A 51,780-nucleotide genomic window follows, 5' to 3' on the forward strand; every position below is an offset into this window, starting at 1 on the left:
GCCGCCAGTGCATCTTCACCTTCTCTGTGGCTTCCTTCAGTGGAGAGAAGGTCTTCCCCTACTTCTGTGTGCTCCTCTCAACCATCAAATTGTCCCCCAAGGGCTGATGTGCTGACAGGGTCGTTCCACAGCTGGTTGCACCATGGTGTTTGGAATGCTCCTTGATGCTCCTCCAGTCTTCTCTTCCAGGTCTTGGAGTCCTTTCCAGCTCAACTCATGGTCCTACCTTCATCATAGATGTCTTTATTTTGGGTTATGTCCAGGGGATTTTGAGTCTGCGCTCAGCACAGCTCGTCTCATCTCAAAGCCACTGTCATTAAATTCATTCAAAGCTTGTTAACAGAAGCAGGGCTACGCTGAACTGGTTTTGACCTGAAAACTTGACCTTTCCTCCCAGATAGCCTTCTCTGATAATTCCTTTGCTGACCCCAATGCCCATCACTGGCCAGGCTTCCAACCCAGATTAAAAATCTTAATTTTTGCAGGTTTTGCGTTAATGCCAGCTGCTGCGTCATTTTAAAACTGATTTTGTCATCACAAGGCTGTGCTCACGCTCACTTCCCCCACTCTTTCCCTCTCCATGCTCAGGATGTATTTCCAAGTAATTAACATGCAATTTATATAAATGTGCTCAGAATATAATAAATTTTTTTTCTAAGAAGCAGGAGGCGTCTGCATTTGACCTCTCACCAAGTTGCCCTAGACCTAAAAAGACCCCCCAAGGCTGCCCTAGCCCCCAGGATCCCCTAGGACTGCCCTATGTGGGTCTCCAAAGGTTGCCCTTTCCCATCAACACCTTGTTGGTCCCCTGGTACCCCCAAGAACCCCTCATGCAGGGGATTCAAAGCCTTTTTGAGGTTTGGTGCAGCAGGTATCTGAGTGTGAGAAGCCCTCCCTTCAGCACCCAAGGAGCTGACACAGAGGTTTTTAGCCCGTCTCATCCCACTGCCCTTGCCTGAGCTCTGCAGCTCAGGTTTATTACAAATCCAGCTCCTCTCAGTGCTGCAGTAGGAGGAGCTGAGTCCGTTGTCATCCAGGTAAGCGCAGAGCCCACCACCACGGATTTGAAACCTGGAAGGACAGAGGAGAAAATCCCCCTCAGACAGGCTCAGCAGGAAAAAGGAGAAAAGTCACACATAGGCTTCCCCCCATTTCAGTTCTCGGGCATCCTTTTGGGCATCAACATGCCAAAATATCAATATATATTTCTTATATAGGAGTAGAAATTATTCAGCATCAATATGCCAACACTGATGCTGATTTATTTCTATTTCTAATAAGAAATCCAAAGCTTTGCAAGAAAAAAAAGAACTTACAATAAAACATCTAATCTCAGTATTTTCTCACCAAACACACCACTCCCATATCTTAGGTCAAGGAGAGAAACAAGATGCAGTGTTGCCCTTCCCAAACATCACTGTCCCATTACTGCCTCTGGATGCACCTCAAGTGCCAGAAGAAATGCACATTTCGTGGCTGGGGAAACACCAACCAACAACGTAACGATGACAAACACAGACTCACAAGTGTGATAAAAGTGAGTGGTTCACCCATTGCCATGGCTGCTCCTCATCTTTCCGCAAAAGGCCAATCCAATGCTCTGAAATGCCTTTATATCTCATCACAAAGCTCTAAAAAAGAGGAAAAAAGGTTTTTACCTCCTTCTAACAAAAAATCTCCATTTTACCAGTTGTTTGTGCTCCTTTAGGGCTTCTTTGGGGCTTGAACCTTTCCATCTGCTAACAAGATGTGTCACCTAGCTACAGTTCTTGCAGCAGTTGGCTTTGGTGAGGAATTTCAAGAGACCCATGATGACCAAGCCTCAAGAAAACCGTCTTCCCCAAGTTCCTGCCCCAGATCTCCAAGAAAGACCAATCAAAGAAACCACGAGGTGTCAAATATGTTGATTTGGGTTTTTTTTCCTGATGCTAAGCATGTCCTCTTGTCTCCTTACCAAGTCTTCCATGCTGTCCAGGATGGCCAAGGAAGCACCAAGTGCTGAGCAGTTGTCCTGGCTGGATGTCCAGTTCCCTGCAGCCTCCGAAAAATAGTAGCATTTTCCTCTATATCTGATCCAGTCGAAGGGGCACTGAAAGTAGGGCTGGGGATGAGGCTGAAAAGCCTGCACTGTCATTAAAAATAGAACAATGTTAAGGAGCAGCACCTTTCCTTTGCGTCTCTCGAGTGGGGAGGTCATCCTCCACCCAATGGTTTCTGAAGGTCTTGCATCTGCCTCAACCGTGAGTAAAAAGAAAAATTAAGATACCAAAAGAAATCGTGGGAGAAAATAAGCTCAAATCATGGCCCAGCTCGTGGTGTTGACCAAGAAACATGATTGCCGCACCTTCAAAGAAAGAAACAGGGTGGTAGCCTTCAGAAAACTGCAGTTTTAAAAGGAGTTTCAAAATAATCCTATCCCTAATATGCTCTTTGGTGTTTCTCTCTATCATTAATGCAAAGTAGTGAAAATGACAAAAAATAAATTCTCCTATTCCTGGAGACTTCTTAGCTTGTTGGGACTCAAGCTAATGTCTCTAGGCCCATTCTTCTCTGAAAACAATACTTTTGGGTGGCTGTATGTATGAAATGGCTTTTCCTGTTGCTTTTCTAAGGATTTCTGGATGACATCAGCTCCCGCACCAAGGGGATGAGTTTGGTCTTCTGTAGAAAAGCTGCTCTGAAATAGGACAGCAGGTTGGGTGGGCTCTGTCTTCCACAGGAGAAGTGGAGGTAGATCTGTGCAACATGTGCAACAACTCAAAATATCTCAGAGACATTCCTCGTGAGACCTAAAACCAACCTGCAAAAGTGATGGCTGTGACAAGCAGAGCCGTGAAGAGCGCTGCCAGCATCACCTGGCAGGTGACACGTGCCTCCGGCTTCATGTCCAGGCTGTGACCTGCACGAGAACAGACCTTCAGTGCCTCTGTGAAGAGTTTCCAGGGGAGCAACATGCTCCAGGTCATGCCCAGATGATGACAGGTTGGTCTCTTCCTCATGCTGGGGGACTTGGTGTCATTTTGTGTGAGAAATATAAAAAAATTCTTCTCCAAAATTATATATTTTTTTTTAATTTATGGAAATCCTATGGAGAATCTCCTCCACAGCTCCAGCTTGAAACTCCTGAGATGCACCATAATTAAAATCATGCTTTAATTTCTGGGTTTTGCCTCATTATTAAAGTTCAGTGGAGTTTTTTTCTCCATCTAAACTGAGACACTTTGGGTCTTGAAAATTATCCAAGTCATGGTGCCTCCATCTCTGGGTCCTGTGATCAAGAATATGCTCTTTCCCTTCACTATGAGGAAAGAAAATTCTGTTTCCTAGCAGTTTTACCTAAAAATATTAGTGGTTTCACCTCATGGGACTACCCCCACTTTTTATTTAAGCTTTTCCTTTTTTGTCCCCATCTATCACATGAACCAAAACTCATGGGACAAACCCTCCTTTCCCCTCTTCCTCTTGGAAAAATGTTATTAGAAAGTAAGTCAGAAACCAAATATGCCAGCTAATTTAAAATATATATATATATGTATATATATATATATATATATATATATATATAAATAAAAAAAATTAGCAAATAGGAAAAATCAACAAATTTCTAAATCAAAAAAAATTCCCCAAAAATCTTTGTCCCTAGTTGAATAGACTGAGATGATGCAAAAGACTCCCAAAGCTGCTTTTTCACCTTATTGTGGACCAAGAGGATGATAGAGATGGGAGCAAAATAAGGAGACCTGTAACAGGGCAGGTTGAAGGGAAAGAAGTACTTAATAAATATTTTGCTGATGTGTCCAAGTTGCATTTAAAGACCAAACTTCTTTTTGGAGCTTTTAGCAGTTCAACTCTTCAAAAATTTCTTTATTCTCATCCAAAATAAATCAAAAAATTGGAATATTTGTGAAAAAAATATACCCAAAAGAATCAGTTACTTGAGTGCCTCAGGAAGGGTTAATCCTAAATGAAAATAACCCACAGTGTCTGAAATGGGGCTGTTTAGAGCAAAAGTTCCATCTGCTGAGGGACAAAAATTTTCCCTCAAGGGAAGTGCTAGAAAAAGCTTTCCCCCCACCCCCTTACAACCTTACTTCAGCTGGGTTTTGTTCTCAAATTACAGAAGTATTAAAAAGAAAAACAAACCCAGCGATTCTTCAGTTCATTGCCCTACAGTTACCTGCCCTCTTGCTCCTCTCCATGCCCAAAAATCTGGAATAATCTCTCATTTCCTCCATTTTTGGGGTTCCACGTATACAGCTGCTCCTGGCTCACCTGCCAAGCAAAGTTCCATCTGTCAGAGGTACCACAAAGGTTGTCAGCGCTCTAAGTTTTCTCCCCATATTTAAAATTTTCTCCCTGGAATGAAACTTTTCTCCCCAGTTGAAGTTTTCTCCCACAATTAAAATCTACTCCCTGCAATTAAAATTTTCTCCCCCAGTCAGACTTCCCTCCATTAATGTTTTCTTCCCCAAATTGTTTTCTCCCCTCAATTAGTTTTCTCCCCCTACTTATATGTTTCTCCCTTCAATTAAATTTTTCTCCCTGCAATTAAAGTTTTCTCCCACAATCAAACTTTCACCCCCAATTAAAGTTTTCTCCCTCAATTAAAATCTTCTTCCCCTATTAAAGTATCTTCAATTAAAATTTTCTGCCCGTAATTTTCCTCCCTGCAAACCTTTCTCCCCAATAGTTTTCTCTCCCAGATAATATCTTCTCCACTGAGTTAATATTTTCTGTCCAAAATTAAAGTTTTCTCCCTCAAATTAAAGTTTTTTCCTCCCAATTAAAACAATCTCCCCCTATTAAAATCCCCTCCATTGAAAATTTCTGCCCACAGTTAAAATTTCTCCCATAATTAAAGTTTTCTTCCCCCAATTAAAATTTTCTCCCCCAATTAAAATTTTCTCCAGCAATTAAAACTTCTCCCAGCAATTGAAATTCTCTTCCACACTTAAAATTTAAGATCACCTCCCCTTAGTCCCCCAGCCCATCCCAAGCCTCCTCACCCAGTGGGAACAAGCCAGATGCTGAGGCATAACCTGTTCTGTGAAGAGAAACAGAAACACAGTATGAAAAAAAAGTTATTTTGGTTTATTTTATAGTTTTTTTCCCAGGGATTTTCCTGCACCTCCTACAGAGTTATGGGGCTGCCTGCCCGAGGGCCACCTGCCTGCCCACCCACCGAACCAGGGATTCCCCTTCAGCTCTACCCTGCACCCCCTTCAACACCTTTTCCTGCATTTACAGCTTTTTTTCTCAGCTGGGGAAGACAGATTGTCCAAAAATGCTTTTTTTGGTGTGCAGGAGGGGGAAATGCTGATGGGGATCGCTCTGCCCTGGGATGTTGAGGCACCCCAAAAGGGACTTCAGGGATAAAGTGCAGTTCCCTTCAGCCGATTTTACCATTTTTTAAATATAGAAACGTAAAAAATAAGTGCTCTTGCAATTAAGCTACCCAATTGCAGGATTTTACCCTAAACCCTACTTTATTTTACATTTCTCAGGGTTTTTTTGTAATCAGTGGTCACACACCACTGGAGGGGCTGCTTTTGCAGAGGGCAGGAAAGCTGACTGGCAGCAGCTGACCACAAAAACTTTCTGTGAGGGTAGCAGGCACTGCGGGTGGAAAATAAAATAAAAATAAACATGAGATAATAAAAATATAAGAAAAAAATTTAAAATAAGAACAATAAACCCAAAATAAAAATTAAAAAAAATTAAAATTAATTAAAAAATAAAATAATGCAATGCTTTTCCTTCTGGGACCTTTGGATGTTTGTGTTTATCCTCTTTTTACCCCATTTCTTTCTGCTGGCAGGTATTGAGGCAAATTTCTACTTTTTTTTTTTGCTGTTTTCTGGGTATCTGAGGCAAAAAACATTGGTTTTAACTCTACAAAAAGGTGTTGCTTGGGGGTGTTACAGCAGTGGCCAAAACCTGAGTTCACACCAAAAAAAATGAAGAAAGGGAGGGAAAAAGGTCAGCATAGGCTGGGAATTGGTGGTCATTCCAATCAGTGGCCAAGGCATCCCAAATGTGGGAGGAAGCATGGGTCTGGGACATCAGGAGTGGAAGGGATGGGCTTGCAGGAGAAAACTCAAAATCAAAATAAAATAAAACAATAAAATAAAATAATAAAATTCGGTACCAGCCTGCAGGAAATCCAGACTCTCACCTCCTCCTAGGGAGAACAGGAGCTAGGCCACTCCTGACCACATTGGATCTCCCTGACAAAGGATCAAACATAGGCCAAATATTGTGTCAAAAACAGCAGAAAAAGTCACACAGAGCAAAAGGCATCCCAAGTCACTCCCAGCCCATACACCAAATGCCACCTGCCTCCTCATCTAGCTACCTGCCTGTGGCCACACTGATACAGCTCCTGACACACTTCAGCCTTACCCTGAAAAACCTTATTTAAAGGCTTTCCTAAATTATTTTTTATTAATTTCTGCATGCTTTCACAGAATGTTTTACACAGCCATCAAACCTATAGGTGTTTCTACACCTCCAGGCATGCCACCTACTCCAGATGTGCCATCTCCTCCTGGCTGGAGGACACCCGTTCCCTCACTGCCTTTCATTTACAAGGGAAGGCTATAGAATATATATATATATATATTAAAAAGAAAAAAAAAAACAAACAAACAGATAAAAGCCCTGGTCAATACCATTTCCTGGAGCCGGATGAAGGCATGAGTATATAGCTCACAAGGCAAAAGGTTGTCTAAGGACACTGTCACTTTTGGGCTGGTCCTGTAACCTTCTGAGTGGCCATGGCTGGGGAAATTGTTTATGCTGATTTAAGGCATCTTGGAGATGGTTCTTCTCCTGCTGAGAAACGTTATGGTAAGTCCTGTTTTGGGGAAACATGGTTATTTCAAGCTTTGGGAAGACTTTTGAGTTTGTTTGCTCTTGGGTTTGCTTGCTTCTCCATTCCTGTGTTGAGGTTTCCAAGATTGCGGAGAACATTGGATGGGCTAAATGTCTTCTAAGGTGGGATTCTGGCTTGAAAAGAGGAGGAAAAAGAGTAAGAAGGGGATGGAAGAGGCTGACAAACATCTGGAAGTAGAACAGTTTTGCTTCTGAGACTCTACTTTATAGGTAAATGGGTCCAAGAAGCCCAACATGAGCCAACACACCTGAATGGGAAGGAAATCTACTGAGATCTTGTCTGGAATCCTGGTGGAGATGAGAGCTGGGGAGACCTATGTCTCACTGACTCCCAGCTCTGCTGGGACCTCTAAAATTAATCCCATTTCAGAAGGTTTCAGGTCCCCCGAGATCCATCAGTGGGTGCCCAAAGCTGCTCCTGAGGCTCCTGCAGCCCCTCCACCACCTGAGAAACCACCTGTGGGTGATGCCCTCACACTAGACCTCATCACTGGTGATTTACTTTTTAGAGGAAGCAAAGAAGCTGTAAACTTCTACTCCAAGTCACCAGCTTGACAGAGGGGCTTTTTCTTTTTCCTCTAAAAGCCCAGCTTTTTCATGTTTCATTTTTTTTAAGCAAATATGGTCTCTTTCAGCTCCTGACTCCTGTCCATGGTGGCACAGGCTCCTCCTCAAAGCTGGGGGGCTGGGGCAATTCATCCTGCTGGTCCTGGTGGTGGTACTGAGTGTGCAGGGTAAGTAATCAGCTCTTACCTACATCTCACACCTCAGAGAGCAGCCTGAGAGGGGATATCAGGGTTTATTTCAAGTATTTCAGCCTCTGGAGAGGACGACGTTGTCCCATAGAGATGCAACATCACCCACCAAGAGTAAGTTCTCTCTAAGTTAAAAACATTATTGTTAAAAAAAGGTGGAGTATACAAGCTGTGTTTTTCAGGTTGGCTTAATTAACTGCACAAGAAAATGAAACCTGGTTTTGTGGGGGTTTTGGCTTTTATCCCCAGATGTCTGCAGCTTCTCGCTCCTGATCATTTCTCCAAGTTTTTCAGGGCTCTCCGCAGCCAGTGGTGATGAGAGTTCCCCAGCCAGATGATGAGATCCAGGGAAGGAACCAGAAGGAGCAATACATGTTTTCATCCCTGGTGCGGTATTTCTGCAAGCCCCAAGTGGAGAGCCCCACAGGTAATCCTCCATTCCTCCTGGCTCTGCTGGGAATGCTCAGATGAGAGCTTTGTGGAGGGCTTCTCCTGCAAGGACACCCTTGGGGCTGCGAGGCCACCAAGCATTACTTTGCAAAGAAGAGTGTTGCAAGGAAGAATTATCTTTTCCATGCAATTTTTGCTGATCCCTCCTCCACAGAGAAGCAGGGTCATCCCAAGAGAGGAGGTTCCTCACCATCCTGCCCTCTCTCTCACCAGGCATTTTTTTCCTTGTGGTCACCCAGCTGCAGTCATCATCCTTCTGTCTGGTGGCTGAGCAGGAAAAACCACCATGATGTGAAAAAACTCAAGGATGGGAAAAGAGCCAGGATGTGAAATGGGGAATCCCTTAGAGCCTTCAGCTGGTGGCTGGGGAAGACCTTGACCACCCTGTGGGGTGTCTCATGGCTTTTTCTTCTCTTGCAGCCTATGCTGGCTGCAAGCTGTGTCCCCAGGACTGGCAGCTACATGGGGAAAGATGCTACTGGCTTTCTGAGGAATTGGGAAACTGGACTCAAGGCACAAAAAGCTGCAAAAATCAAGACTCTCAGCTGGTGGTACTCCAGGAAAAGAAAGAAAGGGTAAATAGGGAGAAGGCTTGAAAAGGACCCAAAAGTCCTGATTTTTGGGTGGGCAGGGAAGCAAAAAATGCCTAGCAGCAGGAGGGCTTGGAAAAGCATTCAAAGCATGGGGGACATTCATGTCTCATGAGTTTGGAAGTCAGATTTACTCCATGGCTTTGCACCTCATGAAGCCCTCCGCAGAGAGATTTTGGAATCAACTGGTCACTTCTATTTTCCAGGAGCACATCAAGGTTATTACAGGCAAAAGCCCACCACCAGTGTGGATTGGAGTAAGGTCACATCAAAAGGAGTGGAGATGGGTGGATGACACACCCTTCAATGCCAAAATGTGAGTGTATCCACAGCCTGTTGATGTAAAAAGAAGCTTTGCTCCATTTCAGACCCAGTTCATGCCCTGACCCATCTCTCCAAGATGTTGGGGTCTGTGCAATGGTCTCATATTCCCCCTGCTAAAGCTCTGCAGACCAAAAGCTGGCAGAGCGCGGTAACCCCACAGCTCCCATCAGACCCATGCAGCAACACAGCTTTTCACGCTCCACATATGCTCCTCACAGATCTTACTGTGCGCACACCAGTTCCTCTCAAATTTGGGCACCCACCACTGAAGTGGTGCAGTATGATGAGAAAGTGTGGGAAAAGAGCAGGAGAACCCCCCCACACCTCTTCTTTTCTGCAAAACTGGGAAAGTTTCCTCCTCTTAAGCAATGTAATTTTTATTCTGCAGGTTTGGCACCTCCCTGCAGGAGATGGGTGAAGGGTGCGGGACACTAAAAGCCAAGGGCTTTGAGGTTCATAGATGCGATGCCAAACACAAGTGGGTTTGCAAAAAAAACCCCTTCCAGCTCTACCCAATAACAGCAGGAGGCGAGGAGAAACACAATGCCTCCATCTGACACATGCCTACCCCAAAATGCCCATCCCATGAGACGCTGGGGTGGAATCAGCCCCATTCTCATCATTATGTCTTTGCAGGAGATTTCAGGCTTTGCAAATCCACTTCCCACAAGGATCAAGATCAGCTTGGGAGGCACAAATGAGCCCCTGAATGGGAAATCAGAAAAGCCTGTGCCTCATGCACAGTGATGATAGAGGATAGAGCTACAACATCAATAAAAGTTTATCAAAGTGGTTTGCCTCAATTTACTGAGATAACTCAGGTGAGAGCACAGGTGGCACATCATGGTTCATATATAAACATGGGAAATTTCAACTCAAAAAAGCTTTCCTGAGTGACAAAACTTATATGTGTGCGTCTCTTCAGGCACCGCTGAGAGTGTCAGCACAAAGACTGATGCAGGCAGCCGAGTTTTGCTCGAGTTTTGGGGATTTGGAGGGTTGGGTTTGTCTTTTGCTTTTTTTTTGTTGTTTTTTTGTTTGGGATTATTTGTTGCTATTGTTTTGGAGTAGTTTTTTTGGTTTGGCTTTTGTTTGTCTGCTTGCTTTTTGATTTTTTTGGGGGAGGCAGGTTGGGTTTTTATTTGGTTGGTTGGTTTTGTTGTTATTACTAAATTCCCTCCCCACCATTTTTTGACCCCCTTGTCAAGCAGAGAAACCTATTCATTGAAATTAATTCAACCCAAATGCATAGCTTATGCATTTGAGTGACTTTTAGATAAAGTCTGCTTTCCAAATAACATAGACATTATCAATAGGATTTGCTGCTGCAGTGCTCCAGAAGCAATGGCCATCCAGCTTGTCTGGGCAGAAAGTCTCATGAAAATACAAATTCTTATGTGTTGGTGATAGATTCCCATGGAGGGATTTATCAAAGGAAGCTGTACTCAGTTCTTCCCTGTCTCCTGATCAGTCCTGTTTACAGGGTCTCTTTTCCCTTCCAGAGGACATAGTTGTCAGGTCTGCTGCAGACACAGTTGTTATTAGTGGGGCTCAAGGATGAGCTGATCCCCCCTTCGTTCAATTATGCACATGGCCCATGTAGTGGTTTGAACCTTGTTTTCCCCCAGAGGCTAAGAAAAGTGGTAGACCCCAAGGGGTGGAAACCCCTGGAAGTTTTGAAGTTCTGTCCAATGGGCGCTCCTGCAGAAATGTAAACATACCACAAGCAAACAGAAGAGATGAGTGGTAGTTTGAGTAGTAGGAGAAGTGGTCATGTTGTAGAGTCACGAGGAAGGGGCTCTGAGCCCCTCGGGGCCTCTGGGGCCTCCCAGCCCCAGGCTGAGGGAGCTACAGGGACCTGGAACAGCATAAAGCTGGGCTAGGTGCCTGTAGTTAAGCCAGGAGATGTTTTCTCCATCGTGGGCAGGAGTAGCGGCAGATGCAGCGTCCGGAGACTCTGGCTAAGAGCCAGGACAGATAAGAACTGAACCGGAGAAGCAGCAGAAGCTAGCAGCAGAGCTACAGAGTTCTGGGGGTAAAAACTGATACCAGACCCCCCAAAACTCTTTTGAGACCTCCAGGAAAGGAGGGACATGGACTCCTACTAAGGAGAGGAGCCTTGGAGTGCTACAGCACTTGCAGAGAGGAGCTAGAAGCTCAGTCGTCCTGAGAACTCAGCCAGCTTGGTGCGGGAGGTTGGCCTTGGGGGCCCTCCCTTGCTGCAAGCTACGAAGAAGCTCGCAGCCTCAGGCAGGGCACAGAGGCCCTGCAAGGAGCTTGAATCTCCTGGAGATACCAGACCGTCACGAAGCCCCCTGTGCTCGTGATGTGACCGTGGTGGAACGACCTTTGTCTGGGGTGACGTAGTCCACGGAGCAAGACCCCTTTGCCTGCGTCAAGGGGCCGAGGGAGCTTGGATACCTCCCTCGTGAGTGCTGGCAGAAAGCCAGCCACAGCTGCTGCATGCATGAGATGAGGAGACCTGCTGCCTTAGAAGAGACTCCTGCTGTTCAGAGATTGGAAGGGATCTGTCCTTCTTTCCCTCCTGGACTTTTATTTGGAGGGGAGAAGAGATCTGATCCATTGTAAATACTATATGTCATGGTAGAGATAGTTGTGATTGTGTGTATAATGTGTTATAGTATTTATTTGTACAGTCATTGTAATATATTCCCTTTCTCCCACTTTGAGTCTGGTGTGTTTTGCCTGGAAAAACCCATCTCACATTAGGTTGAGATGTGGGAGGGGGCTTAGACTAGGGAATTAGGATTTTGGGGCTATCTCAAACCATGACAGCCCACTACCCTGCACCTCAAACCTGCAATGCCAACATGCTCAGGAGAGCAAGAAGAGGAAAAGAAGAAAACTACCTGCAAAGCATTAAGAAAAGCTGAAATTTCCTCTCTAGGAGAGAAGGGGTAGTGTTTGACTGAGGGTATCTAGTAGGGGATTGCTGTGCAGTCCCTGGTCCATCCCAAAACTCCTATCGAAAGCCAGGAGCAGCCTGGATATGGTGTCAGGAGAAGGTCCCCATCCCAGGATGGGTCATTCTCAGATCCACTAAGAAATCCCTTCAAGGTGGGAGCAGTAATGCAACAGCCCTCCAGGGCCCTGTCCCACCATACTAAGAGAGAGACCTGCCCCAGGGGCTGATCCCTAGTGCCCAAGATGGACAGAGGGACCAACCTGCTGTTGAAGGCTGTGCTATCTGTCCACCACTACTTGCTGTTCCTCTTTTGCAAGCTGTGGTTTGCTTTGCCCTTATAGCATATAATGAAAATCTGTAAAGCAAAGAAACATCATAGTTTAGCCAGTCTTGTCTTCCCCACCTCTTCTTTTCCATCTCTGTCCATTACCCCACACAGAGGTGATGCTTTTCCCAAAGTATCTGCTCCTGGCTACACCACTGGGTGCAGTTTGGGGCTGGAATCTTACTTTATTGGTTTTGCTTTCATGTTTCCTGTCCTGGTGCTGGCATAGAGACTCAAGCACAGATCTTATCAGTTCATCCATGGTGCTCATGATGGCCAGTGAAGCTCCCAGGGCCTTGCAGGTTTCATAACTGATGATCCAATTACCCTCAACCTCAGAAAAATAATAGCATTTACTTTGGAAACCAAGGCAGGTGTCTGGGCACACATGGAAGAAATCCGGGTGAGGGAAATGGAATTCCATAAGATAACTGAAAAAGAGAAAGCCAAGTGAGATATGTGGGCAGTTCTAAAAAGCAGAAGAATGGGATTTATTATTTTTATTCCTAGAAGCTGGGAGAACTGGGGATGATGATCTTGGGAATGGTGTGATCAAGGGAGGAGCCAGGTGCCTGGATCACAGCTAAGAGAAAAAAAGAGAAGCAAGCTTTGCTTGGTAAACATCTCTTGATGCTGGGAAAATTTTTGGAGATGGAGAGAACTGTGAAGGTTGAAGGCACACTACATGGTTATGTTGTAGAGAATATTCAAAACTGTGACAGAGATTGTCATGCAACTATAATGCATATTTTACAAAATATGTATAATGTATGTGTTTATACACAGCATGCTAAATCTTGGTTGAGCCGATTTTTTACTGTTTTCAGTATGACCAGGAGTCACCTCACTGGGAAAAGAACTAAATATTCTAATCAGCCTCCTGCAGAAATAAAAAATATTTATATGAAATTACAATATTCCAATGTTTGTTCAGCAAATGTGTCATCGTTAAATAGTGTTGAAACACAGTCACCATAACTTTTGAAATGTATTTGCTCCAGAGATCCAGCATGCAGTAAACAAACATTGTGTAATTTGGCCAGCCAACCACACAGCATGAGAGCAGTGTCCTACTAACTGAGAGTGTAAGTATCTACATATTACAAGCAAAAAGGAGATGCCAGTCCCTCAGGGATAAGGTACAACACTCAGCAATTTGAAGCGTTGGCTTTAATGAAAGCACAATGTTGCTGTGGTGGGAGCTTCAGTACACCAACACTAAATGGGGGGACCTGATAGAGTAGAACCCTGCTTGGAAGCATAGCTCAAAGGATAGCACTGCAGGGGTGGATAATAAAACTTGCATTGATTAACTGATTTGCCTTACATATCTATGCGAAGTCCTGTTTTGGTCACTAGTGAACTCTGATGTAATGCAGGTACTGTGGTCTGAATTCTGAGTTCTGCAGCTGTTCATTACATTGGTGCCTGTGCAAAGGTGGGTGCAGATGGGAGGGGAAGCAAGCTATCCAGGGCTACCCTCACAAAATAAAATGTGCTTGGGATTCTGCATATATGGATGGGAAGGAATGAAGTACTCCAGATTACCATGACAACAAGATTCATACTTGGATGAGGGAGATGAATTATCCTGGGTTACCATAGCAAAGTCGTCTTGAGCCCTACACCACACTTGTTTCTAGTTCTCTTTCTTCAGAAGCCCATTAACAGTGTTCTGACTGAAGGAGGTCAGCTCTGCTCCACATAGGTGACACAGCCAGACAGAAGATACTTTCTTAAACTCCCAGCACAGGAGGTAAGCTATACAGTACACTGTCAAATATCTGGCTTAGAAACTACAGCAAGCGTTTTGCCTTCCTGAAATGAGACACTAAACTTAGCACAATGGATATTCTGTTATAAAAGTTGCTACTACCTTCACTTGGATGAGTTCTGTATCTTTACAGAGGCAAGGACTTGTTCACTTCTAATTAGACTGAAAATAAACCCTGCAATTTGGCAGTTTCCAAACAAAACAATGGTACAAGGTTGGCAATTTTCAGAAAAAACTAATAATGAGACTAACATGTTTAATCCCGTTCCAGGTTTCATTTCCCCAGTCACATTTCTTGTCTGCCTTTCTAATGGATCCCAGCTTTACAATAACCAGGAACTCTTCTGTGAACTTTTGGCACATGGAAAGAAGCCAATAGTCAGTTTTGCCATATGAGATCCAGCTTCTGATGTAGCAAGGACATAGGCAGGCACTGGTTCATCTCCTGAGGAATACACTTTGTTTTTCTGAATATTTTTTTAATTTAGAAAGTAGAAAGAAGATAACATACCCTACTGTACAAAAAGTAAGCAAAATCTCTAAACTGGATACTTTTGCAGACAACAACAAAGAAAGCACCTGTATTTTGAGCCATGAAAGATACATAGGTGCTATACAGAATAAAGAACAGGTGTTCTATAGGGCCAGAATATGACGATGAAACTATTATATCCTTTGGCACTATTTAAAATAGTCTCATCCCTTTTAGAGTTATTACTGGTCTTCTCTGTCCTGACACATGCAGAAAAAATCTGCTACACCCAGGGGACAACGAGCATTACACACTACACCTAGATACCTGACAGTGTGATACACACAAAGCTTCCATGAAAGCAGTCATATGAGAAGATGAGCACTCTCTTTACTAACTCAGATACCCCTCCCTTTTTTGTTTCGCCCTGGCTTTTATGTAGAGATAATAATAGATTCTATCAATTTAGTCTTTGCATCCTCCTTTTCCAGTGTCACTGATGGTTTTGAACCAGGAATGACATCACAAATTACCCTTTATTATGACAGTAACGCTTAAAAGCAAAAAGCAAGGAAGAAAGGGATCTGAACAAAAGCATTTTGAAAAACAAATACAAAATGTACAAGCAATATTTATTACACAGGGAACATAAAGTACATTTTTATTTTGCCATAACAGAACAATAACCAATTTTAACAAATTGCCTGCATTTTTAGAATATATACAGATGCTCCGTAATCAGCGACCTCAGCAACAGTGCTCATCTGCCACCCAGTGTCTATTTGCTTTTTTCCTGTCTTACAAAAACACACAACCTGAAGACTAACTGCCAAGATGAACTCTACGTTACTATTTATGTTCTAGTTAAATGTTACCAGCAAACTAGACTGCTATCAGAAAATATGAAAATTAGGCCGAAGAAACTAAAGAAACATGACTGATCATAACAAATTATTCAATGAGTCTAATCAGAAAAGTGGGGTTTTTTTCATCAAGTGTGTACCTAACAAAATGATGGAGTACAAGGAAATACCATTGAGGAGGTCCTTAAATTTGTAAGGGAGAGAAAGCTGGGGGACATGGCATAAAACTAACGCCTACTAATATCCTTTATAGTCTCAAATTAATTAGCATGTAGAGAAGTATTTACTTGCCTAATTCCTGAAGACACAAGCTGAGTTACGTTCCCTGGGAGATGAAAAATAAATTATAGCAGTGTGGTTGAATAACTGGAATAGATTGACTGTTTACGCCTGGGGCAGTAACCAAAAACTAACCTTACAGAAAGAGATGGAGGATGGAGAGCAAAGGAATCAGAAAAGCAGACGACTGATAGAAGAGAAAGAAGACATTTCCTACTTTGCATCCTCGAGTATTTATTCTAATATTATTAATATTAGAATAGAAACATACATGAAAGAAATATCAGCAGAAGCTACCCTCTGTGGTTGACAACTGATGGATTTATAGGACAAGGGGACAGTCAGTGGCTTCTGCTTGACCTTCTCTTGATTTTTCAGGATTGGCTTTCTCCAGAAGGACAGAAACCTGAAACCCAGCAAGGACAAAGCTGAATTAAAGCTAAGGGATGAAAATATTTTAAATTAACAAAACACCTGCTCTTGTAGTCTGGCCAGAGGTTACTAGCAATAACAAAACAGAATGTAGACAGGCCATTATTATAAATCATTTTTTTCTCTTCCCCCATCCCCCTACAAAAAATAGATAAGATTTTGGCTTTTAAAAGACTGCTTAATCATTAAATAAATGACTTGTCACAGACTTCAAAAGTGATGATGGAAAAATAAAAAGCAGACTGTCAAGTTAACCCAGTGCTACACTAGGTGTCAGAACACCGACTGTCCAAAGAATGGAAAAATTATGTAATTGACTGGAGGGGAGTTAGTAGAGCCTGACATTCAAAGGGCTCAATTTAGAGCAACATATAAGGGGACCAATGTATACCAGGTCATGTACTTTAGAAAGACAAAATCAGACACAAACACACTATATGTGAATACATATGTGAATATACATATTATGTGAATACATATTCATTACACCACCAACTAATTAAAAAACCTAGCATTCCTAGGAACACTTTTTATCAATTCAAAATAATTCCCCTATTCTCTATCAAGCTGCCACTAAGCAAAATCAAACTTAGCTAATATTAGATATATCTATGATTGTGTACTTTAAAGTTATGCAATATTTTGAAAAAAAAGATGAAATTTCATATCATCCATATCTGCATCAACTTCAGAACAGTCTGTACTTTGTATGAAAAAAATATCATGCTCATAGCACTGTAAGTGAAATTCTACAGACTCTAAAACAGCAGAACCACAAGGACAATTAGGAAATTTATATCTGGAAAATATTTGAAATCTTGGCCAATCCTAAAGGACACAACCCAAAAGAAAGAACGAAAAGCCCTAAATGCAAACACCTTAAGGGGTAGGTAATTTTCCACCGAGATTATGGACAAATGAGAAAATATGAGAAAGTTTTCCTTTATGTAAAACTTGCCTGAATATCTTATAAAATCAGTTATGATATCACCTTGTTATGATCAGGTTCTTTAAAATTATTAGAGAGATGCCGCTGACAAAATTAAGCTGCAAACAAGGCCATATGCCGAAGGCAATAGTACAGATTTTTATTTAACAATAAATGTGAGGTAGAGAGAGATATAAAGGAATAGGGAAGAGAAAGTGAAGGTGGAGTGGGGAGAGAGAAACAGAGAGACAGATTAAGTAGAAAAAATATCACCACTCTGTGGGTTCCAATGGCGTCCCGTTGTTCCTCTTCTTGGAGTTTTCCTGGTGGTTAGAGTCCCAGTCTTGTCAAAGTGATGGTTGCAGTCTGGATTCATCAAGGAAAGCCCAGGGTAGTGAGGGAATGTATCAATCTCAGCATATCAGTGAAGTGTGAAGGAAGAATCCTGTATCAGTGAACGAAATCCCACGTGGTGAAGGAAGAGGTCTGTGGCGGTAAGGAAAGAAATCCGTTCGTGAGCGAAGTCCAGTGTAGTGAGGGAAGACTGTGTGTGTGAGGGAAAAAGCCTGTGTGTGGTGAGAGACATACTCCATGGTATGGAAAGTCCAAGTGGTGAGGGAAGACGATATGTTGAGTAAAGTCCGTGTGGTCTTTTATTGGGCCAGGTGGGAACACCCCGCCCCACCCCAGCCACGAGGTTTACAATGCCTGTTGTAATACTGGATCACTGGACCTTTCAGGAGCCTTTGACACCTTTTAAGATGTTACAGCTGCCTGTTAAATCAGCACAGGTGAGTCAATTCTGGCTCATCAGCAGAGATTAATATCTTCAGGCTATGCGTCAATTGTCCCATTGCTTCCCTGGAGCGGAGTTATCACAGCTGAGTCATTTGCATAGAGACAAAGAAACACCACCCCTCCTCGCAGGATTTGCCTCTCTCCTCATCTTGTCGAATACTTAGCCTGTAGCCCGAGGTGGCCGGTAAGCACACCCTCAGCACCTGGGTGGTTACTTTGCACATTGTCAGCTTGCACCTTGATTGTCTGAGCCATCAGCATTCCAGTCTCTCACACTTGTGGATACATTCTTCTCCTGAGATAATTAGACAACAGCACTACCTTTATCTTCTGTCAAGTTCCTGTTACAGTCCAAATTAGTAGGCATGTTGAGGGAGTGGTGGGCTTCAGTAAACAGCTGCTTCCTTACACACCTTGCTACAGTGGACCAAAGTCCTCAGGGATTTTAACAATGTTTAAGCTGTAAACCATTTCAGTGTCTCGCACAGCTATTAAATGTCTTTTAATAAACAAATTCAAATGCACTTGCTGTGTTTAGCTCTTGTCTATTTTGTTACAATGAATTATGTCTCATTCAAAGATACTCTTCTCATGCCTTGCAGTGAAATTCTGACTCCTTTGAAGTAAATGGGAACTTACCACTGAATTTTATTTGGGCATTCATGATGGACATTTTACCTATTTAAAGAAGCTGCCCTCAGCTGTATTCCACTTATTTTATTAATATTTGCTGCTCTCTTTTTTTTTCCTAAATGCATCAACATCCTTCTTCAAATGATAGCAGTGTTTTCAGACAATATTTTAGCAATAGTCTTTTTTGTGATGGCTGTGCAAAGTCATGTTTTCTCTAAGAAAATGTGTTGCTTCACCTACCAGTGAAGCTCACGGGCACAAAAGGACACTACTGTGAGGTAAGACAAAAGATCTAACAGCATCTACTTCATTATAATTACTTTCATACTCCTCTTATGGCTAGGTAAATGTATAAGAAACTGCTCTTCAACAGGAGTGGGTTATATTTCCCGCTTCTGGTCAGAACATGGCTAGGGGGTTTCATTGCATAGAGACCTAAGAGTCATGTCTTCAGAGTTGTGTTCACCTTGAGACAGGCTAAAGGCTTTGATGAAAATTGTACTTTGTAGCTTCCACATGTAGTTTTTCACTTGTGTCAATAATAACCACGGGGGAAAGGGGAAGCAATCATGCCACTCAAAGAAAGGCCTCTTGTGAGCCAGATGTAAAGAATTTTAGAGAAACACACAGGTAGTGAGAGTATTTTGAAAAAGAATGGAGAAGACTCAGAAGCAAATAGTTAATAAACAGACTGTTCCTCTCAACTTCCTAAGTTCCTGTTTTGCAATGGCTTCAGCATGGACTTGCTATTGAAACAGGAGCCAGGCCTAAAAGAGTTAACTGAGATATCTTGGCCTCCTAAGAAACCTCAATACTTGTTTTGCTAGAAGAACATTTTAGGAGCACTGGTTAATATCATGTTCTGTTCTGCTCACTGGACCAAAGGCCTTATTATAAAAAGAATAGGAGTAGTACACACAGAGTAATAAATTAGGTAAACTAGACATTTGAATAAGATCTAGAAGGCCCAGAGCCAGTATTTTGCAAGCTTGAAGAATTCAGGTCACCTAATTGAAGAGGTCAAATTGAGGAAGAAGTCCATGGTGACCACCAGAGGGATGCAGGCTTGAGGAGAAGACCCCCAAAGTAGAAGACTGTGCATGTCTGGAAAGACTCTGCCCAGAGACCAGCCTACTTATTAATATGTATAATAAATGATGTAACCATGTATCTAAAGTGTATAAAATGGCTTAGTTTTGCACTTGCAAGTCCAGCAAGTTTGTCCAGCACGAGCTGGCTTGCTCCCAACGTTGAATAAACAAATACCTTGCTGCTTAAAGATAAAAAGTCTCTGAGCAGTTTCTTGGACCAATTTTTTGGATTCACTATCTCAGTAGACATAGCCATTGTGTCTTACACCACTTTTTAAAAAACAATCTTCAAACACAAATAACATACAATAATATACAGTAAAGTGCAGGAAAAACACTGAAGACTCCTTTTCTCACCAGTTCTAGGTATTAGAGTGATGTGTAAAATGGCAGCAGAACCACTCATCTATCATTTATTTGGATCTTCATTTGCATCACATATCTACCATAGAGAAAAAAAATCTTGAATAGATGATAGCCATATTAGAATTGAGGTATCACAGAACAACCATGTGTGAATCAAAATAAATTCAATTATTATCATATACACTATTGTCATGTGAACTATCCATCTGAGAGATGATCCTTCATTACCACTTCTATCAAAGCTCCAGATCATAAAATCTTAAAGAAATGTTAAATTCAGTTCCAGGAATGGGCCAAATACTGCATCTTATTATGTCAAGATACATGTGAAACAAGAATAACCTATCAGTTGTAAAGAAAAGTAAGATTATGGAATTAATTACAGCTTGTACAAGGCTTGAGACATCAGTTTCTAACCCAAGGCACCCAACAAATGAAAATCACCTTTTCAAAGCAAATCTCATGAGTCAAGAGAAGGAAAACAGGAGGAGGGCATTAATTCTGTCTCTTTGTGTTGATCCAAAATGCAAAAACTGAGAAAAATGTCGTGTTTCTTAGCCTGAAACACACCAAGAAATGTAGACTTAGGAAAGAAAAAGAGCATTCACATGGTATTCCTTAGTCCAGTCTTACACATGTGCATCAGTCCAAGTCTGCAGGACCCTATCTCAGAAGGGACTCATCGGACTTTGGCTTTATTACTGATAATCTCAAAAGGATGCCAGATTAACATTTATTCTTGGAAGTTCTCTCATTTTATATTTTTTACTTTTATCATCCCATGTAAGAAGGACTGATTTCATAGACCTTAGCATTATACACAGAAAAACATTTGATTCCTACAAAGAAATGATTGAGTGAAACCCACTATTTTTGTTCTTATATCCCATAAGGAGACTTGTTATGACCAACATATAAGTATTATCCATTTACACCACAGCAGTAATCCCTTTGTTAAATAATCGTCCCACAGCAAGAAGCTTCCCCCCATTTAACCTCCATTTAACCTAACCTTTTCCTTGCACAAACTTGCTAGCAGACTTTATACCCACGGCTCCAAAGAACCGCTCAGTGCCTCCTGTTTGGAGGAAGAGCTAAATAACCAACTTATGGGTGAGAAATTAGGGCTACAACTAGAGCACATTTTAATTTCTCGGGTGTATTACCACTGCAAAGGTATGGCCTCACTTTCAGCTAACTTCCATTCCCAGACGAGATCCAAGCTATTGACAACCACATAGCACCCCAGGAGCTCTTAGCACTGATCGTCCGCATATATATACAAATACACACACCTACACGAGTAGTTTGCCAGTGCCGTGCCTGCAAGGAGGTGATCGGCCCTCCACCGGCACGGAAGAGGCAGGGGAGGGGACAGGACAGGGGCAGCGGCAGAGACAGGTATAGAGGCAGCGGCACGAAAAGGGCAGGGGCGGGGCTGGAGCAGCGACAGGGACAGAGGCAGAGGCAGGAACGGGAACAGTGGCAGGGGCAGGGACAGGAGCAGCATCAGGGGTAGGGATGGGCAGCGGCACGGATGGCAGGGGCAGGGACAGGAGCAAGGACGAGGAGAGGGCCAGGAGCAGACACAGGTGCAGGACAACGGGCAGGGGCCGCTGTGGGGGCAGGGGCAGGGGAGGAGCAGCGGCAGGCACAGCCCCAGTGCCGCCCCGCCCCCGGGCCCGCCCGGCGCTCCGGCCCCGCCCCGCTCGGCGGAAGTGTCGCTGCCCCAGTTCCGGCGAGGCGGTGGCGCCGCCGGGACGGCAGCGGGCATGGCGCTGTGGCTGCCGCGCTCCCGGGACGGAGGCGCCCCGGAGGAGGAGGGCGAGGAGCGGGCGCAGGCTCCCGCCTGCCGCCAGCGTCTGCCGGAGGTGCAGGTACAGCCGTGCCCCCCGCGCGGGGCCGGCGGGGCCGCGGGCGCCTCGGCCCTGCGGGGGAGCGGCGGGGGGACGCGGGCACCGCGCGGGCGGGGCGAGCGCTGCGGGAGGGCCCGCCCGGCGGGGACGGGGGGGGAGAGTCTGGCGTCTGCCGCCGGCCCTGGGTAGCGGTTCCACCCTGGGCAAGCGATGTGCAGGGAGCTGGGCTGGAGTCATCCCAGCATCCCTGTGCCTGAAGAGAAGATACATAGGCAGTGTGTTTCGCTGTTGGCCAGGGCAAGATTTATAAACACCTTGTCGGGAATTCTGTGTGTTCTCACAAGAAACTGTCATTATGTTACTTTTCCAAAGAGTGGGATTTTCTTCTTGTTATTGCAGAAGTAAGGATGCTGTAATTCCGAAACAAAGCTGGGACAAGAACTTTGATGTACCTGCATTAAAGTTTCCTTCAGATAATCTTTTTTCAGCTTGTCCTTTTTGTACCCCTGCCAGAGGTTATCAGCAGTGCAGAATTTCATAACATGGTACTGGAACGCTGAGGAACTAATGCATATGGATGCTTTCTTCTTCACTCTTGGTGGAAAAGGCATGGCATATGCTATAGAGGGTAACTTCTTAAATTACTGAGCGTGAATTCCCAGCACACTCCTGGAAGTAATATAAGCAGAGTTGCTTAAGACAACATTTTTCTCTCCCAGCTATGAGTGATAACCTCCTCAACAAATTTGACCAAAAGGAGCATATGTTTGTGCTGGGCCTCAGCCACTCTGTAACTTAAATTCCACTTTCAGTGTCGGTTCAAGGAAGAAGATATTGGCCATCTGTTTAGTACTAATCCATACTGGAATGCAGGCAGCAGCAGTTACTTTACTGTTGTGATCTGACATCACCAGAATGATACTTTCTTCTCAGAAGTGTATATTCAGAGTATTGTCACACTTGGCTGCTGCTAATGTTGCAGCCTAAAGATAGCCAGAGGGGTTCAGCTGTGTCAAAAGTATTTTTACAGTCCAGAGACTTTAACTGATAGCAGTACATGATCCAGGATTTTGCAAATACACTTAACAAAGTTAAGGTGGCTTGAATTGGAAATATTTTTGTACAAAACACAGCTGTGCAATGCTATGCTTCATTACTCTTGCTGATATAATGCTGCATATCTAAGGTGCCTTCCAGGCGCATTATTAACTTTGGGATTTAGGCCAGTCTGCTTCTATACAAACTGTAAACAGACAATTTTCCCTCCATAAATAGCATGTCTGATTTTCCTCACAGACATACAGCCAGGGGATTGAATTAGCCTGCCAAAAAGAAAGAGAGTTTGTCAAGCACTCTGTAGAATGCACGTGGAACCTAGCAGAAGCCCAGCAAAAATTTGGTAGCTTAGCACTGCATAATTCAGAATCCTGCGATCAAGAGTCTGCTCAAGCGAGGACAGAAGCAGCAGAGTTGAGATGGAGAGAGGAAGAGTGGAGAAGGAAAGAAGAAGCACTGAACCAGAGGGAAAGACAGAATCTATGGAACGCAGATCCTGTTAGTAAGGAAGTATTTAATAAGGTATGACCCATATTGGTGTGCATGGAAAAAAAGTCTTAGGCTCTTTTGTTCATTCTGGTTGTTACTAGTCTCTGAATGGATTCTGTATCTAGTACAGCACAAAAATGGAGTATGTCCCTCATCTTTTTACCTGCGAATATCATGAAACAGATCCCCCTAGAATCTATGCTAAGGTACATGGAGGACAGGGAGATGATTTGGGAGATGGATTCACAAAGGGCAAGTCCTGCCTTAACCAACCGAGTGGCCTTCTATGATGGAGTGACCACAGCAGTGGCCAAGGGAAAGATTATAGATGTCATTTATCTGCCTCTCTGCTCTGCTTCTGTGAGGCCCCCCAAAGTGCTACGTCCAGCTCTGGGTTCCCCAGTACAAGAAAGACATGGACCTGTTAGAGCAGGTCCAGAGGAGGGCCACAAAGATAATCAGAGTGCTGAAGCACCTCTCCTATGAGGACAGGCTGAGAGAGTTGGGGTTGTTCAGCCTGAAGAAGAGAAGACTGCTGGAGAGCCCTTATTTACCTTATTGTGGTCTTTCAGTACTTCAGGGAGCCTTAGATGGAAGGAGACTTTTTCATCACACCCTGTTGTGATAGGACAAGGGGCAATGGCTTTAAACTGAAAGACAGTAGATTTATATTGGATATAATGAAGAAATTTTTTTATTATTAGTGTGGTGAGACATGGGAAGAGGTTGCCCAGGGAAGTTGTGGATGCCCCATCCCTGGAAGCAACAGAGTTCAGATTAGATGGGTCTTTGAGCAACCTGATCCAGTGGAAGACAGATGTCCCTGTCTGTGGCAGGGAGGAGTGAAACTCTGATCTTTAATTGTTCCAGCCAACCCAAAATGTGAAACTTAGTTTGCTTCTAATACTGAATACTATAATACAGATTATTTAGCGCAAAGTTTTTTTTATAGCAGAATCTCAGCTTTGATTTAACAATTTAATTTAAACGGCTAGCACATCTCCTAATTTCACTGATTTAGCTGCATCCAGGATGCAGTGTACATGGTTCTTATCACTGACACATCAGTAAGTTTCCATCTGAGGACAGAAGTTTCTCAGAGACTATAATGAGACTTTAAAACTCTGTTATGAGGTAATGCATATTCTAAAAGAAAACCTTCTGAAATATGATGTGACTCTCAAATTAGAACATAGCCCTTTAAATAGTAGCATATTAAAATATAATATTCCTTTATATCACTAAACAGTATGTTTGGAGTTTCTGTGATAGTACAATTCTTCTCTTCCTCAGAGTTTTATTAATCAAAAAAGAAAAGAAATAGAAGATGAAGCTGTGTCTGAACCACTTATGCAAAAACATGAACAAAAGATTAGACACTTTGGTGAGTCTGCTTTTCCAACATTTTGCAGTCCCTACAGTATTTATGTTGGTTTGCTCCTTCTTGTATAGAATGAATGCTAACAAATGAAAGACGTGGATAAAGACTGTTCAGCTTTATTTTATCAAGACAGATAATAATTTAAAAGTGAAACAAGGTGTTAATTGAAGAAACTTGTTAATTCCTGTGACCAACAAGAACTCCAATTGAAAAAATAATTAAAAATTAATACTCAACTGAGCTTAAGCTGTCCTGGTTTCAGTTGGAACAGAATTAAACTCTTTTTAGTAGCTGATACAGTGCTCTGTTTTGGATTCATTGTGAGAATAATGCTGATAACACGATGATTTGGTTGTTGCTCAGTAGCTCTTACTGTAAATCAAGGAGTTTTCATTGTCTCGTGCACTGACATCAGGTGCACATTAAGTACATGAGAAACTGGGAGGGAGCGTGGCTGGGACACCTGACCTGTACTGGCTAAAGGAATGTTCCACACCACAGAACACCATGCCCAGGATATAAATGAGGGAGTTGACTGAGAGGATCGGATCATTGCTCAGGAATGGGATGGGCATCAGTCAGGGGGTGGTGAGAAGCTATATTGAGTGTCGAGTGTTCCTCTTGAGTTTTTTCGTTCCCTCTCTCTCTCCCCCCATGCCCTTTTTCTCCCCCCACCCCTCTTTTCTGTCCCTCTCCTCTGCTCTCCCCCTCACCCTCCTGCCGTCTTCCCTCTTTTTCATTACAATTATTATTAATACCAGATGAAACCAGGACAAGCCATGAAAACTACAATTCTAGCGACTTTCTCTGCTGTTCAGTGGGAAAAGGCAGGGACATTCATGGAAGTACAAGTCGTGTATGAAAGGGCATGGGATTGTCCATAGCTCTCTCCTTTTAATAAATGTTTTTCTGGCATCTGTTAAGCTACAAGGGTAATGACTGATTAATGGACATGTTTGTAAACACCTACTGTAAGTATGTGTGCACAGAATTGTGCGTTTAAAACTATACTCAATTATCCACTAGGTGTCACTTTAGCTCTGTCATAATTATTGAATGCAATTAAGCACAAAGCTAATCTTTCAGTAATCTGTAATTTTGATGGTTCTCTAAAGTGCTTTCCATTCTTAGTTACATGCTGGTTTCAGACTATAGTATAGTGTAGCCATATTTAGAATTCCAGAACAATCAAGAACAGGATGGAGTTGGCAAAATTGAATTCTTTCAACAAACTTGTTTTTACTAAGCTATTTGGCTTCTAAGGCTCTTAAAGCTGTTTTTAAGAAAAGGCTTCTAGCCCTGTTAGCCTTAGCAAGCCTTGCAAGTACCAGGTTGAGGCACAATGCTGTCAGAGTATGCAAACAGTAGTAATAGGTGCAGGTTCTCTCAAGGACCTTAACTGCTCAGTGTAATAATAGTGGAATCAGAAGACATCTGCCCTGCCATGCACTTCAACAAGAAAAAAAAGAGGCTTCCTTGCAGGCTTCCTAGCTGAGAGTTCTGTAAAAGTACTCCTTATCAATCAGATTAAACTGTGACAGAAGCAACCTTATTAAAGAGGATGATACATATTTTCATACCTCCTAAATTCAAAGCCATGTTGTTATTTTAATTTGAAATACATAAGTCCATTGTAAAAGCAACAGTACATTAACACTTTTTGAAGTCTCTTGTTCCATGCTAAGTGGTGCCAAGGGGCAGTCTGGACTTCACTAGTGCATGAGTCCTGTTTCTGAATCCTGCTCTGGCTTCCAAGCAATAAAGAACTTACACAGAATAACTTGAAAACAGGAAGAAATATTAGCTGTTGCTTTCTATTTAGGGATTTGTTTGCTAGAATTAAGATGAGCTTAGGTCATTACCACTGAATGATCTTTAGCCCAGTTATGATGATACGATGATGGGTAAAGCTGTACATCTGGTACCTGTTGCCAGTAATGATTGTCAGTGATACTTGAAGGACAATTTCAAGTGGTCTGAGTATTTAGTTCTGATTTTTAAACTCAACTTGTTACATGAAGGTAGTATCATGATATCGCAATTCAAAGTTCTAATTAACTATCCAATACTGATGTGGCTTTGTTTTTTGAGATCAAGCTGTTCGTGTAATTAATTTCAATTTTTCTAAAAACCTAGCAAATCATGACTTCCATTTTTGATGTATTACCAGTTCTGTTCTTTGCATTCTTATTTGTGAGCATTTAAAGAATTTGTGTTTGTCAGAATCATTGAATGTAAATCTCTATCCATAAACTTTTTAAGCTATTTGAAGATGTAACAGATACCCACACCACTTTAGTGTGTATGAGAACTGATTAACAATAACTTATCAGTGATGCTAGAGATGCGTGACTGTTATAATCTACTTTTAGTATTTTGAAGTCTAATTATACCTCCTGGTAATGCTCTTTTCAGCATTTTTGCATTTTCAGCATTTATGTATAAATTCCTCAAATTTAGCTGCATGCTGTCATTTTGAGGTTAGTGAACTGCAAAGTTGTTACATATACTGGGGTATCAATGCAAGTAATTCCCTTGCTGCATTAAATCTTTTATCCATTTCAAATGTCTTATCTATATTTCTCTTATTAGGCATGCTGAGCAGATGGGATGATAGTCAAAGGTTTTTGTCTGATCACCCATACCTTGTATGCGAAGAAACATCTAGATATCTCATGTTGTGGTGTTTTCATCTGGAAGCTGAACAGGTATGAAGATGTTTAAATCCTTTGAAAGCATATGGTTTCCCACTTGCACTGTAAAAAAGGTGACCAACTTGATCAGCTGTTTAACTGTTCTTTCCTTCACTACTTTGTTGATAGTGCATTGTCACATATAAGTTTAGTTACAGCTAATTATAAGTCCCTTTGCTTCTGTAAGCATCAATTCACATCTGTTTAGGAACTGGAACAAAAGGAAATTATGCTGAATTTTAGAAATATAATCACAGGAATCTTCTTTAAGTCATAAATTCAACTTTTTTTTTTTTTTCCAGAAAAGAGCTCTGATGGAGCAAGTAGCACACCAAGCAGTTGTAATGCAGTTTATTATAGAAATTGCCAAAAGCTGCAATGTGGATCCAAGAGGATGTTTTCGTCTCTTTTTCCAAAAAGCCAAAGTAAGTCAACTTGGGTAATGATTTGAGAAACTCTTGATGTTGGACAAGGGATCAGTGTTTTAGAGGTTTCTTCTTAACCATATGAGGCTATATAATTTGTTGACTGACTTAGCCTTATGGGAAAGTGTTTTGTTAGCAATTATTTTCTATACAAAATAATTTATTGTAATTCCAGTTCTGAAAATGAAAGCTTAGTGGATTTTGCTTGTTCCAGGTGGAAAGCAAGGTGCAGCAGGGGGACAATAGGGGTATTATAAACAAGTAATAACTAAGTAACAACAGCAAACACAGACCAATTTAAGGACTGATTTTTGACTAATTACACTGTGTTTTCAAAGTGTACTTACCTATTGTCACAACTTTCCATTTTATCTGTAGTTTACAGTGGGGCCCAAAATAGTGTCCCTTTCTCATTACTGAAATAGAGCAATCCAGAGCTTCTTCTGTGCAGCAGAAATATGGAAAAACTGAAACTGTGGTTTGCTATAGACTACACTATGTTCAGTTATTTGAGACTGATGGATCTAGTATTGCCTAAAGGGGCGTAGTTAAAACGTGAGTCAGCTTGTGCTTTACTTTTGATCAGAGGGTTTCAACAAGCAGCTGTTATTCCAAGGGTACCTTCTGAATTGGAGTAAATGAAAGGCTAAAATTAGATTTAATTTTACATGTCTTTAGATAAAATCAATTACTTCTACATATAAATGCTAGAGATTGTCTTAAAAAGAAATACCTGAAATGTGGTTTTGAATTGACTAACATTATTCTTGAGTTGTTCACAGTTGTTATTCCCCAAAACTGCATTGGTTTTTTTCAGCACTGTGCATGCTTACAACCCAAAAGTAAATCTGACTAAAGTGCACGTATTTAATTATTCTCTTTGCAGACAGGTGAAGGCTATTTTGAGGCCTTTAAAAATGAACTTGAGGCATTCAAGACGAGAGTGAGAATCTGGTCACAATCACATGGCTTTCAAACTATGTTACTACATGATCTCAATGTCAGTCCTGGTTGTGTAGGAGAGAGAACATCTTTTTTACAGGTAGGTTTATTATTTCTAGAAATTAATTTAACTAAAGTAAGATTAGGTCTTGTCTTGAGAAGCTGTACCTTTCCAACATATAAAGAGGATTTTTCCTGGAACTGCTAGTGCTTGGGATATAGCATGCAGTATTATTAATACACAGGGCATATACAGGCTTTCTTTTTACTTCTAGAATTCAGAAAGCATCAGCGTAAGGTCAAAAGTGTGTTTGTTCAGTGCCTTTACATTTTGTATTCACAGTCTTTACCACAAGCAATGTAAAATAACTAGTCCTGTTCATGGGATCATTCTGGTAAGTCACAGAATCATGGAGTGGCTTGAGTTGGAAGGGACCTGAAAGTCCATCTTGTTCCAACTCCCCTGCCGTGGGACACCTTCCACTAGACACCTTCCACTAGACCACTTTGCTCAAAGTCCCATCTAACTTGACCTTGAGCACTTCCAGGGACCCCACAACTTCTCTGGGCAAGAAATGTCAAGCTTAAGGAAAGTTCTTTTTGTGATAAAAGCAAACTGAGCATACTTAGGTCTTTTTTAAAGTTCTAGTTATGGCCACATTCTGGAATGAAGATGCAACTTTAAGGATTGTCAAAAATTAAGTATTAGAGAAGGTGTCACAATTGAAAGTACTTATTTCAAATAATTTGATTAAATTATCTCTCATGTAAGATGATACAGCTGAATTTTAAGTAAATGTGCAGTTAGGTGCTAGAAATATTAAGATCAAACACAAGCTATTCCAGCAAATTTTAAAAATTCTTGACACACTGATGGTTGATGATTTTTTCAGAGCTTATTTTCTTACTATTGCAAATTTGTCCCATCATAAGATGGACAACACAAACTGTTTACTTAAACTAAAATCTGTTTCTCACTCACTCTCTTTCTTTCTCAGTATATACAATTGTGGAGAATTAAGCTGTCAATTTTTCATCTGTTGCAGAACACGGGAGATCTACAAGGTTCCATAAACACAGATGTCTGCAGTCTGAACTCTGTGATACAAAGAGATGAAGAAGAATCAAAAATGATGGACACATTATAGTTCTTTTAAGACTGAGGCCAAGTACTCCTTTATTTCCCTTTTTTTTTTCCCCAAAGAAACAAACATGGCTATTTTCTTGACACTTATTTTTCTGGGTACTGCACTTTATTTTTGGTGTCAGATTTTTTGTTGTTTTTTGTTTGGTTTTAGGGAGAAAGGGATTTTGAAGGGTGGGTAATTGAGAAAAACTTGTAATATTGTTTGAAAATGTGCTGCTAGGTTTTTGGTTGTCCTTGAAGAGCAGGGTTCTTATATTGCTGAATGTGAAACTGGATGTGTTTTCTGCTACTAACCTTGCCTTTCATGACTTTAGAAATTAAAGTTAAAAAAAAATCTGCACAAATACAATGTTTACAAGAAGCAGCAGATTCTTGGTAGAATCTGCTATTGTCTTACTACAGATGTGGACATGATTTACTCTGAACATTGGAGATTGCAACTGTATTCATGCTACCTTGCTGACAGTATAAGCTCTCAAATTTGGTTATCACTAATAGCAATAAATCAGTATCTGGTATGAGTATTTCTGATCTGAATGGATTAGATTAAAACACTGGCTTTCTACCTCTATTAAGGGGATATAAATGTAATATTGTACCTTCATTAAACGTAACTTGGTTTTGTCCTAACATGTAAGCAACACTTGTGTACAAATGAGTGCTGGGTTGTATGATTTCTGAGAGTCTGACTCTCTTCTTGTTCATAAGGCTAACTTTAGATTCTTTTTTTTAAACCAAGTGTCATTATGGGTAGAAGTGTTGGATGGAGTGAACTTGAGGTACAAGGGTCAGGCTAAGACTTCAGTTTAAACAAAAAGTTTTGTCACAGGTCATACAGGGTAAGGTGTCATGTGGCGTTTGAGAGGTCCTTCATATGCTACCACAAACCAAAGTGGGTTTCTCCTGTTTGAGTAGCTGGAAATCCAAATACTATTTCTAGACAAGGCCTTCCACAGAACTTCTGCAATCCAGAACTCTACTGTGCTTTTCTAACTTGCTGCTGTTACAGCAGGTCTGTCTATAAAAACATGTACTTCATTTGCAAGACTCCAGTGAAGACAGCTCATACCTCAAATAACGGTATCAGTACACACACTCCTTTACAGTATTGTTCAGACTGTACACAAGGTCTGGGAGGCATCTTGATTTCAATAGTTCAATGAATACAGTCTACCTGCAGTTTTTAGTTCAGGCAAAACAACAACCCAGGCAATGCTACAGGCTGGGGGAAGAGTGTCTGGAAAGCCAGAAATTACCTGGGGTTCCTTGTTTACAGCAGCTGAACATGAGCCATCAGTGTGCCCAGGTGACACAGAAGGCCAATGACATCCTGGCTTGTATCAGAAATAGTGTGGCCAGCAGGACCAGGGAAGTGACTGACCCCCTGTACTAGGCACTGATTACAGGAATCCTGTGTTCAGTTTTGGGCTTCTCACTCCATGAAGGATGTTGAGGTGCTGGAGCATGTCTGGTGAAGCAATGGAGCTGGTGAAGTCATACTAGGAGCAACTGAAGAAGCTGGGGTTGTTTAGCCTGATGAAAAGCAGGCGCAGGGAAGACCTTATTGGTCTTTACAACTACCTGAAAGGAGGTTGTAGCCAGGTGGGGGTTGGCCTCTTCTCCCAGGCAATTAGCAATAGGATGAGAGGAAACGGCCTCAGGGTGTGCCAGGGAAGGTTCAGGTTGGACATCTGGGAGAATTTCTTCATTGAAACGGTGGTCAGGCATTAGAATGGACTGCCCAGGGAGGTGGTGGACTCCATCCCTGGAATTGTTCAGGAAATGACTTGACACAGTACTCAGTGCTATTTTCTAATTGATATGGTGGTGATTGGTCAGAGGAAGTCTTTTCCAACCTTAATGTTTCTATGAAAAGCCATGCTGGAATCCAGTAATCTTCAGGTTTGGTTACAACAGAAATAGGGAAAAGTCTAAGTCTGCAGCCTGTATCAGAGTATAGACTATTAGTACAATAGTCTGTATTGTACTAATTGGTACAAATGCAGCAGCAGATCCACAGACAGAAGTAGCTTTTCATGTGCTCTGTAGCATTCTTTGGCAGACAGACTGCAGATAAAGCAGCAAGCAGCAGCTCTGTCCCACATGCAAATTGAAGATAACCAGGTTCAGTAAGATTTGTATTTTTCAAGCTTGACAGATACTCCAGAAAGGATAAGTAAACACTGACACTGCTTCCTCCTTATTAATTAGTTAATTATTAAGGGAAACTAAGGGAAAACTAGAACTTCAGGTTGTTTTTTAACTGAATGTTATGTGAGGATAGTAAGGGCAGTGTAGCACAGTGACTTGCAGTTGCTACCATTAGGAGTAAAGCCATTGATCTAGCAACCTGTGGTACACTGAGAGTTATTTTTTAAGTTTCTAAGGGGATAAATTGGATGGTGTGGGAATAAGCGTCAGATAATAAGGACATTCCTTCTCCCTTCTGACTCACTGAAACTTACGTAGGCTGGCAAAAATCCCCAATCATCACTGCTTTTTACTGAAATTAAAATGCAAAAATCAGGGTAAGCAGCAAATCAGGATTTCGCACTGTAATATGGTACCTACTGTTTTCTTACCATGACTTTAGGGAAGTTTATCTCTAAACTCAGTCTGCAGCCTCCATATAGGCATTTCTGAAGAGCACAGTACAAGTGGGCCCCTTTTTTGGCAAGCTTTCTTTAAAATGTAAGGAAAACTGATTGTAGTGATAGCTGCTTACTGTATTGCTCATTTATAGTAATGGTAAAGCTTTACAAATTCTGCAATGACCATTTTTTTTTAGATTCAAACATGTCTCAAAATTGATAGTGCTAAAACTTGATGTGCAAATGCAGTCCAAGGTACATCAACATCACAGCTCTGCAGCTGCCTACAGGCACTGCAAAAGGAGATTGGGACCTGCATTACTAGAACAGAGCTACCTTCAGACATTGCCTAGACATAGTTGTTTGTTTCTCAGGTTTTGCTGACTCTTCTTTAAACTCTTGATCTGGTGAGCATAAAAAAAGGGCTAGGAGAGTTCACTGAAAAACAGCAGTGTCTGCATTTCCTGGGCTGTCAAAAAGTGTGAATTGTGAAGGTTTGTAATTCCAGTTATCTAGTGAATAAATAACACAAGAGCAGGTCAGAGACAAGAATCTCATCTAACTGTAGCTTTACCAGATTACACTTAATCTGTTCAGTATCTGATGTCTTTTTACTGATAAGGTCTTAGAGAGAGGCTTTACCAAATGTGTTACACATCATTGAAACTCTATTTCCTATGCCTGCAAGGTAGTTGCTCTGAGGGCAGAAGTATAAACTTAGTAATAAGACAAATTCATCCAAGCAAGTGTTAAGTGTAATTTAAGACAAGCAAAACCAACTAACATCTGTGCAAGCAAACTTACAAGAAGATGACTCTTTCATGGGATCAACCCATCTGTGATGCCAGTTCTGGTCTGAAATGGCTTTTTGCAGAATAGTGGTCATGGTTCTCCACAGCTTCTGGCTAGCCCCAACTTATGATGCATTCAAGAAATGTGCTTTTATATCCTCATTGTTGCTTCATTTAATGAGTAAATCAACCCATGTCCTTTTTAATTAAGCTGTATTCTGAAATGTGTTTCCTACACCAGTCAGTGTTTGCAAACATATTTTCCAAATAAGAGACACAAGAGTAGCTGCTTTTGTTAAAGTTAGTTATTATATTTTAAAAATTAGGTATATTTAATATAAAAAATTATAGCACTAAAGTGAGAACCACAGGCATCACAATTCTATCATAATATAAGTTAAAGACAGCAATTAATTATTGATCAGTCTGGTAGCTACGTGGAAAAATCCTTGATGGCTGAGTCTCATGTAATCAAGAGTGAGCTATGACAGTGAGCAGAAGTCTGACCTATTTTCACCTGGGAGTGGCAGCATTTTTCTGGCTCACATCTGGCAACTTGGTTTGAAGGAAAGCATAGATATGCGGCCAGATCTTATTGGTTTCTGTTCCAGAAAAGGATTTCAATAACCCTTTTTCCCTAGGGAAGAAAAAGAAGAAACTGTTACAGAAATCAAATTGTTTAATTGTCCCAAGACCTCCACCTCACTCCAAGATTGCCCTGGCAGGAGCGAGCATTTGATTTAACACCAAGAACAGCCATAACATTGGAAATGCAGGCTGGACATTCATTACTCTGTTCCTCAAACAGCAACCTATTTGCCACATCAGTTCACAAAACTGACTGCTGTCTGCAGGGCACTTAACAAGCAAGATAAAGATAAGAATCAATATAGTCATATAGCACATGCTGAACAGCAGTCATCCAAACAACTGTTACTAACACAGGTATTGTAAAGTTGCACCTCAGGGATGTGCATCAGAACAAGCAAGATAACCATTTTATCTATATAGTATGTTATTATCAATAATAACAATAGCTTAGGCCTATGTCTTACTGCAGTCTTTCAGGTATTTTCACTTCAGAAATCTAACAAAATCAGGAATACCACTGTCAACCTAGAAAAACTTCTTTAAAACTTAACCATACCAAAGATGGAGCCTTTAATCCTGGTAGCACATAATGAAGGATGGTGGATATGGAGATAGAGGGAGGATAACTCCTACATGATGTTGTCAGACCATGATTTCTTTGTCTAGGCAAGTTAAGAGTAAAAGTCTACATGGTGACCTGCCATTATCTGTAAATTAGCACTCTGATACCTGCTGCTTTACATCAGTAGAAACTGTGTATCATTTTAGCTCTTAAAAGAACAAGTAATTTTGTTATCACTCCACAATGCAAATGACATGATTCTTAAATAGCTTCTTATTCCCAAACAGTCTTGCTACTGGGCCCGTCACAGTCCTGTTCTTGGAACAGACACTTTTAAATGCTCATTACACAGTTTCTCTATTTGTGTGTTGCTTCTTGACCCCTTGCACTTGTTAGGAGGTTTTCTACTTATACATTCAGAAGACAAAATACTGTTAAGATCTTCCAAAAAAAAGGAACTGTCTCTCTTACCTTACTCACCAGAGCTGTGTTGCTCAGAACAGTACTATGATGTATTGAATAATGCATAGTGCTCTTTATAAAGCTGAATATGGCTGTGGTGACAGCCTATTTTAGTATGCAGGTTCCTGAAAAGGTCCCATACAACAGTGGAAAACACACTCATTCTACTGTGTTGATTCCATTTTGAGGCCAAGAAAGCTGCATGCCTAATCACACCGCAACAGTTCACACACTGTTGCAGAATAAGATATTTTGTAACTGGAAAGATCTGTTCATTGCTATGCTAGTGTGAAATGAGCTTTAGAATGTGGAAGAATAGATTTTACTACTTACCGATAATATTCTAAAACAGGTTTTGTTTGTGCATCATAAGCCTGCAGCCTCCTACTAACCGTCTCTGGCTTGTCATCATCACGCTGAACAAGTGGCTCACCAGTAATATCATCAATGCCCTAATCAGGGTTAAAAGCAAACACTGGAGTATATTTCTTATTTCTGTTTAAGTATGTTTTGTGTAATTTTCTATTTAAATTATGATCAGCTGCCAGTTAGGGTGTAGATTTCTGCTTATAAAGAGAAAGGCAGCTGCTCATATCTTATCTGCAATACAAGTTGTTGACTTTCCAGTAAAACAGTCCGTTGGTTAGAAATATTTTCTCAGTATTGCCAATGAATATTATCACAGTAACTTGACTAATTTGTCCTCTGAAACACTTGTAGAATATGGGGAACACATAGACAAAACCTTCATTACAAGGGAAAACAATATTGTTGGTAATACATTCCTGCATAACAGCAAATAAGAGACCAACTGGACCTTTGTTTGACAATACTAAAATGGGTAAAGGTTTTAATGGGCCCTTGATTTTAGGTTGCAAAATGGAAGAGTTATCATTTGGCAACAGCTGTATAAAAATGGCGTAAAAGCCAGTTGAAGCTTTCCCTACGGAGGTAGAGACCTAATGTCTGAACTATAATCTCTTGTTCCTATGAAGTAAGTAAATGTTTTGCAGGTGTGTTAGATACAACTGTATTTCACTCGTTCAGCTCTATTCCATGGTTTCAATTTATATATTGTAATCTACTATGTTGTGATGTGCCTTCTAACTAGCAAAAGGTAAAGCAGTGCTCCTAGTAGCACAGCTCTGGCAGCTGAAGCCTGCTCTTTGGTAGGTCTGATAATTCTCTGTTGCAGCTTGCCTGTGCTCTTCTGCAATTAAAAATAACCATGATTTTAAACACCTCATTTAAAGCAAAACAAAGGCAATGTTTTCAGTTGCTCAGTTCCAGTGCTTACCTGCTATTTCAAGCTGGCCTCTTTCCCTGCAACACTGAAATCCAAAAAACTACTGAGCCTGCTGTGCTTCTGATATAAGTTATTACAACAGCTTCCAGGTGAAATGTGATGCCACAACAGCTAAGTTATTTAGAATTGCTGATGAAATACAGCTTAAGCTGAGTTGCACTAAAGGAGAATCCTAATTCTTCAAAAACCAAAAATCTTATCTTCAAATTCTGCTTTAGGATATTTCACCTCTTGGATGTATTGAGAAGCTTCCCTGACTTGCAAGTTTCTACATCCAATTTTGCAGTACAGCAGCTCTTCCCTTGAAAATACCCATCCTATTTAAATATAACCACGGGGAAAGCATTAAGTGTGTTCCTCTAACTGATGATTCTGTGTGCTTCCCAGATACAAACAATGACTCCTCTGGAGGACCACAAAGGAAACTACATTTTGGCTTTTACAGGCTGCAAACAGGCTAAGAATATGCCCAGATCCTATGCTAGTCTGTGAGGCAGACAGTGTTCCAGCTTGAGTTTCTACCAGGTCACTAACATTCCCTCAAAGGCAGGGTGTTACCAGAAAGATTCTGTGCTCATAAGAGATGAAATGAGCCCTTTTCTTCTGAGCCACTGTGTTTTGAAACAACATATGCAAACAACATTTTACTGCAACTACCAAATGCAGCATTTATTTAGTGCCACACCAACATATATTGCTTACCTGCACTTTGGGAGGGCTGAATTCAAGATTGTAGACTCTGCCACTGGCAGGGTGGATCCAACGCGCTGTGAGCCGACACTTTATGGTCTCAAATGGCACATCTAGGTCAATCACAGTGTCTACATGACATTCTTTATCCAGGGCTTCTGCCTGAGCAACTGTTCTGGGGAAACCTTTTTAAAGGAAACAACTCCATAAAATTCCAAAAGCAGAATTACCTGGATTCAGTCATTAGAGAAAATAATTGTCAAATAGGGAAAAAAAAAGCATTATCATACTCTAAAGGTTAGAGAGACATCAGATTTCCCACGTATTTTTCAGTGTGTCGTGGCATTTTAACTTAAATGCCTCCCAGCTTTCATTTCCTCATTTCAGTTAATCATCTTCCCAAAAGTGTAACAAATAAATGCAAAAAGACCCCATACTCATATGTACCACATACCACTACGTTGCATAAAAGCACTGTGTATGCACTTGGAACAATAAAAGCTCCAGTGAAAAGCTTCATTCAAGATGTCTGGAATAACTTAGAAACATTTGTGGCATCTCTTATTTCCACAGTTGTGCAAGTCTGGCTTAAGGCGGTGACCAGTACAAACCTGTTTTATTCAGTTGCAGTAAGCCAAATATATTTACCAGAGGCAGCCCAGGATTAATTTTATATAAAGTGTAGCCTTAGAAGGGGTTCTAGAAGTTCTAGGTATCAAACTGTCCTGGGGTATGATGACTGTGAGAACACTCGGGCTGAACAGGAACCTGTCTTTGCACTTAAAAGATACTGCATTTTGCCCCATGACCTCTATAGCTCCCTATTCTGTGCTTTTCAACTATTAGAGAAGAAGGGGTGCAGTAGGAAACAAGGAATAAGAAAATCAAGGTCTCCACAAAGAATTGAAAATGAAAAATAGACCACAAGAATTTTGGTGGTCAAAGCTACTGCAGACCGTGCTATTGCATCATAGATTCACTGGAACAATGCCCCTACTGACAAAGCTCTAGCATAGTCTCATGTAATTTTCATCATACTACACAAGCAAACTTCTCCATAAAGGCAAGTACCAAGAAGCACAAACTTCAGAAACTCTTCTTGAATAACATTTATTGATCAGTCCACTGCCTGAGTAAGGAACAAGCAAAGAACTAGCCTTACAACAGGAAAAAAAAAGTCTAAAGGCTACTGTGTCTGGTCTAAAACATGATAAAAGGAAAGAGCTAATTAACTCAGACAAAGCTCTTGCTTGTGCATTAAGTCTCATGCAGCTGGTTTGCATCACAGTCATCAGCTGCCCTCCTCCTGTTTTTCACACACTCATATTATCTCATGGAAATGCTTCTAAATGTTAAGAGCAGAAGGAGAGCTTCAGGACTACTGTTCTTACTGTTGCCAAGCTAGTTGGCCACCACACATCTCAGTTATGCAGCTGGAAAAGGAGTTTGCTGTGGGACTGAGTAATGAGAAACTCCCTCAACAAATTAAAATGCCTTTACAAAAGCACTTCATTGAAAATAAACCCGTGTTTGCTGCACACAGTGTTTTCTTGATACAGAGAAAAAATCTACAAGATTGAATTATGAAGATTCCAGGAACACAGAGAAAAGTGCCCTAAATTATACCACATATAAATCTAAACAGATTATAACCACAGACACATACGACTTAGACTGCTACGTCTATGATTCTAGAAGCCACCAACCTATCATAAGGCAGTAAATGGCTATTTGGCTAAGTGAGAATACAAGCAGTTCAGCAACTCTAGTTTGAGACAACTGACCTCAGCTCTTTGTTCTGCATTACAGTTATCAAACTAAGGATTTCAGATTAACATTTTTCAACAGAACAGTGTTGTTACTACAAAGCCTACTATGCCAGATCTACCCCGGGTGTAATTCACTGAGTCTCATTCCAAATACTGATGCAGACAAAATTTTTGCTCCAAAAGTTTAAAGGCAGCAGCATGTCAACACGCGACAGAAACTGACTTATTCTCTTATGGTTTCCACACAATCTTTCTGGTAAGAGCTGCCAGTGTGTGCAGCTATGCTGCTACAAATCCAGATCCACAAGGCTGGAACTCTGCATACACAAGCCCTGGAACTAAAGAAAATAACCCTAGTATCTGCAGCTCTTTGCTTTATTGATTAGGTTTCATTGTGCTGTTCACTGTGGAATGAAGCCTAGAGAACAGAACCCAACAGCAAGAGACCTTTTAGAGCACTTAAGCAGTGGTTTTGTTAGTGATTTATTACACACCACACCACTGCAGTACTTTTCCATACTTACCTTGTTACTGCATCACATGCCTACCTTCCTATTTAAATAATTACTCAGCTCCATCCTTCAAAAGTTTTCCATTCCCCAAGGACTTTAACAAGAAAAGTCTTTAAAAAAAGAAACTTCTCAATGAATCAATATCATAAAAACTAACAGAACTGCCAATTTTGAAATTTTACTGGAATATTGAACTACCCTTTTCAACTTGAGTTAAATATCCCTGTAATATTCTGAAGGCAGGATGCACCTAAAGCATCTTTCAGCCAAAAAAAAAACTGGCAGACTAGCTGCTGAAGGTTTCACAAGTGGCAACAAGCGACCAAAATACTCTGAGCTTTCCAGACCAGATTTTCTCTCCATATACAGTGATATCCAATATGCTGACTTACCATCCAACAGCCAGTGGTACTGATCTAGACCTTTTAGCTCAGTCAGCATTAGTTGTGTCATGATGTCATCTGGAATAAGCCGCCCTTGATCAATGTAGGACTTGGCAAGGATTCCAACTTCTGCGAAAGTAAGAGAAGTTTCATTACACTATCTCTGACCTCCAGCAAGTAAAGACCTCCCACAAGCCTGCAAAAAATTTGTTTTGATCAGGATGGCAGAGAAAAATTGTAAACAACACAGACAGTAGGCTTGCTTAAATTAAAAAACCAGATGATCAGGTAGGATCTGACTGTGCAAATGTTTATAAAATTCATTTGATCATTTTGACAGATGGCAACAGTGCAGAATACACCTCTATCCCTGCACCCTCTGAATAAGTTTACTAGTAAGTATTTGAAATATTAAGTTCATAAGACTAAAACTGGGAGAGGCCATTAGGCAAAAGAGTCTTCAAAGTAAGAAATATAAAGGATACAAGTTTATTAATATATCAGCCCTCAGATTTCCTGTAAAAAAAGTTATTTTCTCAGTTAATAACTAACTTAGACCTCACTACGAAGAGAAACATCTTTGGCATTTAAGAGAGTAGTATGCAGTGGGACACGCTTGCCAGATACGTATTTTTATGATTACTAGAGTTACAAGAGGATGTTTATAGATGCTGTAAACTATTTATGGGAGCACACAGACACTAGTATTTTCCCACGGAACTGACTAACCTTTAATACCAGTCATTTAGCCCACTGGCTCACTAAAATTACATCCACGCATCATGGTTCTGGGTATCACACCATGCTCCTACCTGACAGACAGTAGCATGCTGTAGTTCACCCAAATAATGGGTACAGACAGGAAGAAATTCAGTTGTGTCACAGGCACAAAGTCTCCATACCTTTCATTTACAAAACAATTACCCAATTATGTTAAGTCACCCAGAGCAGCAGCTAGACAGGTTTTATTGTGGATCTGCAGAAGCCTTTACTTGCAGCCAATTCAGATCTAGTTACAGAAAACTAAGCAGAAGAGAAAATGAGATGAACTAACATACCAACACAAGATATAACCACTTTCAGCAGAAAGCAGTGAAAAATGCCAGTCCTGTCACTCAATGCATGGAATGTGCAGTAGTACAGAGGCTCTTCTTCAGGTAAGGCAACTGAAAAGTAGTAGATGCAAACAGCAGCTTTGCTAATTACAAAAAAAAACCCAAAACAAAACCAAACCAACCAAACAAAAAAACCACACACACAAAAAAACAAACAATGAAGAGACAATTTCCCCTTATTGGGTATTCACACCTGTAGTCAGGCTTGAAAAGCCTGAAGACCATGAAATAGCCACTGAGTCTGCCTGGGTCTTTTCCCTTCCTTCCTTCTTCAAGGTCGGCAAGTCATACCTCTTACTATTCTAGTGTGCTTTAAACCACGTCCCCTGAAAAAGTAGACTGGGAGGTGGAATAAATCTTCTCCAGATAGTTTAATGCGTACTTGATGCTTAGATCTACTACTGATTTAGGTTACAGCATTGCTCTAGCCACAATGATCTAAAAATATGTGCAAGGCAAGGTTCACAGAGAACAGTTTTAACATACTTTGGAGAGATGATGTGTTTTTGGGCCCAGAGAGGTTCGAACACAGCAAGCTGCAAGGTCCTGTTATTAGACCAACAGAGTTGGAAACATACTGCCTCTTACCTCTCTCTACAGAACTCAGGTAATTTAGAAAGTTACTATTACAGAAGGAAAAAAATAGGCAAAACTACCCTCAGAGTTACATATTAGGACAAAAGGTTTGTACACTAGATCATGGCTTTTTGTTGTTGTTGTTGTTTCCCTGCTGTTGGGAGGGAGATTTTGTGAGGGTTTGTTGGTTTTATTTAGTTCTGGTTTTTTGGGCCTGAAACCACTACAGGCATGGCAATTTTTGGAATTAAAGGCAACACAGGTTTCTTTTCTTTCTAGGTGATAACAGGTATCCACGTTTCATGTTTTTACAAAAGGCTGGCATTTTCAAACCACATTACAGCAAACGAGCTCTAGCCATAATCAGACAATAGTTTCCTTAGCACTAGAGAGGTGGTCACAGACTCTCCACTCTCCAAAGCAGCAGAATGTGGTAATAACTGCAAACTGCTACAGCCACATCTTCAACAGGACTTTTCAACAATGTCCATTTTCACAAGACAGCAAGTGCCAAAATTTGCACTATATAACTATTGTTAATTATACCTAATTTTTCAAGTGTTTTAACTGCCCATCTTAGACATTTCCCAAAGAACAGAGAAATGCTTTTATTATGATTAAAACTCGAATGCTTCGCCTTGACTGAACTTGTCAAAGCTCTCTGAGTTGCCTATCTGTCATTCTCCTATCTTCAGTGTACTACTTATTCCTGCTACCTCATACTTCATCTCAACCCTTTGGAGACCATTTCTGCAACTAGAGACTAACATTCAATGAAATCACAATAGAACTTTATCTGGGTTAATCAGTGAATGAAAAACTCTGTAACAAATTCTGTTAAGTTCTATGTCAGCCAAGTCAGAGAAAACCATCACCACTTACACCCTCAACTGGCAGGTCTCCTCACATTCAGGGTTTTAACATGTCTCTTACATTTTCATTTCACACCTCTGCTCTGCTTCACATTCTGTCATCTGTCCAACCCACCTAGAATTTGCCTATTGACTTCTTTCCACCACTTCATGGCTCCCTCCTTGAATCAAGCAATGCAGTATTTCCTCTTGCAATTTTCTCTTCTTACACATCCTTCAGCTTGATTCTGGTGCTTTATGATCTTGCTTCCAAGACATATTGAAAGAGCACAAAACTTAAAATATTTAGTAAACTCCAAAGCACTTGGTAAAAATAACACATTTCCTTCATTTTCCAAAATGGCCCCACTAGTCTTACACTGAAATGTCATAACAGAACAGTTTTGTGACCCTTGGTAAATAAAAATTTTTGATTGTGCAACCAAACAGAGAGAAATAGCATTAATATGATCAGATATGCCTGCACAGGTGGTGTTTATAGCAAATGCTTAACTTGTGGATATCAAATGTAGTAAAGCTGGTCACTGTGCCAAAGTCATTGTTCTTACTGGGCAAGCAGAATTTGTGTAAAGAGATGTGGAAATCACACCAGAACTGATTTCGCAATGCAGATAATTTTTCAACTTCAAACATGCTTATGAGTTTCCAAAAATAAAGAGACTGCCAGTTACCCAAGGGTAATACTACTGTCATACTCACAGGTGAACGTCATACTCTACAGCTTTAAAGTGCTGGAAATAACAATACTGTTACTTCATCATGTGCAACCTGAAATGGTTCTTACAAGGTTTCTCACCCCACCATGAAGAAAAGCAGGCATGGAAGTCAGGAGGGGACATTTCATCATTGCAAAAATCCACCACAGATAGGAGCTGTGGCATTTCAACAGAGGCCAGAGGTCAAGCTAGGACTACAGAGCAAGAATAACTCACATAATTACCTCATACAAACAGTACTATATGCAAACACAGACCATGCTGCAACCTAAGCATGATATGAACTTGTAAGACAATAATAATAATAATAATAAAAGCATAAGATAAGCAGTTTGAAAATTTTTCCCGTTTGGTTTTGGAAAGCACCGCTACCATTATGCCTGGCTGTCTGGGACAACGCTTTCTAACTTTGGAATAGCTGTTAATAATTCTAGGTGCCTCTACTTCTAGCCATCAAATGGAGATCTGAAAAAGTCTAATTGCCCAGAACTCCTTCTCTTGCCCTGCCTGTTAAAAACTGCATGTTTCCCTTTTAAGATGCTTCCAGCTAGAAAAACTATCAGAGACTTAACAGAGCTGTAAGAACACCTACAAAAGCTACTGTGTGCTTACAAAAAGCACCAAGACCAGGAATCAGTGAGGCGTAACAAAGCAAGGAAAGTGAAATAACCCCAGATAACCCCGTACACCTTCACAAAGAGGATGCCAAATGACAGCTCGTAGAGGACCCGCGGCTGAAGATACGAGGCCTACTTCGGTGGCCCCCGGCCTCCAAAGGCGCTGTGTGAAGGCACCCAGCCCCTGCCTGGGTGAGGGGGGAGCACAGAGCTGGGACTGGGGAACAGCAAACCACCTTCCCGGAGGGAGAAGGGAGGGAAGGAGGCTGGGGAAGGACCGCGTGCGCGGGGCTGTGTCAGGCGGGGCCGCCGCCGGGCTGCGCGGGGACGGTTCCCGCGGAGCGGGGGGGGGAAGAGGGATCGCACCCCCCCCACCCCCGCCGCGTCCCCATTCCCACCTGTCTTCTTTTGCATGTTGTCCCTCAGCAGGTCACCGCTGGAGAGGTGCTTCACGCCGAAGTGTTTGATAATCCGAGCGGAGACGGTGCCTTTCCCGGAGCCCGGCGGCCCCATGATGACGGCGCGCAGCAGCGGCGACACCACCATGCTGCTCCTGCTCTCCTGCCGCTCCGGCCGCCGCTGGGACGGGCAGGGGCGCGGCAGGAGCGGTGCCTTCCCCAGGAGCGCCGCCTCGGACCGGCGGGGAGCCGAGGCCGATCCTCCCAGGGAAAAACAGCGGCGGCTTCTCTGGCTGTCAATCAGGGGCAGGAAGGAAAGATCCTTTACGTAAATGCACGGCGGGAGGGAGGGATAAATAAATAATAATAATAATAATAATAAAAGATAACTAAAGCAAATTGCATTTTAGAAAGTCGCATCAGATCGCATTAAGGCACCACTGTCCGAACTGGACCTGACCAACATCCCCACGCCCCTTTGCCCAGGAGACCCATTTTAGCTGCTCCTGGAGCCCGATGTCACTGCCCCTGCCTGTTTCCACTCTCAGTCACAGAATTACGAAATCATTTACGTTGGAAAACACCTCGAAGGTCACCGAGTCCAACAGCAATCCAACTCTGCCAAGTCCACATGAAACCACGTCCCAGTAATTGACAAATAACGCCTTTAAATATCCCCAGGGACAGTGACACCCCGATTTCCCCGAACTATCACAAGGATTTCCTGGACCTGGGACATGACTCCTTACCTGGCTGTCACCTGATGACTGCTGGGCTGCTGACACGTCCCGTTAATGACCCGACCCTGCCCTGCCCAAGTGCCCTGAGGCTGCGGCTGACTGCTGTGCTCAGCTCTCGGCCCACCCACCCCCACGCCAGCAGCTCTGCTTTTGCTGGTCTCTAACGAAAAAGCTCCAAATGCCTGGCAGCGGGAAGCTGCATTTTTAACGAGCTGCCCCTGAGCTTTGTTTAACATACATGATTGTGAACAGTTGCAGGTTGTCCGTCTTTTGACCAGTGGTCTTCCAAAGGACACATAGAGCTCCTTTCCCACAGATGTGATTCAGTGATTCTCAGCTACGGCAGAACACAATGTTTTCGCCAAAACAGAAGATTGTTCTGTCTCCTGAGTGTTCATTGTCATGTCCACAGCCGGAGAAGTGAGCCTTCTTGCTAAAGGTTCTGGAGATGTTGATGGATCTCGACCACTGTGAATCAGAAGAGCTGCAGTGAAAAAGTGATCCCACAGAAAGGAGACCTAACGCCAAAACATTAGTGAAATTCAGCTTTCTGTTTTAAAACCTTGTTTCATTTCAGTGGTCTTACACTGAAACAAGTAAAGCAACAAGAATACATTCAAAAGTATGTTTGATACTTAAGGACAATATGGAAGTGGGAACATAGCCCCAAAACTGCCCAGTCAACAAAATATATTGCCTTAACAATAAAGTAGGAAGGCACTGGCTTAGCACAGAAATCTTACTATGAGCATAAATCTTATTATATTGAGCAATGTGAACCTCCATAATTGAACCTAGTAATACCTCTATTCCAGAATGGAGTAGGGCAGCAACAGTGAAACATTCAGGGCTTTAGCAATGTTTCCAGGGCAACATTTTAGTCCACCAAAGCACCACAGTCTTAAACAAAATTTGGCAACACAAAGCTATTCAAACGTTAGAAGTCATGCTGTTCGTTTGAAGCTCCACACTTCATAGACTTCTGAATGGTGGAAGTCCACTAAATGTGTAGACAACAATCAAGTGTCCCTAAAGCAAGTATGTGGGAAAATGGAGGTATTATATGAAATAAATCTCCAGCAAATAACTAGACTTGTCAGAGAGATTGTTAACTCTTATCTCCAATGCCATCATATATAAAAACCAGCAATAATTTATCTGCCTGTTTAAGACGGGAACCCGAGATTCAGCCTCTCTACAGGCACTGTTGAGCAGCTCAGAAAAACTCTAGAGAGGAACGTTAAAATAATCCCACTCTTAAAGACTATTTAACAACCTCTCTGAACGTCATAACAGATTCACAAAGAAGGGGTGGAAATGAATAGAAAGGCACTTCTCATACACACACACACACACACACACACACACACACAGAGAGAGGTTCTTACTAACGTAAGATCTTCGCAGAACAATAGTGGGTACTTACGTTACAAAAATTATTACTAAAAGAAATTCCTGTTCCCCATTTCTTGGCTATCTTTGCCAGAGTTCAAATCTTGTCCTAGTAGTTTTGTGCAATAGTTGTGACATACTTAGAAGTAGAAAAGGAAATACTGGGATAAATAGGTCAATGGTTCACTGGTTTGTATACAATGTTTTACACAACTATTCTGTATTTAAAGATACACAGATGATTTTTTTTCCCCAGCCCTAATTTTGGTGCTTGGCACATGACATTTTGTTATCTTAATTCAGAATTAATTATTCATTAGCCAACATTTAATTAATACAACTTGCATTGTATTCTGGATTAATCTTTTTCACATATGTATCCTACAGTTGTAAGTTAAAATCCTAACTCTTGTTCAGTGACCTTATTGAAGTAGCCCTTGTGGTGACTGAACAGAAATCAAAATCTTCTTTCAAACAAATCCAGATGTTCTTTTCAACAGAGAATCTTTCAGATTTCTCAGTATTTTCTTTCAAACATAAGAAATTCTTTAAATAGGATTTTTAAAGTTTAATTGTCAAAGGTGTTGCTGTCACAACAGCAACAATTGTCAAAGGTGTTCTGCTCCTTGGAAGTCTAAATTCTTTCTTTTGAGTTTGATACACAATTCCTTTAGTACTGTTGGGTAACTACTTCCCAAGTGTTCTATTTTATACCAAAATGAAATGGTTACTTACATGAGGAAGAAGTTATAGTACACTGATGGGTGAAAAACTGGCTGGAATCGAGGTCAAAGTGTAGTGGTTAGTATTTTGTACCGTACCAAGAAGCTGTTAATGAGTGTGGATTGCCAGGGTCTGCCCTGGGACCTTGTCCTGTCTAGTTTCTGTAAATAGCCCTGGGAGGAGAGTGCACCCTCATCAACTTTGCAAGTAATTCCAAACCATGCAACTATAGTGGGCAGGCCCAGGGGCAGGAGGTGGAGTTCAGCAGGGACACGTGGAGAAAGGGACCAAGCAGAACTGTGATGATTCAACAAAGGCAGGTGCAAAATCCTGCACCCAGGACACACAGATTGCTTCCAACAGCACAGACTGGGGATTGACCAGCAGAGTAGCAGCCCTGCTGAAGAAGTCTGGGAGATACTGGTGCACAGCCAGCTAAGCACCATCCAGCACATGGCCACTAACATCCCGGGCCATACTAACAGGAGGGTAGCCACCACATCAGGGGAAACAGTTAGCTCCCTGGATTAGGCACTCCTTAGGTCACACCTCTGTACTGTTGCTAGTTTTGGGCCCTTCAGTACAAGACAGGTATTGATCAGCTGGGCCAGGTTTAGCAAGAAGTGACCAAGATGAGCAGGGGCTGTAGAAGAAGCCCTGCCACAGGCAGATAGAACCATGCTTGCTGAGACTGGAAACAAGAAGGGTTCAGGGTACCTAATGCCAGCCTTCTAACACCCACGAGCAGGTTACTTGGGAAGGCAGAGCCAGCCTCCTCACTAAGGTGTGTGGCAGGGCTCATTAAGTCAGGCAGTGGAGTCAAAGTATTAGTAGTCTCAGTCATCTGAAGTTTTTAAGACTCAGCTGGATAAAGCCTGGAGCAACCCAGTCTGACCACACTTTGGGCCACTGATTGGACTAAAGATCTGGATTCCAACCTGGATGATATATTTGTAAAACAAGATACCCCATTAATTACGTATAAAAAAAAAAAAGGCATGAAGTACTTATCCAATGAAGGCTAACATATATAAACAACATAGCTGCAAATTCTTCCATGAACAATGTGTACCATTAAGAACATTTTTCTTTTTTAATTAAATATAGGTTAAACATGTAGGGTGAAATGTTCTTAGCTTTAACTGTTTGCCTAACTGTTTGCCTTACAGTAGCAAATGTTTGACTCTTTACAAACCAAACATGTAGAGCTATGATTCTTTATTTAGATTTAAATAGTGCTTTATTGCAAAGAGGGATATAATGATATCACTTTTGTGGTCTCATTCCTACCTTTATTGAACACCTAATGGATTATTCCTCCGAGGTGCTGAGTACACTTATCCAAAACATGGGTTGTCCCATAACTATAAGTTTTCTAGGCAATTAATGTTCTTCAGATAGAAATTTCCTATCTGTACACCCAACTTGCTATACTCAAAACTTTATTTATGACAAATAGGAAACACACCTTATTTATAAAGTGAAAAATTTATTGTTAGCATAATTGAAATCCTAATGGCCTCATTCAATTATTATTAATTCAGATGTAATTATTACAGAAAGTATATGTTTCTACCATTCTCCTGGTGTTGTGTGCACCTCTCTCACCTCCTTACCTAGACCCCAAAATCAGCAGTCTCACTCAGGTGAGGGGAGTTGGGCTTACAGTGAGTCATCAGCATCGGGTGTCCCTCACCAGGAAGAATACCATGATTATGTTGACAGCTTTTTCTTCATCCCTCTAGGGTTCACTTGGAAGCAAAGCATAAGCAGATTGAAAAATGGTCAAAGAGTGCAAGTCTGACGAGCTTCTGTTCTGAGGTCTTGGAAACTCAGTACAAGTTGTGTACTGTTACAACAGTCACAAGTTGATAATGATCTACGACAGAATTTCAGTTGTTAAAAAAACATTTCTGTTGTCCCAGTGGTTCTTCTGAGGTGTATGTAGAACCCATAATTTTAATCGTATAAAAAGCAGTCACCACAGATTGTTTAAACATCCCTCAAAATACATATAAATAGGAAAAGACAGTAAGTTCAAGTAAACACAAGTTACATAGCTGTTTTTCTGAAACTGTGTGAAAACACTTGGGAGATATGTGAATCAAAGAAATACAGAAAACAACATTATCTGTTTGGACACTTGGAGGCCTCATACCTTAGTGGAAGGCAGAGTTCTCTTGGAAGCTTCTGTAATGACCTTTTCTGCATTATTTATCTCAAGTGATTAAAATACCAGGTTCTCCAACCATTGCTTTAATGAAAATTTACATTCTCCTTAAGTATTAAAAGTAAACCAGTAATAGCTTTACATTTTGAGATTAAATTGTAACAACTGTCCAGATCACAAAATGTGACCAGCCACTCAGCCTCTCTAGGCAATCAATAAAAATCTTTTTCCTGACTCCAGAAATCCTTGAACTTCTAGGATAACAAGTTACTAGCACTAACCAGGGGAAGAAAAACATCCTTCCATGTCAGTGGGTATTTTTATGACAGACAGAGCTCTCATTACAGGTATACTTACATTATACCAGCATATGAGTCTATCTGGCAGTGATTGATTACAGAATTATCTTTTTTCAGTTACATAAGAAAATTCTGGCTGCCAGTGGAGTCAGTTTTAGGGAAGACTGTTTTCCCATGCCTTGGGATGGAACAGATACTTCCAAATTGTTAACAGATGATAACAAGTCATTGGAAGTTACAGGGGAAGGATGAGATGGACAGAACTAAAAATACATGCGTGGGAGAGCAGAGGAATACACAAAGGAGGAGAAATAAACCACAACAGAGAGTTCGTTTGAACTAGACATATTTGACTAGACATTTTCTGTGCAAATCAAAGAGTTCACAGATAGAAAGTTCAGACAATGCATTGGAAAACGTAGGTAGCTCCAGTAGCAGCACCTGGAAGCCTTTTACAAGCTGTCTTGACAGAAGACACTGTTGATTTCAGTGGGAGTGTCCATCCTCTATCACATCCCATATCCACAACCTCACAGCAAATTGTTATTTAATAGTATCCTGTAATTATGTCTAACAGGCCTTTGAATGAAGGAAAATAAAAGAGATATTGTTTCCTGAAAATAGGAAACAGTAAGTGTCAGACTTCTTTTTCTTTTCCATTAAATATTATCATGAAGTTTAGCACTGTTTGCTCTGGAATTCCAAAATACCCTCCAAACTCTGAAACCCAAAGGCATTATGCAGATTTGGCTGAATTTAATCATTTGCAAGCAAGAAAACAGAGCACTGATTTATCAGGAAAGTTTTAAGAATTTCTGTGCAGTTGGGGCATAGATTTATTAGGTCTGAGGGTGTTCTTCATCTTCCTCCCACTCACAGTTTTCTCTCAGTTCTGCTCAGTGTATTACAGAAAAGAATATCAGCTGCACAAGACCCATTCTCTGTTCTGTCATATCCTAGGTCAGAGCTGCAACTGGCAACGAATTTCTAACACACAGAAAGCTACATTTCTTTGATTCCACACAAACATGACAAACTCCTCTCTTTCTAAAAAAGACACATATGTTCATCTGCACATGAATAGCTCTAGACCCTTTTACCCATATCTTAGAAATCTGGGGCATTATATTACCACTGTCATCCTCTGATCCTCATTTTCCACAAATTTCTCAGCCTGCTTCCTTTAAGAAAATTTCTTAGGCTTTGTTTCAGCACAGATGTGGCCTTTTGATTCACCTATATAATTTTTCTGGTTTTGATTTTTTACCTTAGCACCTGGGTCTGGGAAATCCACAACATCTGTGCATACTGGATGGTGAATGAATTGAGTGGAGAAGAAATCTGAGTATATGAAAAATTGGACATGAACCAGCAATTCACATTTGCAGCCCAGAAAGCCAACCTTATTTCTGGGCTGCATAAAGAGCAGCCAGCTGGTCAAGGGGTGTGATTGTCCCCCTCCACTCCCCACTTGTGAGACCCCACCTGGATTCCTGCATGCAGCTCTGGTGCCCTCAGTACAGGAAAGACATGGACCTGATACAGCCAGTACAGAGGAGGGGCACAAAAATTATCAGAGGGCTGGAATAACTTCTCTTTGAGGAAAGGCTGAGAGTGCTGGGGTTATTCAGCCTGGAAAAGAGAAGGCCATGGTGAGAGGTCATTGCAGCCTTCCAGTATTTAAGGGGGCTTATCAGAGAGACATTTTACCAAAAAGTAGTGAGAGGACAAGGGGCAAGAGTTTTAAATGGAAAGAGAGTAGATTTAAAATGGACATAATGAAGAACTTTTCTGCAATGAGGGTGGTGAGGCACTGGAACAGGTTGCCCAGAGAAGCTGTGGGCACTGCATCCCTGGAAGTGTTTAAGGCCAGGATGGATAGGGTTTTGAGCAGCCTGGTCTAGTGGGAGGTGTCCCTACCCATAGCAGGGGTGTTGGAACTAGGTGATTTTTAAAGGTTCCTTCCAACACAAGTTATTCTGTTTTTCTAGGATACATAGATGGAGACTGGTTTCTTAACACAACAAATGATTCTTATGCATGCTGATCAGAAAAACTGACTCAGCAAGCAGCCATCAAAAGGAGGTTAAGTTTCTGCAGCTTCTGTAAAGCATCCCTATCATGGGTTTAAAAAAAAAAAAGTTTTAGTGTCTGGGAAACACTTTATTGAGAAAGAAAATTGTTATTACTTGTAAAGAAAACAGTCTGACCTTTGCTGTCAACTGGGAGGTGCAGTTGACTTTCTCGCTGGACAAGAGTTCTTGCAGAGGGGTCTGGATAGAGTGGAGCACTGGGCAATCACCAATGACATGAAAGTGACAAGTTGAAATGGATTCTGCACCTGAGATAGAGAAAGGCCAGACACAAGTCTAAATTGGGAGAGGGATGGCTGGAGAGCACCCCTGTAGAGGAAGTTTTGGGGTGCTGGTTGGCAGAAGGCTCTGTAGCAGCCACCAACGTACTATGGCAGCCAGGAGGACAACGAACCCCATCCTAGGTGCATCAAACACAGCCATCAAAAGAGGTGACTGTCCCACTGTATTCAGCATTAAGGCAGGGCCTCATCTTGAGTGCTGTGTGCAGGTCTGGGCCCCACCATTTAAGAGCAATGTGAAG

The 51,780-nt window shown here is 41.5% G+C and overlaps 5 protein-coding genes and 1 long non-coding RNA gene across 18 annotated transcripts in view; 3 read left to right on the forward strand and 3 right to left on the reverse strand.

Moving 5' to 3' along the window:
- LOC113943267 (butyrophilin subfamily 1 member A1-like) overlaps nt 1–661 on the forward strand; it is a 2,987-nt gene extending 2,326 nt beyond the window's left edge. For all 5 annotated transcript variants that reach the window (XM_027634828.1, XM_027634831.1, XM_027634830.1 and 2 more), the window contains one exon: nt 1–661. This exon is cut by the window's left edge and continues 405 nt beyond it. In XM_027634828.1, coding sequence (XP_027490629.1) covers nt 1–107 — 107 coding nt within the window. In that variant the 3' untranslated portion in view covers nt 108–661.
- A 262-nt stretch (nt 662–923) lies between these two features.
- LOC113943269 (C-type lectin domain family 2 member E-like) lies at nt 924–3,350 on the reverse strand. The gene is made up of 3 exons (XM_027634832.1): nt 2,801–3,350; nt 1,955–2,127; nt 924–1,631 (listed from the first exon to the last, which is right to left on the reverse strand). The coding sequence occupies exons 1-3, from the start codon at nt 2,997–2,999 to the stop codon at nt 1,521–1,523; spliced, it is 483 nt and encodes a 160-aa protein (XP_027490633.1). The 5' UTR covers nt 3,000–3,350; the 3' UTR covers nt 924–1,520.
- A 3,267-nt stretch (nt 3,351–6,617) lies between these two features.
- Nucleotides 6,618–10,086, forward strand: LOC113943266 (killer cell lectin-like receptor subfamily B member 1B allele B). Of its 6 annotated transcripts, XM_027634822.1 has the most exons (7): nt 6,618–6,849; nt 7,265–7,441; nt 7,527–7,628; nt 7,936–8,076; nt 8,520–8,674; nt 8,896–9,005; nt 9,402–10,086. In XM_027634822.1, exons 1-7 carry the CDS (start codon nt 6,777–6,779, stop codon nt 9,568–9,570), a joined length of 927 nt encoding a protein of 308 aa, XP_027490623.1. In that variant the 5' UTR covers nt 6,618–6,776; the 3' UTR covers nt 9,571–10,086. The 6 variants fall into 6 exon arrangements, with proteins under 6 accessions (XP_027490623.1, XP_027490626.1, XP_027490625.1 ...); XM_027634825.1 differs by lacking the exon at nt 7,265–7,441 and having other exon boundaries at nt 7,511–7,628; XM_027634824.1 differs by lacking the exon at nt 7,265–7,441 and having other exon boundaries at nt 7,530–7,628.
- Nucleotides 10,087–15,123: 5,037 nt separating this feature from the next.
- LOC113943270 lies at nt 15,124–21,543 on the reverse strand. Of its 2 annotated transcripts, XR_003526267.1 has the most exons (5): nt 21,067–21,543; nt 20,345–20,459; nt 19,892–19,976; nt 17,286–17,498; nt 15,124–16,058 (listed from the first exon to the last, which is right to left on the reverse strand). It is a non-coding gene; the product is annotated as an uncharacterized LOC113943270 (long non-coding RNA). The 2 variants fall into 2 exon arrangements; XR_003526266.1 differs by lacking the exon at nt 15,124–16,058 and having other exon boundaries at nt 16,956–17,498.
- Nucleotides 21,544–21,651: 108 nt separating this feature from the next.
- On the forward strand, nt 21,652–30,519 carry CDC37L1 (cell division cycle 37 like 1). The gene is made up of 7 exons (XM_027635100.1): nt 21,652–21,777; nt 23,053–23,334; nt 24,595–24,685; nt 27,275–27,390; nt 27,678–27,800; nt 28,687–28,842; nt 29,789–30,519. The coding sequence occupies exons 1-7, from the start codon at nt 21,673–21,675 to the stop codon at nt 29,888–29,890; spliced, it is 975 nt and encodes a 324-aa protein (XP_027490901.1). The 5' UTR covers nt 21,652–21,672; the 3' UTR covers nt 29,891–30,519.
- A 3,039-nt stretch (nt 30,520–33,558) lies between these two features.
- Nucleotides 33,559–44,808, reverse strand: AK3 (adenylate kinase 3). Of its 3 annotated transcripts, XM_027634510.1 has the most exons (7): nt 44,590–44,808; nt 43,841–44,133; nt 40,605–40,712; nt 39,556–39,675; nt 36,895–37,067; nt 35,220–35,338; nt 33,559–33,908 (listed from the first exon to the last, which is right to left on the reverse strand). In XM_027634510.1, exons 2-7 carry the CDS (start codon nt 43,986–43,988, stop codon nt 33,785–33,787), a joined length of 792 nt encoding a protein of 263 aa, XP_027490311.1. In that variant the 5' UTR covers nt 43,989–44,133; nt 44,590–44,808; the 3' UTR covers nt 33,559–33,784. The 3 variants fall into 3 exon arrangements, with proteins under 3 accessions (XP_027490311.1, XP_027490310.1, XP_027490309.1); XM_027634509.1 differs by lacking the exons at nt 43,841–44,133; nt 44,590–44,808 and adding an exon at nt 42,225–42,404; XM_027634508.1 differs by lacking the exons at nt 40,605–40,712; nt 44,590–44,808 and having other exon boundaries at nt 43,841–44,066.
- Between the last annotated feature and the right edge of the window lie 6,972 nt (nt 44,809–51,780).

The sequence above is a fragment of the Corapipo altera genome, unplaced genomic scaffold (genome assembly GCF_003945725.1).
Source record: "Corapipo altera isolate COAL_440 unplaced genomic scaffold, ASM394572v1 61411, whole genome shotgun sequence".
In the NCBI taxonomy this organism is placed as follows: Eukaryota; Metazoa; Chordata; class Aves; order Passeriformes; family Pipridae; genus Corapipo; species Corapipo altera.

Coding starts and splice junctions, on each gene's coding strand:
- LOC113943269 (XM_027634832.1), bottom strand. CDS start 2,999: ATGAGGAAGAGACCAACCTGTCATCATCTGGGCATGACCTGGAGCATG. Junction 2,128..2,800: donor CACAGCCATCACTTTTGCAG/GTTGGTTTTAGG, acceptor TTTTAATGACAG/TGCAGGCTTTTCAGCCTCAT. Junction 1,632..1,954: donor TGGACAGCATGGAAGACTTG/GTAAGGAGACAA, acceptor CCTCTTTTTTAG/AGCTTTGTGATGAGATATAA.
- LOC113943266 (XM_027634820.1), top strand. CDS start 7,147: ATGGGAAGGAAATCTACTGAGATCTTGTCTGGAATCCTGGTGGAGATG. Junction 7,629..7,935: donor GGTGGTACTGAGTGTGCAGG/GTAAGTAATCAG, acceptor CATTTCTCCAAG/TTTTTCAGGGCTCTCCGCAG. Junction 9,006..9,401: donor ACACCCTTCAATGCCAAAAT/GTGAGTGTATCC, acceptor TTTATTCTGCAG/GTTTGGCACCTCCCTGCAGG.
- CDC37L1 (XM_027635100.1), top strand. CDS start 21,673: ATGGCGCTGTGGCTGCCGCGCTCCCGGGACGGAGGCGCCCCGGAGGAG. Junction 24,686..27,274: donor ACAAAAGATTAGACACTTTG/GTGAGTCTGCTT, acceptor TTCTCTTATTAG/GCATGCTGAGCAGATGGGAT. Junction 28,843..29,788: donor AGAGAACATCTTTTTTACAG/GTAGGTTTATTA, acceptor CATCTGTTGCAG/AACACGGGAGATCTACAAGG.
- AK3 (XM_027634510.1), bottom strand. CDS start 43,988: ATGGTGGTGTCGCCGCTGCTGCGCGCCGTCATCATGGGGCCGCCGGGC. Junction 39,676..40,604: donor AGTGGTTATATCTTGTGTTG/GTATGTTAGTTC, acceptor TTACTTTCGCAG/AAGTTGGAATCCTTGCCAAG. Junction 37,068..39,555: donor GTACCACTGGCTGTTGGATG/GTAAGTCAGCAT, acceptor TCCTTTAAAAAG/GTTTCCCCAGAACAGTTGCT.